The sequence below is a fragment of the Oncorhynchus mykiss genome, chromosome 7 (assembly GCF_057628025.1).
Source record: "Oncorhynchus mykiss isolate SJ-2025 chromosome 7, ASM5762802v1, whole genome shotgun sequence".
Taxonomy (NCBI): Eukaryota; Metazoa; Chordata; class Actinopteri; order Salmoniformes; family Salmonidae; genus Oncorhynchus; species Oncorhynchus mykiss.
In genome coordinates this window covers 28,404,894-28,476,982 of record NC_143028.1, presented here as the reverse complement: position 1 = coordinate 28,476,982, position 72,089 = coordinate 28,404,894, and the positions used below count along the sequence as shown (strand labels likewise).

At 41.9% G+C, this 72,089-nt stretch overlaps 1 protein-coding gene across 1 annotated transcript; it reads right to left on the bottom strand.

The window, feature by feature from the left end:
• Positions 1 to 51,614: 51,614 nt before the first annotated feature.
• Positions 51,615 to 62,572, bottom strand: sdc4 (syndecan 4). Its single transcript, XM_021609100.3, has 5 exons — positions 61,980 to 62,572; positions 54,364 to 54,544; positions 54,235 to 54,275; positions 53,940 to 54,138; positions 51,615 to 53,579 (listed from the first exon to the last, which is right to left on the bottom strand). Exons 1-5 carry the CDS (start codon positions 62,031 to 62,033, stop codon positions 53,428 to 53,430), a joined length of 627 nt encoding a protein of 208 aa, XP_021464775.1. The 5' UTR covers positions 62,034 to 62,572; the 3' UTR covers positions 51,615 to 53,427.
• Between the last annotated feature and the right edge of the window lie 9,517 nt (positions 62,573 to 72,089).

The following is a 72,089-nucleotide window of genomic DNA, read 5'->3' as shown; positions in this document are numbered from 1 at the left end:
CTGCTCCAGCTCTTTCAAGTTGGATGGGTTCCGCTGGTGTACAGCAATCTTTAAACCACTCGAGTGTTGCTTTAGCAGTATGCTTAGGGTCATTGTCCTGCTGTCTCAAATCTCCGAAAGACTGAAACAGGTTTCCCTCAAGAATTTCCCTGTATTTAGCACTATCCATCATTCCTTCAATTCTGACCAGTTTCCCAGTCCCAGTCGATGAAAAACATGGATGGTGTTCTCGGGGTGATGAGAGGTGTTGGGTTTGTGCCAGACAGCTTTTTCCATGATGGCCAAAAAGCTAAATTTTTGTCTCATCTGACCAGAGTACCTTCTTACATAAGTTTGGGGAGTCTCCCACATGTCTTTTGGTGAACACCATTTTTTTTCTTTAAGCAATGCCTCTTTCTGGCCACTCTTCTGTAAAGCCCAGCTCTGTGGAGTGTATGGCTTAAGGTGGTCCTATGGACAGATACTCCAATCTCCTCTGTGGGGCTTTGCAGCTCCTTCAGGGTTATCTTTGGTCTCTTTGTTGCCTCTGATTAATGCCTTCCTTGACTGGTCCGTGAGTTTTGGTGGGTAACCCTCTCTTGGCAGGTTCGTTGTGGTGACATATTCTTTACATTTAAAAAAAATAAAAAATTTTAACAGTATTTATATTGGAATTTTACAATTTTCACCCATATTAAGATATACAACAACAGAGACAAAGCACACAGAAAGCTTCTCTCACCCCATCACCATCATTGCGTCTCTCAATACATACATTTTAAACAAACTTACAAACAGAAATTAAACAAAAAAGCTCAGTTTAAACCAAGAGGTTAGGTTCCACACATAGTGTAGTTCTGAAATACATACATCCCCGTCATTCTACGAGAATCCTTGCAGCATAATAGCTGATACCTCAGGTTCTAGGTAATTTAGATAAGGTTCCCATACTTTGTAGAACTGGTCTGTTTTAGAATGCAATGTACATGTCAGATATTCCAGAGGCACCCATTCAAATAGTATCTTATGCCAATCATTAATAGAAGGAACCTTATCACTAATCCACTGTAAAAGGATGTTTTTCCTCGCTGCGAAGGTAAGGATGTTGTAAAGCCTCCTTTTACCCACAGAAGTAACCTGCCTACTAGGGAGACCTAACAGTAAAGAAACTGGGTCCAATTCCAGATCAACCCCTAGGATCTTTTCAATTTCTTGCAGAACACCAGACCAGCATCTTTGTATTTTGGTACATGACCATAAACAATGTGTTAGGGTGCCTGTATCAGTTTTGCATTTAAGACACTGAGGGGAAGAGGAGGTGGGGCTAAAAGCATGTCTGCGATTTGAGGATATATGCAATCTGTGTATTATTCTTAATTGGATTGCTCTAGTACGATTACATATAGATATTGTTTTTGCATATCTCCAAATGTCCTCCCACATCTCTTCGTCAATAGTAACAGACAATTCTTTCTCCCACACTTGTTTCACCCTCTGTGTGTTGACAGCAGAAAGGGACCTTAAAGTATCATAAAACAGACTTACAGACATTTTCCTTTGTGGGAAAAAAAGCATTCTTTCAATGACAGACACATCAGGGTTACCAATTAAGGTGGTGCTCTTCAGGATATAATGTCTTACTTGTAGGAAGCGGAAAAAGTCCTGCTTTGGGAGTCGATATTTCTTGACCATCTGCTCAAATGACAACAAAATCTTATCAACAAATAAGTCATTTAGCCTGCGTATGCCCTTATTAAGCCAAAAGTTAAAGCCGGCATCCAGCAATCCTGGACTGAAATCTGGATTGTTAAGAATTGGGGTAAGAGCAGAGGTTAGTTTGGACCTTCCCAGGAAGCGTTGAACTGACCTCCATACTTTGAGTGTGTTAAGTGTAACGGGATTGTTGCAGTGATCTTCTACAGACTTGAAACTTCTGAAAAATAAAAGATCCTGTAAGGGGTATTTTGAAAGAGAAGTCTCAATGTCTAACCAAATAGAGGAGCCATCATTTGTGATCCAGTCAGAAATATAACAAAGGTGGGCACACCATTGATAGAACCTGATATTGGGCAGGTCCAAGCCGCCCATAGAACTTGGCAGCTGCAATATTGCCATCTTAAGTCTTGGTTTGCGTTTACTCCATATAAAGGAACTTAGCCATCCATTTACATCCTTTATTACCTTATTGGAGAGTAATACTGGGATCATTTGGATTGGGTAAAGTAGTCTAGGTAAAATGTTCATTTTCAAGAGGGATATTCTACCCAACCAAGAAATCGGGAGAGAGTTCCAGCGCTCCAGATCCTGTCTTATTGTATCAAACAAGGGAACAAAATTGGCTTTGTACATTTGCTGGAATTTAGGAGTTACAAATATACCCAGATACATGAAACCTGAGGGAGACCATTTAAAAGGGAAGGGGGGAGAAGTATTAGGTACAGAGTGCAGGCTACCAAGTGGCATAGCCTCTGACTTAGTTAGGTTAATCTTGTAGCCTGAGAATTCGCTGAATAATTCAATAATATTAATAAGAGCTGTAATTGAAGTCTCGGGACTAGAGATGAATATCAGGACATCATCAGCATACAAGCTTATTTTATGGTGAACATCACCAATGAGCAGCCCCTGTATAGCAGGCGTTACCCTGATGGCCTCGGCCAGTGGTTCCATAACGAGTGCAAAGAGGAGGGGGGATAAAGGACAGCCCTGTCTGGTACCTCTGTGTATAGAGAAGCTATTTGACCTTAGCCCATTAGTAAGGACAGCAGCCTGAGGATCATCATATAAAACTTTCACCCATTTTATAAAGTTGTCGCCCAGACCAAATTTATTTAGAGCAAATAATAGGTAAGACCACTCCACACGATCAAATGCTTTCTCAGCATCTAGGGAGAGCACAAGACCATCCACAGCACTTTGTTGGTAAGCTTGAATTACATTAAGAAGCCGCCTGACATTGTTGCATGACTTACGGCCCTTAATGAAGCCAGTTTGGTCTCCTTTCACAATTAATGGCAGTGAGTCCTCTAATCTTGTGGCTAGAATTTTAGAAAGCAATTTTCTATCCACATTCAGAAGGGAAATTGGTCTGTACGAGGAACAAGACTCTGGACATTTTCCCTTTTTGAGAATAAGTGAAATGTTGGCTTCTCTCAGCGTTTGAGGGAGTTGGTCATTTGAAAATGAGTGATTAAACATATCACGCAATGGCTCAAGGATCAGGCCATGGAACTCTTTATAGAACTCACTACAAAACCCGTCTGGACCTGGGGCCTTACCATTTTGCAGATTCTTAATTGCGAACATTATCTCTTCCTTGGTAATAGGGGCATTAAGGAGGGACCGCTGCTCTTCGGAGATAGTAGGGAGCTCAATCTTACAGAAGAAGTTCTCCATTAATTTGGGTGCATCATTTGGCAGTTCTGAGGCATAAAGATTTGTATAAAATTTCTTAAATGAGTCACTTATCAATTTATTTTCATATAAATGATTACCATCAGAGTCAGTAATAGTAGCAATTGACTGAGAGTCAGCTCTCTTTTTAGCTAGGTATGCCAAGTACTTTCCTGGCTTATCGCCATGTTCATATAGCTTTTGCCTCACAAATCTCATTTTCTTTTCAGCGTCCTGTGTTAGGAGAGAGTCTAACGTTGATCTAATGACTGATATTTCCTTTAATAGGGCAGGAGTGGGCGTTTTAATGTAGTCCTTCTCTTTAGTTCCTAATTCACCCTCTAACATTTTTTGCTTTTCACGCTTTTTCCGTCTCTTAGTATCTGTGTATGACATAATCAGACCCCTGGCATACGCGTTACAGGTCTCCCAAAGGAGCGAGGGGTTATCTGTTGATTGAGCGTTAATAGAGAAAAATGCTTTAAACTCTGTAATGAAATATGATGTGAATGTATGGTCTTTAAGAATGGTTGTGTTCAACCTCCAATGTCTTGACCGATTGAATGCCCCGTTGAGTTTTATGTCCAGGATCACCTCAGCATGATCAGATATGACTATGCTTCCTATCCTAGCGGATAGAACAGACTGCAGAGACGTCCTGGGCACAAAGAAATAATATATTCTAGTCTGACATCCATGAGGTGCAGAGAAAAAAGTGAACTCTCTGTTGGAGGGATAAAAAGCTCTCCAGACATCCGCATACCCCAGATCATCACAAATAGCTTTAAGTGACTTAGCTTGAGGAGAGAGTGAAGCTATACCGCTGGGGAACCTATCAATAAGGGGGTTCAACAAGCAGTTAAAATCTCCTCCAACCACTGCAGTGTCCGAGTTTAATTCTAAAAAGTCTAGAAAAACCTTAGTGAGGAAATCAGGGGGGTGAGCAGGGGGGAAGTAAATATTCATTATAGAAATGTTCTGCCCTTGTAAAGTACCATTAATTATAACAAAGCGACCAAATTTATCTTTCACACAATTCAAGACCTTAAGTGGTAAGTTATTTTTCACCAGAATTGCTACCCCTCTACTTCTGGATGTAAATGATGAGAAAAACACCTGACCAAACCCCCCTTGTTGTAATTTCAGGTGCTCCTTATCATCCAAATGAGTTTCTTGCAACAGGGCAATGTCAATATTTTATTTTTTCAAAAAAGATAGTACCTTCTTCCTCTTAATGGGGTTATGGCTCCCTCTAATGTTCCATGTACATACACGCAGTCCGTTACCTGCCATTGTATCTTGACCATTCAATATCCAGGCTGGATCCCACTGTAAAAGTGGGGTGGTACCTTTTTCCATGTGTTGAACTCTCCTCCATCTCACTGAGCATAAACAAACGATATGAACCCTGAACTCGAACTATACTAAACCCAAAAATTAAACATGTAAAGATCCAAAAGGGGGTTTTCCCACTAGCTAACATGCAGGGGATTTCAACTCTCCAATGTTGACTCTTAAGTCTGCATCGCCGCTCCATAGCCTCATCCTTTATATGTATGGAAAAGAAAATCAATAGGAGAATATTGAGGCTCTTCCACCTAAAACCAAGCCTGGGCACCAATATGGATTCACACATATCTCAGCCTGAGCTATAGCGGCTATTACTTTAGCAAGAAAAATAATAAAGATACGAATATTACTGAGCCGAAGTACGTGAGGGCTCACGTCACTGTTTCATGATCAGATTCAACCAAAAATAAACCAAGTTATCTAATGCTGCTGAGGTGCAGCTTAAAAGTTATTTACCCGAGAGAGTCAATAAATGCAGCAGCCTCTTCAGGTGTGTAGAGCTTTTTAGGTGATCCGTTGACCATAATCTTCAATGTGGCCGGGTACAACAGTGCGTAGTCCATCTTCATTCTCCTGAGTCGAGCCTTCGCCTCATCAAACGCTTTGCGTCTTCGTACAACCGCCGTGGAATAATCATTGAAGAATGAAACCTTAGGACTTTTACGTTGAATACCATCAGAGCCGATGTTTCTAGCCGCATCCATGACGCGCTGCTTGTCGGTGAAGTTGTGGAACTTTATAACCACGGGCCGTGGGCGCTGATTGGGACCGGGTATCGGTGCTTGAGAGCGATGGGCTCTGTCCAGCTTCACACGGCCAGCCTTAGTGTCCATTTGTAGGTAGCCAGGGATCCATTCCTCAAAGAATTTTACTGAACGTGTCCCTTCAGAATTTTCCGGGAGTCCCACAACACGAACATTGCATCTGCGTCCTCGATTATCCAAGTCGTCAATGTGCTCCGCCATTTCGCGCACCTGTTTCTCAAGTGCTTTTAGCTTAGCGTCCATAGATGTAGTTGAAGTTTCCACTGCATCAATTCTTCCTTCCGCCTCAACAACACGTTCCACAACCCTCTGTAGTTCAGCTGAATGGCCTGCTATTGCTTCCAAGACCGTTCTTATCTTAGCATCGATCACTTTAGTAATGTTATCAGTCATCTTTTGAATCACCAGGTCCATTGTGCCTGTATCCGCAATGGTGCTAGCCTCGCTAACGTTAGCTAGCTCCTCATGCACATCCACAGGGGTGGGGGTTTTGGTCGACTTCTTAGTAGTTCTGTTGGGCATGTTGTCGGAGATTTTTGCGAAAAAGTCGTCAAGACTCATTATATGGTAACTTATTTAGCCAATTCTACCACTTTTTCAAGCTAGGAGATTAATGTAAAAATATAAATTTACGAGAGCTCGCTGAAACACCATGTTCTCTCTACGGCGCCATTTTCATCGTCCTCTTTACATTTTTTAATAATGGATTTAATGGTGCTCCGTGGGATGTTTCAGATGTTTTTTTGTAACCCAACCCTGATCTGTACATCTCCAAAACTTTGTCCCTGACCTGTTTGGAGAGCTCCTTGGTCTTCATGGTGCCGCTTGCTTGGTGGTGCCCCTTGTTTAGTGGTGTTGCAGACTCTGGGGCCTTTCAGAACAGGTGTAGATATACTGAGATCGTGCGACACTTAGATTCCACATAGGTGGACTTTTTTTAACTAATAATGTGACTTCTGAAGGTAGTTGGTTGCACCAGATCTTATTTAAAGGCTTCATAACAAAGGGGGTGAACACATATGCACACACCACTTTTCCGTTTTACATTTCTTTACATTTATGTAAAGTTATTTTTTTCATTTCACTTCACCAATTTGGACTATTTTGTGTTACATGAAATCCAAATAAAAATCAATTTAAATTACAGATGGTAATGCAACAAATTAGGAAAAACGCCAAGGGGATGAATACTTTTGCAAGGCACTGTATTCCCTGTTGAGTAGATTATTTTAGATTATTATGCCCTGTTCTTAGTACTCAAGTAATATGTCCCTTTGAGATTGCACCAAAGTGTAACAACGGAGCTACACTGGGGCATCACGAAAGCAGTAGGGTTTTACACTGGGAGAGGTTGGCGTGAAAAGCGAAAGCCACTTCATCAAGTGTTCTTGGGTGTGAACCCTTCATCCAAGATAGCAGCCATGTCATTTTGAAGTTGTTCTGGTCATTCAGACATTGTGAGGATCACATTTTGTTTACTAAAGCACCTAGAGCCCAATGTGTGAGTATCAGGACCATCTCACCCAGATGAGCACATATACTCAATGAAGCTGGAGGCTTCAATGTCCCTCAATAACTTTAAACATCAGCTATCTGAGCAGCTAACCGATCGCTGCAGCTGTACATAGCCCATTTGTAAATAGCCCATCCCATCTACCTACTTCATTCCCATATTGTTTTTATTTACTATTCTGCTCTTTTGCACACCAGTATTTCTACTTGCACATCATCATCTGCACATCTGTCACTCCAGTGTTAATTTGCTAAATTATAATGACTTGCTACTATGGCCTATTTATTGCCTTACCTCCTCACGCCTTTTTCACACACTGTATATAGACTTTATTTTTTTCTATTGTGTTATTGATTGAACACTTGTTTATTCCATGTGTTGTTGTTTGTGTTGCACTGCTTTGCTTTATCTTGGCCAGGTCGCAGTTGTAAATGAGAAGTTGTTCTCAACTAGCCTACCTGGTTAAATAAAGTAATAATAATAATGATTATTTTTTACCTTCATTTAACTAGGCAAGTCAGTTAAGAACAAATTCGTATTTTCAATGACAGCCTAGGAACAGTGGGTAGGGGCAGATTTGTACCTTGTCAGCTCGGGGATATGAACTTGCAACCTTTCAGTTACTAGTCCAACGCTCTAACCACTAGGCTACCCCGCCGCCCCTATGATTTACAGCTACTCTCAGATACTGCACCTGGTATAGGCCTGATTACCAACAATGACGAGACAGCCTACAGGGAGGACATGAGGGCCCTGGCGGAGTGGGGCCAGGAAAAAAATATCTCCCTCAACGTCAACAAACAAATGAGCTCAGAAACTTTTGCAGATGCACAATTGAGAGCATCCTGTCGGGCTGTATCACCGCCTGGTACGGCAACTGCACCACCCGCAACAAGAGGGCTCTCCAGAGGGTGGTACGGTCTGCCTAACGCCTCACCGGGAGAAAACTACCTGCCCTCCAGGACACCTACAGGAAGGCCAAAAAGATCATCAAGGACAACAACCACATGAGCCACTGCCTGTTCACCCCGCTATCATCCAGAAGGTGAGATGCATCAAAGCTGGGACCGAGAGACTGAAAAACAGCTTCTATCTCAAGGCCATCCGACTGTTAAATAGCCATCACTAGCCGGCTACCACCCGGCTACTCACCCCTACACCTTAGAGGCTGCTGCCCTATATACATATTTTTGGAATCACTGGCCACTGTAATAATGGAACGCTAGTCACGTTAATCATGTTTACATAATGCTTTACTCATCTCATATGTATATACTGTGTTCTATTCTACTGTATTTTAGTCAATACCACTCTGGCATTGCTTGTCGTAATATTATATATTTCTTTATTAGATTATTTTACTTTTAGATTTGTGTATTGTTGTGAATTGTTAGATACGTAGTTGTTATATTGCACTGTTGGAGCTAGGAGCACAAGCATTCGCTACACCCGCAATAATATCTGCTAAATATGTGTATGTGACCAATAAAATTGTATTTTATTTTAATTGATATGTTTTTATCACTCTTTAGGGTACAGCCTAACTCTAAGTCTTAGTCACAGTAACAAATCCAAACAGGCAAGCAATTACGAGTGGAAAAGTAAACATTTTAAATAGTTATAATGGTGCTGATAATGGTGCTGTATGTTTGTCCATCATGCATGGTGTTGTTTGTTTGACCGTCATGCATAGTTCAGGGTCCAGTTTCCATATAGTGATGGAATTTAGGCTTAGGAGTGTTTTAATGATACATCATTTTTACAAGGCCGAAGATGTAACATGCGTTTCCCAAAACACCATGCAGTGAGAACGTTTGCTAAGTGTGTCGTTGAGGCATAGTGTCGAAATGTATAGGATCGAAAGAAAACCAGTGCTGCTCTTGGATCAGCTTTCTCCATTCAAATCTTACCTTACCATTAGAATCACTCCATAATACTGATGACGGATCAGCTCCCAGGAGAGATATTACCACCTATTGCTGCAAATATGGATGCGGTTTATTATGCTTAGACTACCCAACAATAATGCACAAAATTGGGCACATCATACAGTAGCCTATTAACAAATTAGGACTCAATTGAATGAACATGAAATTGAATTAAAAATGATTGAAATGTGCTATATACATGTACAGTTGAAGTCGGAATTTTACATACACCTTAGCCAAAGACATTTAATCTCAGTTTTCACACTACCTGACATTTAATCCCTGTTTTAGGTCAGTTAGGATCACCATTTTTTTAAAGAATTTGAAATGTCAGAATAATTGTAGAGAGAATGATTTATTTCAGCTTTCATTTCTTTAATCACATTCCCAGTGGGTCAGAAGTTTACTTACACTCAATTAGTATTTGGTAGCATTGCCTTTACATTGTTTAACTTGGGTCAAATGTGTCGGGTAGCCTTCCACAAGCTTCCCACAATAAGTTACGTGAATTTTGGCCCATTCCTCCTGACAGAGCTGGTGTAACTGAGTCAGGTTAGTAGGCCTCCAAAATGGTCATTGTCCAATTTGAAGACCCATTTGCGACCAAGCTTTAACTTCCTGACTGATGTCTTGAGATGCTGCTTCAATATATACACATCATTTTCTCTTCCTCATGATGCCATCTATTTTGTGAAGTGCACCAGTCCCTCCTGCTGCAAAGCACCCCCACAACATGATGCTGCCACCCCCATACCTCACGGTTGGGATGGTGTTCTGCGGCTTGCAAGCCTCCCCCTTTTTCCTCCAAACATAACAATGGTCATTATGGCCAAACAGTTCTATTTTTGCTTCATCAGACCAGAAGACATTTCTCCAAAAAGTACGATATTTGTCCCCATGTGCAGTTTTGGAGCAGTGGCTTCTTCCTTGCTGAGGGGCTTTTCAGGTTATGTGGATAAAGGTATTGTATTACTGTGGATATAGATACTTTTGTACCTGTTTCCTCCAGCATCTTCACAAGGTCCTTCTGGGATGGATTTCCACTTTTTGCACCAAAGTACGCTCATCTCTAGGAGACAGAACGTGTCTCCTTCCTGAGTGGTATGATGGCTACGTGGTCCCTTGGTGTTTAGACTTGCGTACTATTGTTTGTACAGATGAACGTGGTACCTTCAGGAATTTGACAATTGCTCTCAAGGATGACATGGTACCTTCAGGAATTGTAGATTTGTGGAGGTCTACAATTTTTTTTCTGAGGTCTTGACTGATTTCTTTTGATTTTCCCATGATGTCAAGTAGAGGCCCAGAGTTTGAAGGTAGGCCTTGAAATACATCCACAGGGACATCTCCAATTGACTCAAATGATATCAATTAGCCTATCAGAAGCTTCTAAACCTATGATATCATTTTCTGGAATTTTCCAAGCTGTTTAAAGGCACAGTTAACTTAGTGTATGTAAACTTCTGACCCACTGGAATTGTGATACAGTGAATTATAAGTGAAAAAATCTGTCTGTAAACAATTGTTGGAAAAATGGCTTGTGTCATGCACAAAGTAGATGTCCTAACCGACTTGACAAAACTATAGTTTGTTAACAAGAATTTTGTGGAATGGTTGAAAAACGAGTTTTAATGACTCCAACCTAAGTGTATATAAACTTCTGACTTCAACTGTATACAAAAGTTTGTGGACACCACTTCAAATGTGTGAATTCCGCTATTTCAGCCACACCCATTGCTGACAGATGTATAAAATCGAGCACACAGCCATGCAATCTCAATAGACAAACATTTGCAGTAGAATGGCGTTAATGAAGAGTTCAGTGACTTTCAACGTGGAATAATGGTTTGGGGCTGTTTTTTATGGTTCGGGCTAGGCCCCTTAGTTCCAGTGAAGGGAAATCTTAACACTACAGCATACAATGACATTCTTTACGATTTTGTGTTTCCAACTTTTTGGCAACAGTTTGGGGATGGCCCTTTCCTGTTTCAGCATCCCAGGCTCCCTCATTGCTCAGAAATCACATTACATGTGTTAACGATACTGTTAAATAGCCATCACTAGCACATTAGGCTGCTGCCCTATATACATAGAGTTGGAATCACTGGCCACTTTAATAATGGAACACTAGTCATTAGGCATTACTCATCTCATATGTATATACTGTATTCTATTCTACTGTATCTTAGTCTATGCTGCTCTGACATTGCTCAGACACAATTTTTTCCAAAACTTTACTAAGGGTTGGTAACAGGCTGATTGGTCGGGTATTTGAGCCAGGAAAGAGTGCTTTACTATTCTTAGTAAAGAGAATGACTTTTTCTTCCTTCCAGGCCTGAGGGAACACACTTTCTAGTAGGCTTAATTGAAGATTTGGCAAATAGGAGTGGCAATATCGTCTGCCATTATCCTCAGTAGTTTTCCCTCCAAGTTGTCAGACCCGGTGGCTTGTCAATATTTTTTTTTACCTCTTCTACACTCACTTTACGAAATTCCAAACTACAATGATTGTCTTTCATAATTTGGTCAGAAATACTTGGATGTCTAGTGTCAGCGTTTGTTGCTGGCATGTCATGCCTAAATTTGCCAATCTCACCAATGAAAAAAAAAGTTAAAAGTTATTAAAGTAGTTGGGAATATCAGTGGGTTTTGTGATGAATGAGCCATCTTATTCAATGAATGATGGAGCGGAGTTTGCCTTTTTGCTCAAAATGTCATTTAAGGTGCTCAAAGCTTTTTACTATCATTCTTTATGTAATTTATCTTTGTTTCATAGTTTAGCTTCTTCTTTTTATTCAGTTTAGTCACATTATTTTTTAATTTGCAGTGCGTTTGCCAATCGGTTGTGCATTCAGACTTATTTGCATTTCCTTTTGCCTCATCCCTCTCAACCATACCATTTTTCAATTCCTCATCAATCCACTGGGATTTAACAGTTTTTACAGTAATTTTCTTAATGGGTGCATGCTTATGAGTAACTGGGATAAGCAATTTCATAAATGTGTCAAGTTCAGCGTCTGGTTGCTTCTCATTACACACCATGGACCAACAAATATTATTTACATCAACAACATAGCAATCACTACAAAACTTATTGGAACTTTGGTTTTCCTAGATATGGCTACTATGTTGTGATCACTATATCCGATGGATTTGGATACTGCTTTCAAGCAAATTACTGCAGCATTAGTAAAGATGTGATCAATACATGTTGATGATTTCCTTCCTGTGCTGTTTGTAACTACCGTAGTAGGTTGACTGATAACCTTAACCAGGTTGCAGGCACTAGTTACAGTTTGAAGCTTTCTCTTGAGTGTGCAGCCTGACGAAAGCTAGTCAATATTTAAATAAACCAGGAAATATACCTCTCTGTTGATATCACATACATTTTCAAGCATTTTACACGTTATCCAGATACTGACTGTTAGCACTTCGTGGTGTATGGCAGCTTCCCACAAGAATGGGCTTTAGGTGAGGCAGCTGAACCTGTAACAATATTACTTCAACAATATTTGACATGAGATCCTCTCTAATCTGTACGGGAATGTGGTTCTGAATATAAACAGCAACACCTCCACCACTGGGATTTCTGTATTTTCTGTAAATGTTACAACCTTGTATTGCTACCACTGTATCATCAAAGGTATTGTCTAACTGAGTTTCAGAGATAGTCAGAATATGAATGTCATCTGTTACTTAGGAAGTTATTAATTTCATGAACCTTGTTTCTTAAGCTACATATGTTGATGTGGGCTATTTTGAGCACTTTTCTGGGATGCTTGCATGTTTTCATTGCTTTACGAGGAAGCTTAGCAGAAGTAGATATACTCATGTTATTTATGTTAGTGCAGGGTGAGCTGTACAGAGTGGACTTCCTACTAAGGAACATAGACTCAATGCTGACAGCATAAATCTGGTTCATAGGCACATGATTGCTGCATACAATAGCTGTAGGATCAGCAGAGGCATTCAGGGCAGTTAGAGGGACATGCATTAGGTTACTTACATTGTGTCTGCCAATGACCCTGGTATAATGTACATTTGCTAAAGCATTATGATGACTCAGCGACACAATGGTAGGGATTAACTGAGCTGGGCTTGGGTCATTGATAAATTATTGTCTCAATGCAGCCTTATAATGCTGTGAAAGGATCCAGGAACGCAAATGATTTGGATGGTTACCATCCTCCATATAAAACGTGTTTTGTCAACAATAGTTACACCCATTGAGCTGCAATAATCACATAGCCAGTTGTGAAGAGAAAGGATCCTGCTAAAGCATTCAATGCCATGATTCAGAGAGGGCACAGGGTCAGATATGATGGTCTTTTATTAGTGTCTAGTAGAGTCAATCAGCTCTTTAAAATTGTGTTTCAACTGTTCAGAGCTGCCCTTCATAATGTCATTAAAACTTCTTAGGGATCAAATCCCATTAACGGGATTAATTTGACAACATCCGGTGAAATGGCAGAGCGCCAAATTGAAATTAAAGTTTTAGAAATATTAAACTTTCATACAATCACAAGTGCAATACACCAAATTAAAGCTTTACTTCTTGTTAAAACTTCTTATGGCTGGGGGGCAGTATTGAGTAGCTTGGATGAATAAGTTGCCCAAGTAAACGGCCTGCTCGCTCCTCAGTCTCAGTTGCTAATATATGCATAGTATTATTAGTATTGGATAGAAAACACTCTAAAGTTTCTAAAACTGTTTGAATGATGTCTATGAGTATAACAGAACTCATATGGCAGGCAAAATCCTGAGGAGAAATCAAAACAGGAAGTGAGAAATCTGAGCTTGGTATGCATTCAGCACAGTTCCCATTGCCCCTTGAGATATTAATGATGTTGCCCTTCCTTGGGCTTCCACTAGATGTGAACTGTCTATAGAAATTTGAATGAGACTCCTACTGTGTTGTGGGACTGAATTAGAGCAGAATGTATCAGGTGACTGGCAGTCAGCCATTTTCTGATCATGTGCATTCCTCATGGTATCCACTTGCGTTCCATTGCTCAGCATTCCTCATGGTATCCACTTGCGTTCCATTGCTCAGCAAGACACTAAGGAATACTGCGGTTTAAACTTTATTGAAGCTATATGTTATAAACATCCTAATGATTGATTCTGTACTTAGTTTGAAATGTTTCTTCAACCTGTAATTTAACTTTTTGAAGAATTTTGTCCGACGTAACGCTGACCAGAATGAGCGTTTGGATATGTATACCAAACTCGCTAACAAAACGAGGTATTTGGATATAAATAACAGACATTATCGAACAAAACAAACATTTATTGTGGACCTGGGATTCTTGGAGTGCTTTCTGATGAAGATCATCAAAGGTAAGGGAATATTTATAATGTAATTTCTTGTTTATGTTGACGTCAACATGGCGGCTATTTTGACTATTTTTCTGAGCGCGTCTCAAGATTATTGCATGGTTTGTTTATTCCGTAAAGTTTTTTTTAAATCAGACACAGCGGTTGCATTAAGGAGAGGTATATCTGTAATTCCATGTGTATAACTTGTATTATCATCTACATTTATGATGAGTATTTCTGTTGAATGATGTGGCTATGCAAAATCACTGGATGTTTTTGGAACTAGTGAATGTAACTCAATGTAAACTCATATTTTGATAAATATGAACTTTATCAAACAAAACATACATGTATTGTGTAACATGAAGTCCTATGAGTGTCATCTGATGAAGATCATCAAAGGTTAGTGATTAATTTTATCTCTATGTGTGCTTTTTGTGACTGCTATCTTTGGCTAGAAAAAATGGCTGTGGCTATTGTCGTTTGGTGGTGACCTAACATAATCGTTTGTGGTGCTTTTGCTGTAAAGCACATTTGAAATCGGACACTGTGGTGAGATTAACAACAAGATGACCTTTAAAATGGTGAGATACAAGTATGAATTTTAATTATGAGATTTTGATGTTTTGAAATTGGCGCCCTGCACTTTCACTGGCTGTTGTAATATCATCCCGTTAACGGGATGTCAGCCCAAAGAGGTTCATCCAGCCACCGTGTCAGATTTAAAAAAAGCTTTACGGCGAAAGCAAACCATGCTATTGTCTGAGGATAGCACACCATCAAACAAACACAGACAATCATATTTCATCCCGCCAGGCGCGACACAAAACTCAGAAATAACTATATAATTCATGCCTTACCTTTGAAGATCTTCTTTTGTTGGCACTCCAATATGTCCCATAAACATCACAAATGGTCCATTTGACTGATTAATTCCATTGTTATATCTCCAAAATGTCAATTTATTTGGCGCGTTTGATCCAGGAAAACACTGGTTTCAACTCACGCAACATGACTACAAAATATCTAATAAGTTACCTGTAATCTTTGTCCAAACATTTCAAACAACTTTCCTAATACAACTTTAGGTATTTTGTAACGTAAATAATCAATACAATTTAAGACGGGATAAACTGCGTTCAATAGTGGATAAAAACAATGTGGAGCGAGCGATCAGGTCGCGCGCCCCAACCACAACAGTACACTACACTAGACCCTCGTTCTGAACAGCCCTACTTCATTTCTCAAAGGAAAAACATCAACCAATTTCTAAAGACTGTTGACATCTAGTGGAAGCAATAGGAACTGCAAGCAAGTGCCTTAGAAATCTAGATCCCCATGGAAACCCATTGAAAAGAGAGTGACCCCCCCAAAAAAACAAATCCTGCTTGGCTTGTCCTCTGGGTTTCGCCTGCCAAATAAGTTCTGTTATACTCACAGACATCATTCAAATAGTTTTAGAGACTTCAGAGTCGTTTCTATTCAAATCTACTAATAATATGCATATCCTAGCTTCTGGACCTGAGTATCAGGCAGTTTACTTTGGGCACGCTTTCCTTCCGGAAGTGAAAATACCGCACTCACGCACGCTTGTTGGGTGGTTGTTCACTGGGGATGTAGTTACCAAATAATACAATTACAATATACAATATAATATTTTTAACAATGTACCTGATACATTGTTAAAGCACAAATTGCACAAACAGCACAAATTGCACGTCATGCAATGCACAGCTCACCATCCAACTCTGCACTCACCCACTGTACACAATATATGAACCCCCCCACCAGACACAGTAAGTTGCTTGCTAGTATTAGCGGGAATTCTTGACAACAAAATGCAAAACAAATATTCTCCAAAAAACGCTGCATCTTATGTGTGATGTTCAAATAACATTTACAAACAAATGTATATAAATTGTACATTTAAATCATCACTTGGGAGTATAAAAATCACTTTTGACGTACAGTGCTTTGCAACCAACAACTTACCACTGGTTTGGTGCTTGTTCACTGTGACGATTCTAACTGAAACCCCCTCCCTCGTAAGCAAGCTACGCAAACCAGCCAATAAGATGCCATGTTGAGTAGGTGAAGGCAAGACAAAACTAAAGCCAAAAACCCATGGCCTTAAAACCTGTTGTGACTAGGGGGCAGTATTTTCATTTTTGGAAAAAAAACGTTCCCGTAGTAAACGGGATATTTTGTCAGGACAAGATGCTAGAATATGCATATAATTGACAGCTTAGGATAGAAACCACTCTAACGTTTCTAAAACTGTAAAAATATTGTCTGTGAGTATAACAGAACTGATGTTGCAGGCGAAAGCCTGAGAAAAATCCAATCCGGAAGTGCCCCATGTTTTGAAAGCGCTGCGTTCCAATGAGTCCCTATTGAGCAGTGAATGGGCTATCAACCAAATTACTCTTTCTCCGTATTCCCGAAGGTGTCTCCAGCAATGTGACGTAGTTTTACGCATTTATGTTGAAGAATACCCGTTAAGCGGCTACATTGCGCAAGTGGTCACCTGATGCTGCCAGAGAGATTCTCGAGGAAAATACAGAGGTAGCCATTACTCCAATCGGTCCTACTGAAAAACAAATTGTCCCGATTGATATATTATCGAATAGATATTAGAAAAACACCTGTTTCTGTCCATATAATGGAGCTAATTTGGAATGTTTTTCGCCGTTTTCGTGACTGCAATTTCCAGGCGATTTCTCAGCCAAACGTGAAGAACAAACGGAGCTATTTCGCCTACAAAAATAATATTTTGGGAAAAAAGGAACATTTGCTATCTAACTGGGAGTCTCGTGAGTGAAAACATTCGAAGCTCATTAAAGGTAAACGATTTAATTTGATTGCTTTTCTGATTTCCGTGACCAAGTTACCTGCTGTTAGCTGGACAAAATGCTATGCTAGGCTATCGATAAACTTACACAAATGCTTGTCTAGCTTTGGCTGTAAAGCATATTTGGAAAATCTGAGATGACAGGGTGATTAACAAAAGGCTAAGCTGTGTCTCAATATATTTCATTTGTGATTTTCATGAATAGGAATATTTTCTAGGGATATTTATGTCCGTTGCGTTATGCTAATTAGTGTCAGGCGATGATTACGCTCCCGCATGCGGGATGGGGAGTCACTAGAGGTTTTATCAATAATGTGGCAAGGGGAATCACCAATATAACCCTGTTACAATTACAACAATTATTATCTGGGAGATTTTTTACCTAGTAGCACAGTGCTCACAGAATAAAACTCCTGGCCGCACAGCAAAATGTTTTGTCACACTTTAGAGCCCCATTCTCCATAATATGTAATGTATTCCCCGTGAGAGAGAAATTAGTCACTTTTGTCACTTGCATTATTTACCATAATGTAGTGTGAAACTGCCAGGTGTTGAGCACAGGATGCTGCTCTTCCTTCTGTCACACTTCCATAATGTCTCCATGCTGCTGTGCTTTTTATTGCTACTTGGCAACCTACCAAACTTTCTTGCTTTTTACTTTAATAATAACCTTTTAATCAAACTCTGTATTTAATAACGTCTTAGTTTTGTACTCACTCAACTTTTTTAATTAAAGCCTTTCACCCTGGATGCTGTATCTGAATCTCCAGCTGAAAAAGCTGAGTAAACATTATTATGCCTTCTCATTGTAGTACTCGTAATATATATTTTTTCTAACTAGGCAAGTCAGTTAAGAACAAATTCTTATTTACAATGACAGCCTAGGAACAATGGGTTAACTGTCTTGTTCAGGGGCAGAACAATAGATTTTCACCTTGGGGATATGATCTAGCAACCTTTTGGTTTCTGGCCCAATCTGCTAACCACTAGGCTACCTGCCACCCCTAACTACAGAAGAACTATCGCCTTAACGTGAGGATAGCCGAGTTGCAAGCCCAGCTTCAGATACAATCGTTAGGCATGGGCAATTTAAGTATGCCACCAGTAAATACAGGTAGTAGTGTTAATCCCCCCTGCACAGTCCCCGCAGCCGGACAATTTTCTCACAGCTTCTGGAATGAAACGCTATTGGCATAATCAACCGGTGTTGCTCATTCAGCTGATAGAAACTTTTAACCAGTTTTCTCCACTAAGCAACGAGTCGGAGTCAGTGCCCGAGCCTTCCCAGGTCTCTCCTCCACCTGATATGGGGTCTGAGCCGCTGCCGCCTCCGACCATTAGCTCTGACAAATGGAAAACCCTAGTCATTGGCAACTTCATTACCCGCAATATTAGAATTAAAATAATCATCCAGCGATCATACTTGTTTAACAGGGCGCAGGGCTAATCTGAAGGTGGCGCTGGCTTAAGCTAAAACTGGCGAGAGCAGATGGTATAGGGATATTGTATCCACGTAGGCACCGACAATGTTAGGATGAAACAGTCAAAGGTCACCAAGTGCATCATCACTTCAGCGTGTAACTTAGATAGAAAGATGTGTTGGCATTGAGTAATTGTCTCTGTCCCCCTCCCAGTTAAGGGGAGTAATGAGCTTCACAGCACATTTACACAACTCAATCGCTGGTTTTCTGTCCCTTCCAAAATATAGAATTTGTCCTTCTGGGACTCACCCACAAACAGGACCAAGCCTGTCCTGCTGAGGAGTGACAGACTCCACCCTAGCTGAAATCTTATCTATCAACATAGACAGGGCTCTAACTCCTCTAGCTCCACAATGAGATAGGGTGCAGGCCAGGCAGCAGGCTGTTAGCCAGCCAGTCTACCAGTTTAGGGGAGTCTACCCCTAGCACAGTCAGTGTAGTCAGCTCAGTTCTCCATTGAGACTGTTTCTGTGCCAAAATCTAGGTCGGGCAAAACTAAACATGGTGGTGTTCGCCTTAAAATCCCTGGAATGAAGACCCCCCCCATTCCTGTCATTGTTGAAAGAAATTGTGATAATACATCACATCAAAATAGGACCACTTAATGTTAGATCTCTCACTTCCAAGGCAGTCATAGTCAATGAACAAATCACTGATAATAAACTTGATGTGATTGGCTTGACTGAAACATGGCTCATGCCCGATGAATGTACTACAAATTGATATGGCATCTCCTTCTGGTTACACTAGTGACCATATCCCCCAAACATGCCGAAAAGGTGGAGGTGTTGCTAACATTTATGACAGTAAATTGGAATTTCCAATTAAGAAAAATCCTACGTTTTCATATTTTGAGCTCTTAGTCATGACATCTGTGCAGCCTACTCAATCAGTTTTCATAGCAACTGTTTACAGGCCTCCTAGGCCTTATACAGCGTTCCTCACTGAGTTCCCTGAATTCCTATCAGACCTCGTAGTTATGTCAGATAATAAACTCAGCAAAAAAAGAAACGTCCTCTCACTGTCAATTGCGTTTATTTTCAGCAAACTTAACATGTGTAAATATTTGTAGGAACATAACAAGATTCAACAACTGAGACATAAACTGAACAGTTTTTACAGTAATTTTCTTAATGGGTGCATGCTTATAAGTAACTGGGATAAGCAATTTCATAAATGTGTCAAGTTCAGCGTCTGGTTGCTTCTCATTACACACCATGGACCAACAAATATTATTTACATCAACAACATAGCAATCACTACAAAACTTATTGGAACTTTGGTTTTCCTAGATATGTATACTATATTGTGATCACTATATCCGATGGATTTGGATACTGCTTTCAAGCAAATTTCTCATTAGACATGTGACTAACAGAAATGGAATAATGTGTCCCTGAACAAAGGGGGGTCAAAATCAAAAGTAACAGTCCGTATCTGGTGTGGCCACCAGCTGCATTAAGTACTGCAGTGCTTCTCCTCCTCATGGACTGCACCAGATTTGCCAGTTCTTGCTGTGAGATGTTACCCAACTCTTCCGCCAAGGAACCTGCAAGTTCCCGGACATTTCTAGGGGGAAAGGCCCTAGCCCTCACCCTCCAAACCAACAGGTCACAGACGTGCTCAATGGGATTGAGATCCGGGCTCTTCGCTGGTCCATGACAGAACACTGACATTCCTGCCTTGCAAGAAATCACACACAGAACAAGCAGTATGGCTGGTGGCATTGTCATGCTGGAGGGTCATGTCAGGATGAGCCTGCAGGGAGGGTACCACATCAGGGAGGAGGATGTCTTCCCTGTAACGTTGAGATTACCTGCAATGACAACAAGCTCAGTCCGATGATGCAGTGACACACCTCCCCAGGCCATGACGGACCCTCCACCTCCAAATTGATCCCGCTCCAGAATACAGGCCCCGGTGTAATGCTCATTCTTTCGACGATAAACGCGAAACCGACCATCACCCCTGGTGAGATAAAACTGCAACTCGTCAGTAAAGAGCAATTTTTGCCAGTCCTGTCTGGTCCAGCGGCGGTGGGTTTGTGCCCATAGGCGACATTGTTGCCAGTGATGTCTGGTGAGGACCTGCCTTAAAACAGGCCTACAAGCCTTCAGTCCAGCCTCTCTCAGTCTATTGCAGAAAGTCTGAGCACTGATGGAGGGATTGTGCATTTCTGGTGTAACTCGGGCAGTTGTTGTTGCCATCCTGTACTTGTCCCGCAGGTGTGATGTTCAGATGAACCGATCCTGTGCAGGTGTTGTTACACGTGGTCTGCCACTGCGAGGACAATCAGCAGTCTGTCCTGTCTCCCTGTGGCACTGCTCTGTCTTAGGCGTCTCACAGTACGGACATTGCAATTTATTGCCCTGGCCACATCTGCAGTCCTTATGCCTCCTTGCAGCATGCCTAAGGCACGTTCACGCAGATGAGCAGGGACCCTGGGCATCTTTCTTTTGGTGTTTTTCAGAGTCAGTAGAAAGGCCTCTTTAGTGTTCTAAGTTTTCATAACTGTGACCTTAATTGCCTACTGTCTTTAAGCTGTTAGTGTCTTAACTTCTAATATATGCATATTATTAGTAGTATTGGATAGAAAACACTCTGAAGTTTCTAAAACTGTTGAATGATGTCTGTGAGTATAACAGAACTTATATGGCAGGCGAAAACCTAAGACAAATCCAACCAGGAAGTGTAAAATCTGAGGTTTGTAGTTACATTTAAGTGATTGCCTATCCAATATGCTGTGTCTATGGGGCCAGATTGCACTTCCCAAGGCTTTCAGCAGATGTCAACAGTTTTAGAAAGTTGTTTGAGGCTTCTATTGTGGAAGGAAGTCGAATAAGAGCTGTTTCAACAAGTGGACTAGGCTGTGGCCAATCAGTTGTTTACTGCGTGGTCATGTGGGCGCGCCATTCCTTCTTTTTCCCCTGTAATGAATACGCTATTGTCCGGTTGGAATGTTATTGAAGATTTATTATAAAAAGACCCTAAGGATGGATTGTAAACATCGTTTGACATGTTTCTACAAACTGTAATGGAACTCTTTTGACTTTTCGTCTGGATTTTACATTCGCATATTGTGCCTTTGGAATAGTGAACTAAACGCTCAAACAAAACTGAGGTATTTGGACATAAATATGGACGTAATCGAACAAAACTAACATTTCTTGTGGAAGTGGGAGTCCTGGGAGTGCATTCCGACGAAGATCAGCAAAGGTAAGTGAAGATTTATAATGCTATTTATGACTTTTGTTGACTCCACAACTTGGTGGGTAACTGTATGGCTTGCTTTTGTGGCTGAACGCTGTTCTCAGATTATTGAATATTGTGCTTTTGCCGTAAAGCTTTTTTGAAATCTGACACAGCGGTTGCATTAAGAACAAGTTTATCTTTAATTTTATGTAAAACATGTATCTTTCATTAAGTTTATGATGAGTATTTCTGTTATTTGATGTGGCTCTCTGCAATTTCTCAGAATGTTTTGGAGTCATTTCTGAACATGGCACCAATGTAAACTGAGGTTTTTGTATATAAATATGAACTTGATCGAACAAAACATACATGTATTGTGTAACATCGAGTCCTGGGAGTGTCATCTGATGAAGATCGTCAAAGGTTAGTGGTTAATTGTATCTATATTTTCTGCTTTTTGTGACACCTCTCTTTGGTTGGAAAATGGCTGAATGCTTTCTGTGACTAGTTGATGACATAATGATATGTTCTACTTTTGCCGAAAAGCCTTCTTGAAATCGGACACTGTGGTTGGAATTAACGAGAAGTGTATCTTTAAAATGGTGTAAAATACTGGTTGAGGAATTTTAATTATGAGATTTCTGTTATTTTGAATTTGGCGCCCTGCAATTTCACTTGCTGTTGGCGAGGTGGGACGCTAGGTGGGACGCTAGCATCCCAAACTATCCCAGCGATGTTAACGACCGTTCCACAGCTGCATGTTCCTTAATTGTTTATGGTTCATTGAACAAGAATGGGATCATTGTAACTTCTTATGGCTGGGGGCTGGGGGGCAGTATTGAGTAGCTTGGATGAATAAGGTGCCCAGAGTAAACGGGCCTGCTCCTCAGTCTCAGTTGCTAATATATGCATATTATTAGTGGTATTGGATAGAAACCACTCTGAAGTTTCTAAAACTGTTTGAATGATGTCTGTGAGTATAACAGAACTCATATGGCATTCAAAAACCTGAGAAGAAATCCAAACAAGAAGTGAGAAATCTGAGGTTGATAGATTTTCAACACAGTTCCAATTGAAATCCCATTGAGATATGAATGACGTTGCACTTCCTAGGACTTCCACTAGATGTCAACCGTCTATAGACATTTGAATGAGGCTTCTACTGTGTTGTGGGACTGAAAAAGAGCAGAATGAGCCATGTGTCTGGCAGTCAGCCATTTCCTGATCACACGCATTCCACATGATATCCACTTGCGTTCCGTTGCTCCTCAAGACACAAAGGAATTCTCCGGTAGGAACTTTATTGAAGATTTATGATAAGAACATCCTAATGATTGGTTATGTACTTAGTTTGATATGTTTCTTCGACCTGTAATATAACTTTTTGAAGTTTTTGTCCGAAGTTACGCTCGACCAGAAAGAGCGTTTGGATATGTATACCAAACGCGCTAACAAAAGGAGGTATTGGACATAAATAACTGACATTATCGAACAAAACAAACATTTATTGTGGATCTGGGATTCCTGGGAGTGCATTCTGATGAAGATCATCAAAGGTAAGGGAATATTTATCATGTAATTTCTGGTTTCTGTTGACTCCAACATGGCGGCTAATTTGACTATTGTTCTGAGCGCCGTCTCAGATTATTGCATGGTTTGCTTTTTCCGTTATTTAAAAAAACAATCTGACACAGCGGTTGCATTAAGGAGAGGTATATCTATAATTCCATGTGAATAACTTGTATTATCATCTATATTTATGAGTATTTCTGTTGAATCGATGTGGCTATGCAAAATCACTGGATGTTTTTGGAACTAGTGAACGTAATGCGCCAATGTAAACTCAGATTTTGATATAAATATGAACTTTATCAAACAAAACATACATGTATTGTGTAACATGAAGTCCTATGAGTGTCATCTGATGAAGATCATCAAAGGTTAGTGATTAATTTTATCTCTATGTGTGCTTTTTGTGACTGGCTGGAAAATCTTTGGCTGGAAAAATGGCTGTGTTTTTCTGTGGCTCGGTGGTGACCTAACATAATCGTTTGTGGTGCTTTTGCTGTAAAGCATATTTGAAATCAGACACAGTGGTGCGATTAACAACAAGATTACCTTTAAAATGGTAGAGAATACTTGTATGTTTGAGGAATTTTAGTTATGAGATTTCTGTTGTTTTGAATTTGGCTGTTGTCATATCATCCCGTTAACGGGATTTCAGCCCTAAGAAGTTTTAAACCCTTTTCAATGAAGATCTGTGAAGTTATTTGGATTTTTGCATATTAGCTTTGAAAGACAGGGTCCTGAGAAAGGGAAGTTTCTTTTTTTGCTGAGTTTATTCTTATTTTTGGTGATTTCAATATTCACATGGAGAAGTCCACAGACCCACTCCAAGAGGCTTTCGGAGCCATCGTCGACTCAGTGGGTTTTGTCCAACATGTCTCGGGACCTAAGCAGTGCCATAATCATACCCTGGATCTAGTTTTGTCCCATGGATTATGAGGAATGTTTTTCCTCATAATCGGACCACCATCTTATTAGGTTTGTAATCACAACAAGTAATTCGCTCAGACCCCAACCAAGGATTATCAAAAGAAGCACCATAAATTCTCAGACGACCCAAAGATTCCTAGATGCCCTTCCACCCCCTCCACCTACCCAAGGATGTTGGAGTACAACAATCAGTTAACTACCTAACTGATGATCTAAACTTAACCTTGAGTAATACACTAGATAAAGTCACACTGTTAAAAATAAAAAAACATTTGTCACAATAAACCAGCTCCCTGGTATACAGAAAATACCAAGCGTTAAAGCAAGTTTCCAGAAATGGCGCTCCACCAAATTGGAAGCCATCATTGACTCAGTGGGTTTTGTCCAACATGACTCGGGACTTACACATTGCCACAATCATACCCTGGATCTAGTTTTGTCCCGTGGAATAGTACCGTGCAATATCGAAAAGCACTCACTGCTGCTCAATCAGCATACTTTTTCAACCCGATTCCCTATTTTTTCAACAATCTTCCCCCCAAAAATACATGGTGTTGCAAAGCTAATTAAAAAGCAGCATTCCCCAAGTGAGGATGGCCTTCACTTCAGCAGTGATGAATTCATGAACTTCTTAGACAAAAAAATTATGATCATTATAAAGCAAACTTCTGACCTCGCTTTGAATATGCATATTTCTCCAAAACTCAGTTGTCCTGAGTTTCCACAGAAATGCCATGAACTCGGATCAAGTTTTTTAATCCTGTATCTCAACACATTCATTACTGGACCCTATTCCAACTAATATATCAAGAGCTACTTCCTGTGCTTGGCCTTCCTATATTGAACATAATAAATGGCTCCCTATCCTCTGGATGTGTACGAAACGGACTAAAAGTGACAGTAATAAAGCCGGAAAAAGCCAAACTGTGACCCAGAAATGTTTTAAAACTATCGGGCTATTTAAAATCTCTCATTCCTCTCAATTTTGGGGAAAACAACTGTTGCTCAGCAACTCACTGCCTTCCTGAAGACAAATAAAAGCATACAAAACGCTCCAGTCTGCTTTTAGACACCATCATACTACAGTGAAGGTGTTAGAGTACCTTTAAATGGCGTCAGACCATGGCTCTGCGTCTGTCCTTGTGCTCTTAGACCTTAGTGCCTCTTTTGACACCATCAATCACCAGATTATTTTGGAAAGATTGGAAACCCTAATTGTTTTACGTGGATAAGTTCTTGCCTGATTTAGATCTTATCTGTTGGAAAGATATCAGAAATGTATATGCAAATGTATAAAAAAACAAAAAAAACGGTATACCTTATTTACATAAGTATTCAGACACTTTGCTATGAGAATAGAAATTGAGCTCAGGTGCGTCCTGTTTCCATTGATCATCCTTGAGATGTTTCTACAACTTGATTGGAGTCCACCTGTGGTAAATTCAATTGATTGGACATGATTTGGAAAGGCACACACCTGTGTATAAAAGATCCCACAGTTGACAGTGCATGTTAGAGCAAAAACCAAGCCATGAAGTCAAAGGAATTGTCCGTAGCGCTACGAGACAGGATTGTGTAGTGGCAAAGATCTGGGGAAGGGTACCAAAAGATCTCAACAGCATTGAAGGTCCCCAAGAACACAGTGGCCTCCATCATTCTTAAATGGAAGAAGTTTGGAACCACCAAGACTCTTCCAAGAGCTGGCCGCCTGGCCAAACTGAGTAATCAGGGGAGGTGAGAGGTGACCATGACAGAGCTCCAGAGTTCCTCTGTGGACATGGGAGAACCTTCCAGAAGGTCAACCATCTATGCACCTTACCGATCAGGCCAAGTAGAGTGGTGTTGTAATAACATATTAAAACATGTAATGACGCATTCACGGACTGTTGTTAAACACACTGATAACCCATGAATATACACTGCTCCAAACCCTTTGGGATGGGCTACAAAGACAAAGAACTCTGTCCAGAACCAATGAGATACCGACAACAGGCTGGAGAGGACTGTCTATCACCTACGAACAACCAACCAGGAGCCAGGACTACTAGAATCTACCTACGTCATTTCAATGTATAAATGTACTGCCCAAATATGTGTTACGTCCTCTTTTTCCGAAACCTCCCTAAGAGTGGACGATGAGAGCCGTGCTGCACGTTTGCCAGATATCACTATGCTAGATTAAAAGGCCTCAAATATACCGTATCCGCCTTGTCCAGAGTCTCATCTTGGTCTTGTCTCTCCTATAATTAATTCATTAACAAAATGGTAGCTAGAGGATGGTAGAAATCCATGAATTCGGTCCATAGATTTGATGAGAGAAAAGACAAGTTGACGACAGATTCTAGAAGGACGGGCGACCTGTCTACAGGAGCCATCGGGGATTCAACTCGCCTCAGGAAACTGACCAAAGAGCTCGACATTATAAGGTAAGCAGAACCGGTTTAATCGAATTCTGCATATTATAGTATAATCAATATCCAAATTATGGTCAGAAGTACTGAGTGCGTGAGTATGAATTGCCGTTAAATTTATGAAAATTGTTCCGATAACCAAAGGCATTTGCATAGTGATATCTGTGTAAATATATTGTTCAAATCTGATTCAAATAGTCCCGCAACGGTAATAAAATTACTGGGTGTCGTGGTGAGGAATTGGAGGACAGAATGTGATATGATGTGATATATTGTTTAAGATTTAATCCAAATAGGCTGGCAGTAGTGGATATGTAAATCGACTAGGTGTTACGGTGAAGGATTTGATAACAGAATTTGATGGAATGTGATGCACTGTTTTAATCGGGTCCAAATAGGCTGGCAATTTTCGATTTGGCAATCGTTTAGGTGTTACGGTGAGGGATTCGATAACTCAGTGAAATGAAATATGATGAAATGTTTTGTTAATTGATCGAGACGTATATTTAAGACTGTAACTAGTGGAGTAGCATCCCACTAGGAGCAACAGTTAACAAGCTAAATAATTGGACTAGGAGTGAAGGAATTAAACCTGATCTCTCCAGATTGATGTCACTGATTCACCGTTCCATGAGACCGAGGGATACTGACCACCGGCTCTAAATTTGACCGCCGAGTCAAAAGTTTGGGCGGGGCTGTGCGGCCGCCGTGCCGTGTAACGAATTGATTTCTGTTCTCTTTGTGCTGTTGGCGTTGCCTAGAATTAATTTGACAAATATTATAGAAGGCATCTGAATGCATTGACATTGACCCAAAAGTAGGCGTTTGGGACACTAACATTTCGGCAGGCAGTAGAAATGTGTGAACCTGTGAAATTACTCCAGTAAAATACCCTAGACGCATAATTATCTCGCAAATATCCCTTTGCGATATTATAGTACAGCAATTCTACAAAACTCTGTGTGCACGAGGGTGAGACACGAGAGATAAGTCTGTGTGGGCACCAGGGATACATCGCTGGTTTCGACCAAGTGACGGGCTAAGTGCACATAGTTGCGGAGGGCCATAGTGCAATGTGCAACATTTAGTTGTTTTTAATTGTTTTACATAATTTTTTATCGGACCCAGACATAGTGAATCGTCAATATGGCCTCAATTACCGTTCCCAAACTCAAATTCAATGAATATTTAGATCAGAGAATACAGGAAAGGGCAGGAGGAAAACAGGAATATAAAACAATAAAGAAGATATGGGGGGAAATTAGGCTAAGAGAGTGAGGCAGAAAATAATAGCAGCCATTTTTTTTCAAGAAAAAAGGAACGAAGGAGAGAGAGAGAGTGGAGGCGGAGCTGAGAATAGGGACATGGGCAATAGAGGTGAAAAAAAGGACATGCCCACAAAAGAAACCTGATATGATGGGGGTGCTTGCTGGGGCCTCAGATGACGTCAGAGAAGGCACAAACAACAACCACAACACACCACCACCCACCGTGACCACCCCATCGGCCCCGCTCTCTCCATACCCGCCACTGCCACAGGAAGAGAAGACTGAAGTGCCACCTCCCTATTCACAAAATCCATTCGCATACCTCCCACACAACCCATTTAAAAACCCACACCACACCAGCAGCCATACAGGCCCCGGTCTTCATGGTGAGGGGAGGACAGCTAAAAGGGAACATGACTGTGGGGATTCAAGAAGGCCACCTCGTCTGTGAAGAAAGGCCCGATTGCTCAAGCCCCACAGCACTACAAGGCCCAGGTGGGTCCCTGCTGAACTACCCACAAGGAAGGGAAGGTGGATCTCAACCGGGCCTCCTAAAGAGAGAAGGCCACGATCTTATTCAGTTCTCCTCTACTCCAAACACAGACAATTAGCTGAAATCATAGGCTTGACACAAGCACTGAAAGGAGCAGGAAGGGGCCTACCAACTTCCCCTACGCCCAGCAGTTGATCCACGCTTCGTTGAGTGCCAGTCTGGGAAGACCGCTTTGATGGGACAGATGCCCAGCCTACATGGAGGAGCCTCTACATGGATACACTAACTGCAATGAAAATACTACTACCCAAAGCCACGAACACAGGATGAGGAGGAGGAGGAAGAGGACCCCCTCCTCTACAATACAACCACCCAGGGCCCAGCCACATGCAGCAGCAACAGCAAGATTACAACCAACCACAGTTTCAAGGTATGGCAGGGAACACCATGCCCTGGCCATAAAAGATGCCCACACTGTCTGAAACCCCAGAAGTGTACTGGCCAAAATGCCTACCCACAGGGCCTGCCACCCCTCACATCCAGTTTAAGTTCAACCAACTGAAAGCTCAAATCTACACTCTGCACCCATATAAGACTCCCCAAGCTGAGATCCATTGCACACTCAATGCAACAGAAACTGATGACTGCCTCTACACTGCAGACTGGGACGAAGACAGGATGCACCTGACCCCTCCTATCAGGTGTTGTACCATTGTGTGTGGCCCAGAGGGGGTGGCAGCACCGGCCATCCTACGATCAAGGAACCTCCATGCACCCCTGGCCTGGACGGCTGAAGCATCAACAGCCATAGCACTCCTGAAAACAGATCTATCAGCGGCAGCAGCTCTGACTGCACCTGACTACAAGAACAAGTTCCATTTGGATGTTTCTGAAAGGGAAGGATTCACCTCATCCGTCCTATTCCAGAAACAAGAGGGGGAGAGACGGGTCTTGATGCACTACTCTTCCAAACTTGACCACATTGAGGTAGGACAGTCAACATGCTCCAGATACGTTGCTGCAGTAGCAAAAGCTATTGAAAAAACAGCTCACCTCGTAATGTCACCCTTCAATCAGCCATCATCCCTCAACCAGCATCGGCCAAATTAGCTGAAATCATCGGATTGACGCAGGTCCTCATCAGAGGAAAAGGAAAGACTGTGAATATCTATAGAGACTCAGCCCATGCCCATGAAGCAGTCCACACTGATGGACCCAGAACTTTTATGAGAAGCACATGGCCCACACACACACGAAGGCAAACTAAAGACCCTCCAAAAGACCCTCACATAAAAAATATGACTGACTTATTTATTTTATGATTTATTTTGTGACGAATGCAATGTTTGTGACAGACACAACCCAAAGAAACCATATCGAACACCAATGGGCTCATACCCATTACCTAATGCATGATTTCAGGTTATTAGCATAGAATACACAGACATGGGGGCGGATAAGGTGGTTAATGGGAAACAATACCTATTAGTGATGGTGGATAGGTTTTCCAAATGGGTAGAGGCAATTCCAGCGGCGGGGGAGGATGCGAAGTCAGTTATAGGCCACAATCCCAAGATCTCATGGAACGCGCAAGTCAAACGTATGTGCCGGGTCGAAGTTGAAATGGGTCGAAGCCCTGCCCCTGGCGTTGATGGCCATGAGAGCCTCACCAGGGTCAGGCACCCATCTCTCTCCTCATGAGATAATGACTGGTAGAGTCATGCCTGGCCCACCAAGGGAGGGAGGTCATATGCCCGCTCTTGATGTGCAACAAATTTCTATGTCTAACTATGTAAGAGAACTGACGAAACTTTCTGCAGCTCTCTCTGCCCAGGTTCGAAAGGTCCAGGAGGGAGAACTGCCGGAGGAACCAGTGCCACTGAAGGTAAAGGTTGGAGACTGGGTAAGGGTGAAGGTCCACAAGAGAAAGTGGCTGGAACCCAGGTGGACTGGTCCGTACGAAGTGAAGGAAGTTACTTCACACTCAGTCCAGGTCAAAGGTAAATTGGGCGCACCTTGGCACCACCTCACACATTGTACACCAGCTCCAACCCCTTCCCGCACACTGACGGAAGTCAGAACCGACCTAAGTGGTCTACATTCGGCCCCAAATCTTGCACCTCCTTAGTCAGGGAAAATGGGAGGTTCAGCCCCATATTCACTGACTAAGTCACACCGTACTCCTTGGGAGCGGTTGGGGATCTCCGGACCCCTGTTTGTTATTTTTCTTCTCATGGGAGGAGTCACTGTATGTACACTCACATGGCTTATAAACCAACAGAGGCACCCACTACAGACTCACACACTGAATTCTACTCTGCCAGGTGAAACTAACTCTCTCTCTTTTCCCTCTTATCTACCACAAGACCATACCGTTTCTAGGCGTGAGGTGGGGGTCACTAAGTGCACCCCCCAGGAGTTGAAGAGCACCACCCTGTGTTTGCCTTTCAATGCCACCACCACCGTTTACCTGCCTTGGGGCCTTTTGGGTCATGCGCAAAATAGTTTGGGGCTACCTGCCTGGACCTATTCCAGTTTTAACTGGTATATAACCAAAGGGGGATATGGTGAGTGGTCTTGGAAAAACTTGGTGGCAGAAACGGGGCATGACTGGTCCAGCTATTCCAAGGGACGGGTTGTTCTTGCCTGGCGCAAACGGCTTACATTTTCACGCACTGGTTTTCAACTAAAGCTGATTGTACGACCTGGAACCACTATGGGGTGTCAGGTTTTTACGTTGGCCCCATATGTAGATACCGAGAGGGCTGAAGTCCATTTCACACTATATATCTGTGTTACGCCAGAACCACAGCCTACTTCTGTGACGGTGCGTGACGATATGGCAAAGCCACATACCCTGCCCCAGCACAGGGATGGGTGGGGTTCTGCTGTTTTAGTGGTCACCACCCCTACCCCGGATGAGAACATTCGGGTTGCTACAGGTATCTCAGGTTTGTCTAACAATTGGCTATTATTGACCGAACAAGCAGCCAATACAACCCCCACTAGTTGTGTAGTTTGCATGGGTGCCCGACCATTGCTCCGCATTGTCCCGGCTACTGTCGAGATCGGATGTTTAATGCCCCTTATGGACCAAGACAATCCGACTGGTAATTGTTTCTTGTGGGATGCAGTTTACCCTGTTGTCTCCGCTACGGACAGGGCACCAGTATTTTCCTCTGATGTTGCCAGGGCCGAATTCTCCTGTATTAACATGACAGGGGGTATACTACAGTTAGGTTTGCTCCCTGTTGGTTGGTGTACAAATACTATCGTAGTAGTTGGTGTTTTTGAGCCAGTGATCAGGGCTGACATCTGGTGGTGGTGTGGGGGACCTCGGCTTTTTGACAGACCTCCCAATAAGGCTACGGGTACTTGTGCGCTTGTAACACTTCTACTGCCTATCTCTGTTTACCCTATAGGTGTGGGTGATTTGGTGACCCGGATACAGGCTGTGGACCCACAGTTTCTGCCTACCAGAACCAAGCGGGAAGCAGCCCTGACTGTTGGGGATCCCACATATATTGATGCTATAGGTGTTCCTAGGGGGGTCCCTGATGAGTACAAGCTGGTGGACCAGGTCGCCGCAGGTTTTGAATCATCTCTCTGCTGGTGGTGCACTGTGAATAAAAATGTTGACCGCATTAACTATATACATTTCAATGTCCAAAAATTAGGGAACTGGACTCAACAAGGTTTTGAGGCCGTACATGGTCAACTGGCGGCTACCTCCCTTATGGCTTTTCAAAATCGCATTGCCGTTGACATGTTGCTGGCTGAGAAGGGTGGTATATGTTTTATGTTTGGGGAGCAATGTTGCACATTTATCCCCAATAATACAGCCTCTGATGGCAGTCTCACTGTTGCGTTAGAAGGACTACGTACCCTGAATGGTAAAATGAAATCCCACTCTGGGGTTGATACCAGCAAGTGGGACTCCTGGATGGATGCATTTGGTAAATATAAGGTCCTGGTCTCTTCTATTCTGGTCTCTATCTCTGTGTTTGTTGCAATATTAACCCTCTGTGGCTGTTGTTGCATCCCATGTGCCCGCTCCCTGTTTTCTCGAGTTATTACTTCTGCTATTGCACCAAATAATGACCCTGCACTGATGTTCCCCCTCCTACAACAGGAGGATCCTCTGGTGGAGTTTGAAACATGCACATATGAGTAATTTTCACGTCTCTTTGGAGACGTGAAGAGGGGGACTACAAATTTCCTAAAATGTCCTATTCTATTTTTCTTACATTTAGTTTTTGTCACGTCTAATAGACGTGACGAGGGGGTGTTGTAATAACATATTAAAACATGTAATGACGCATTCACGGACTGTTGTTAAACACACTGATAACCCATGAATATACACTGCTCCAAACCCTTTGGGATGGGCTACAAAGACAAAGAACTCTGTCCAGAACCAATGAGATACCGACAACAGGCTGGAGAGGACTGTCTATCACCTACGAACAACCAACCAGGAGCCAGGACTACTAGAATCTACCTACGTCATTTCAATGTATAAATGTACTGCCCAAATATGTGTTACGTCCTCTTTTTCCGAAACCTCCCTAAGAGTGGACGATGAGAGCCGTGCTGCACGTTTGCCAGATATCACTATGCTAGATTAAAAGGCCTCAAATATACCGTATCCGCCTTGTCCAGAGTCTCATCTTGGTCTTGTCTCTCCTATAATTAATTCATTGACAGTGGACAAATGGAAGCCACTCAATAAAAGGCACATGACAGCCCACTTGGAGTTTGCCAAAAGGCACCTAAAGGAGTCTCCAACAATGAGAAACAAGATTCTCTGGACTGATAACTAGATTGAACTTTTCGGCCTGAATGCCAAGCGTCACGTCTGGAGGAAACCTTGTACCTTCCCTACGGTGAAGCACGGTGGTGGCAGCATCATGCTGTGGGGATGTTTTTCAGCAGCAGGGACTGGGACACTAGTCAGGATCAAGGGAATTTGGCTTGTCACCTAAAACCCTCAGAAACTTTTACAGATGCACAATTGAGAGCATCTCGTCTGGCTTTATCACCGCATGGTACGGCAACTGCATCGCCCTCAACCGCAAGGCTCTCCAGAGGGTGGTGCAGTCTGTACAGCGCATCACCGGGGACAAACTACCTGCCCTCCAGTACACCTACATTACCCGATGTCACAGGAAAGACAAAAAGATCATCAAGAACAACAACCACCCGAGCCACTGCCTGTTCACCCGGCTACCATCCAGAAGGCGAGGTTAGTACAGGTGCATCAAAACTGGGACCAAGCGACTAAAAAAACAGCTTCTATCTCAAGGCCATCAGACTGTTAGCCATCTTCTGAGAAATCATTCCCTCATTGACCTTCTCTCACCTAGGCTAGCCTATTTATACCAAGTAAACCTAGACTTTAGCATTTGAAGGTACAACAGCCATTTATTTTGCAATTTGCCCACATTTGAATGCTTGTGCTCTATATAGTAAAAGCATCAATTGTGCTTGAAAAGGTTACACCTCATTGAACAAGACTCCCTCAGCCCAGGCCAATTCGGTGACTGGGAGGTGTAATGTGTTGGCATTGTGTCTCCAGGAAAAACAACACTTCAGAATACTGCACAGATGTTGAAATTATTTTTGCAGACAGGCTTCCATCACCCACAAATCCATACCTGTGAATTTCAGACTAAAACGTGAGAGACCAGTAAACACTATTCATACAATGTCTGTACCCCCACCCCTCAAACAAATACAGTTTGTTTATACCACTGTTACATACTCTTCTAGGAAGAGGGAACGCAACACCCTGCTACAACTCAACTCCCGTGGAACAAAAGAGAGGTATGGGATTTGTTGGTGCGAGTAAGGATGACAAAGGCAGAGAATGGTACCGTTTACAATGAATTTATTCGGCCCCACACGGTAATTTTGGGGAAAAAGGGGCTGAATGGAACCAAAGCAAAGAAAGTAAATATCAAAGCCCCCTCTCCTACCTTACCTGCCTACCCACTACTTACCTAACTAGCACCACCTGGTACACTAACCAAAATACAGGGGGTGGTCCGCCCAGGTCTTACCTAGTGTGCATAGACAGTAAACTACTACGAGTTATGTATGCCCGCAGGTCTCTTGCCTAAGCACTCCCAAGATGCCTTCCCCTTCACCCCTGGGAAAAATGTTTTCCCCAAAACAGAATAATTACTAATCACAAACAGTCCTTTTGGCATACACATACCTTTTCAGGACCGGCTACAAAATACTACACACAAACTATTTGAGCAACAACCAACACAAAATATCAAAGACACTCTCTGAACAACAACAATCAATACAATAACAATAAGCTCTTTCTAACACACAACCAACACAGGCTATCACCCTCAGCTCTATTCTCTCAGCAATAATCTCTCTTCTGAGCAACAGAACACTGGTTTATATTGCTTCAGAAGGAGTCTGTAATTGAAGACAGCTGTTTCTGACGAGAGGGTGGGGTCAGCTCCAATTTGCCATGGAGTTGACCAATCAGCTGCTTGGGGGATTCCAGGAAGCCATTTTCCTGAAACACACACATACAAATAAACAAACCACAACACAGAAACTGGGGAACGTAACAACCACACACACTGAATGGTCCAAACAAAACAGTGTATGGCAACTGGTGGACTCAATGTTAAAACTACAACATGATAAATAAAGATAATAAAGGTTAAAGAAAAAAAAGATAAGAGCTTAAAGGCTCACTCCACAATCTGAGTAATTCCCTCATACATACATTCTGATTATCCATTCAGTATTACTAAAAGTATTATTGACTTTTCAAAACAAATAGGATCTTCACTTCCTATTGGTTATTTTGTAATCACTCAAACAATTCTAAACTGTTAAAAATAGGAGCAAAAGTAATACTGGCATCAGCTTGTCCAAAACAATAGCAATGTTAAAAGAACATCAATGTTTCAGCCACAGCACCCCATCAATTGACATACGTGATTTATTGATTTTACAATCAATGCTGGCCCCCTCTACATTAGACAGTGTAATGAGTGCCTTCTACAGTGACTGTTCAGGAAATTCCAGCCACTCCTCAGTTATTTCCACATCATTCCTTTTTTCTCTCCAGTTGTCATTCAGTGTTACCTACCTGTCTCCTCTCCCCTAGGATGGTCCTTGAACAAATGGATGGTCCTCTGCAGTATCTGTTAATTCCCACTCTCCATTCCATCAACACTTCCCCCTGAGCACTGCTGCTTACTCACAGGAAATCATGGAAATACTCGAGCATACAGCCACATTCTGTACCGGCAAGACCATTGGGGAACCTCCTAGTCATTTAACTCTGAATGACCTCATGAGAGATTTCGTTGTAACTCATACTAAGGGGCCCTGACTTGTATTGGGGCACACTGGAGAAAAAAAATTGTAATAGAAAAAATACGTTTTTGGGGGGGGTAAGTTTTGGTTGTCCCTCTGTTTCAGTCAGTATTCTTCCATTTTGTCCCTAATGAATACAACCCAGGACCGGCCATTTAGGCTTTCCTCTGTGTTGTGTCCCTGCTGTGTGATCTCAGCATTAGGCCTGAGCTATGTCTTGATATACAGTGCCTTGCGAAAGTATTCGGCCCCCTTGAACTTTGCGACCTTTTGCCACATTTCAGGTTTCAAACATAAAGATATAAAACTGTATTTTTTTGTGAAGAATCAACAACAAGTGGGACACAATCATGAAGTGGAACGACATTTATTGGATATTTCAAACTTTTTTAACAAATCAAAAACTGAAAAATTGGGCGTGCAAAATTATTCAGCCCCCTTAAGTTAATACTTTGTAGCGCCAACTTTTGCTGCGATTACAGCTGTAAGTCGCTTGGGGTATGTCTCTATCAGTTTTGCACATCGAGAGACTGACATTTTTTCCCATTCCTCCTTGCAAAACAGCTCGAGCTCAGTGAGGTTGGATGGAGAGCATTTGTGAACAGCAGTTTTCAGTTCTTTCCACAGATTCTCGATTGGATTCAGGTCTGGACTTTGACTTGGCCATTCTCACACCTGGATATGTTTATTTTTGAACCATTCCATTGTAGATTTTGCTTTATGTTTTGGATCATTGTCTTGACGGAGATTTGTCTTCCAACCCAGTCTCAGGTCTTTTGCAGACTCCATCAGGTTTTCTTCCAGAATGGTCCTGTATTTGGCTCCATCCATCTTCCCATCAATTTTAACCATCTTCCCTGTCCCTGCTGAAGAAAAGCAGGCCCAAACCATGATGCTGCTACCACCATGTTTGACAGTGGGGATGGTGTGTTCAGCTGTGTTGCTTTTACGCCAAACATAACGTTTTGCATTGTTGCCAAAAAGTTCAATTTTGGTTTCATCTGACCAGAGCACCTTCTTCCACATGTTTGGTGTGTCTCCCAGGTGGCTTGTGGCAAACTTTAAACAACACTTTTTATGGATATCTTTAAGAAATGGCTTTCTTCTTGCCACACTTCCATAAAGGCCAGATTTGTGCAATATACAACTGATTGTTGTCCTATGGACAGAGTCTCCCACCTCAGCTGTAGATCTCTGCAGTTCATCCAGAGTGATCATGGGCCTCTTGGCTGCATCTCTGATCAGTCTTCTCCTTGTATGAGCTGAAAGTTTAGAGGGACGGCCAGGTCTTGTTAGATTTCAGTGGTCTGATACTCCTTCCATTTCAATATTATCGCTTGCACAGTGCTCCTTGGGATGTTTAAAGCTTGGGAAATCTTTTTGTATCCAAATCCGGCTTTAAACTTCTTCACAACAGTATCTCGGACCTGCCTGGTGTGTTCCTTGTTCTTCATGATGCTCTCTGCGCTTTTAACGGACCTCTGAGACTATCACAGTGCAGGTGCATTTATACGGAGACTTGATTACACACAGGTGGATTGTATTTATCATCATTAGTCATTTAGGTCAACATTGGATAATTCAGAGATCCTCACTGAACTTCTGGCGAGAGTTTGCTGCACTGAAAGTAAAGGGGCTGAATAATTTTGCACGCCCAATTTTTCAGTTTTTGATTTGTTAAAAAAGTTTGAAATATCCAATAAATGTCGTTCCACTTCATGATTGTGTCCAACTTGTTGTTGATTCTTCACAAAAAAATACAGTTTTATATCTTTATGTTTGAAGCCTGAAATGTGGCAAAAGGTCGCAAAGTTCAAGGGGGCCGAATACTTTCGCAAGGCACTGTATGTGTTTATTCAGTGTGTCAGTGAATGGGTAAGCACGTCCAAAGTTCAGGTGGGTGGAACTGTTTCGTACTGGTGTATGACTCAGTGTGGGGAATGAGAAAATGGCATTGCCGTAGGTAGATAAAAATTGGGAGAGCTAGTCATATGGAAAGGAGAGCTGGAGAGACAGAGAGAAAGAATGACATAGCGAGAGGATGAGTCAAACAGGTGTAGTAGTTGAGTAGTAGTGTTGTTTCAGTCTGGCTTCAGAGACATGACTCATTTCCTCCATCAGATTTCAATGAGAGGCTACGTGAGTACCACTCCATAGCTGTGCTATTGAAACTGCCTTCCAAACACAGTCCAGTCCCCTCTTGAAATGAGACATACCAATTACAATGGCCTCCTGGGTAAGCATCTCTCTGTTTCTAAATTTCAAGATGGGTTTGGCTAAGGTGGGGGGGACAGTTAACTTCCTGCAATTCTACACATTTTGCCATGGGGCAGTGAGGAAAACTGTGCAGTTTTATAGCTAATCTCATGCTATTCTACACATTTTTCCATGATGCTTATAGAAAATGTTAGGGTTTTAAAGCAAATTTCCTGCAATTCTACACATTTTGGAGGTCGGCCCCAGGGAACGTGTAATCAGACCCTGATTTTAGGCCTAGATTCAATCCAGTTAATAGCATGCTTGACATTTAAAGGGGCAATATGCAATTGCTACATCCATTTTGGGACTTTTAAATTCATGATATACAGTATATACCCATTGATTCTTTAAGAAAAAAACATATATCATGAGCTGAGTTTAAATGTGTTACCCCATCAGAACCCCCAAAAAATATACAGTACATATACATATCCTTGCTTTAAATATATACAGTGCATTCGAAAAGTATTCAGACCCTTTGTTTCTTTTCACATTTTGTTTTGTTACAGCCTTATGCTTATGCCCGCTCATCAATCTAAAATCAATACCCCATAATGACAATGCAAAAACAGGTATTTTTGTAAATTTATTCTAAATAAACAACTGAAATATCACATCTACATAAGTATTCATACCCTTTACTCAGTACTTTGTTGAAGCACCTATGGCAGCGATTACAGCCTCGAGTCTTCTTGGGTATGACGCTAAGAGCTTGACACACCTTGGCACACATGTATTTGGGGAGTTTCTCCCATTCTTCTCTGCAGATCCTCTCAAGCTCTGTCAGGTTGGATGTGGGCCGTCGCTGCACAGGACATCAGACTGGGTCTTTCCCTCGATCCTGACTAGTTTCCCAGTCCCTGCCTCTGAAAAACATCCCCACAGCCTGATACTGCAACCACCATTCTTCAGCTTAGGGATGGTGCCATGTATCCCCCAGATGTAAGCCTTGGCATTCAGGCCAAAGGGTTTCATCAGACCAGAAAATGTTGTTTCTCATGGTCTGAGAATCCTTTGGGTACCTTTTGGCAAACTCCAAGCCTGTTATAAACAAATTATAAACAATGATTTTTGCTTTGTCATTATGGAGTATTGTCTGTAAATTGATGAGGAAAAACAACATTTAAATCCATTTTAGAATAAGACTGTAAAGTAACACAATGTGGAAAAAGTCAAGATGTCTGAATACTTTCCCGAATGTACTGTAATTGTTTTACTCCTTTGTTTGTAAACAATATAATTCTAAACAAACACAGTATAGCTTGAAAATATGATTAAAACTGTAATTTTTGAACTCATGGAATGCATCCATAGCTCTGTCTATGAATTTGAGAGTAGTTACGTTTCTCCAGCCCCATCACTTAGCTATTTACCAAATCAATGGTGGGGTGCTCGCTTTGTTATTGTTTGTTAAAGGTAACTTCCGATTGAGCCGACATATGCAGTGTTTACCTTGAACGTGGTCTCGGCGAATGTTGGAACATTGCCTTTTAAAGGTGCTTATAAGACAAAAAGTGTGATCAGATTGAATTTAATCTGTATCGCTAAAGCTACCCTAACCATAAACTGTGGATAGATGGCGGCATTCGCGCAAAACTGAAAGCACAAACCACCGCATTTAACCATGGAAAGATGACTGGGAATATGTCCGAATATAAACAGTTTAGTTATTCCCTCTGCGAGGCAATCAAACTAGTGAAATGTCGATTTATGGACATTGTGGAGTCGCAATTCAACGGCTCAGACACGAGACGTATGTGGCAGGGTCTACAGTCAATTACGGACTATAAAAAGAAAATCAGCCACGTCACAGACACCAACATGTTGCTTCCAGACAAACTAAACAACTTCTTTGCCCACTTTGAGGATAATACAGTGCCACCGACGCGACCCGCCGAAGTGAGTAAGACATTTAAACGTGTTAACCCTCACAAGGCTGCTGGCCCAGACGGCATCCCTAGCCGCGTCCTCAGAGCATGTGCAGACCAGCAGCCTGGTGTGTTAACGGACGTATTCAATCGCTCCCTATCCCAGTCTGCTCTCCCCACATGCTTCAAGATGGTCACCATTGTTCCTGTACCCAAGAAGGCAAATATAACTGAACAAAATGACTATCTCCCTGTAGCACTCACTTCTGTCATCATGAAGTGCTTTGAGAGACTAGTCAAGGATCATATCACCTCCACCTTACCTGCCACCCCAGACCCCCTTCAGTTTGCATACCGCCACAACAGGTCCACAGACGATGCAATCGCCATCACACTGTACACTGCCTTATCCCATCTGTACAAGAGGAAAACTTATGTAAGAATGCTGTTCATTGACTACAGCTCAGCATTTAACACCACAGTACCCTCCAAGCTCATCATTAAGCTTGAGGCCCTGGGTCTTAAACCCGCCCTATGCAACTAGGTCATGAACTTTCTGACGGGCCGCACCCAGGTGGTGAAGGTAGGAAACAACATCTCCACTTCGCTGATCCTCAACACTGGGGCCCCACAAGGGTACATAGTCAGCCCCTCCCCCTCCCCTCATCGTGGACCTCAGAAAACAGCAGAGGGAGCACCCCTCTATCCACATCGATGGGACAGTAGTGGAGAAGGTGTAAAGTTTTAAGTTCCTCGGCTTACACATCACGGACAAACTGAAATGGTCTACCCACACAGACAGTTTGGTGAAGAAGGTGCAACGGCGCCTCTTCAACCTCAGGAGGCTGAATAAATGTGGCTTGTCACCTAAAACCCTCACAACCTTTTACAGATGCACAATTGAGAGTATCCTGTAGGGCTGTATCACCGCCTGGTAAGGCAACTGCACCGCCCTCAACCGCAAGGCTCTCCAGAGTGTGGTGTGGTCTGCACAGCGCATCACCGGGGGAAAACTACCTGCCCTCCAGGACACCTACAGCACCCGATGTCACAGGAAGGCCAAAAAGATCATCAAGTACAACAGCCACTGCCTGTTCACCCCGCTACCATCCATAAGGCAAGGTCAGTACAGGTGTATCAAAGCTGAGACCGAGATACTGAAAAACAGCTTCTATCTCAAGGCCATCAGACTGTTAAACAGCTATCACTAACACAGAGAGGCTGCTGCCTACATACAGACTCAAATCATTGGCCACTTTAATAAATGTATCACTAGTCACTTTAAATAGAGCCACTTTAATAATGTTTACATATCTTACATTGCTCATCTCATATGTATATGCTGTACCTTATACCATCTATTGCATCTTGCCTATGCCGCTCGGTCAAGGACAGGCTCATCCATAAATGTATATTTATATATTCTTATTCCATCCCTTTAGATTTGTGTGTATTGGGTAGTTGTTGTGGAATTGTTAGTTTACTTGTTATTACTGCACTGTCGAAACTAGAAGCGCAAGCATTTCGCTACACTCGCATTAACATCTGCTAACCATGTGCATGTGAGAAAATAACATTTGATTTGATTGCGCGCTAGAAATGTAAAGGTAATTTCCAATTGAGCCGACATATGCTGCGCTTACTGTGAATGTAGTCTTTGCTAACGTTGGGAACATTGCCTTTAAATTTGAATCACGCTGTAATGCAGAATTTTCACGATAGGGATTGAATAGCCGCCGTCTATTGTCATATTCTTTATTGTGTTCTCTCATTGTTCTCTCATCTCTCTTTTGACGACTTCTGGAACCGTAATAGCCTTGGTTTCATGCATGTTAACATTAGAAGCCTCCTCCCTAAGTTTGTTTTATTCACTGCTTTAACACACTCTGCCAACCCGGATGTTCTAGCTGTGTCTGAATCCTGGCTTAGGAAGACCACCAATAAATTCTGAAATTTTCATCCCAAACTACAACATTTTCAGACAAGAGAGAACTGCCAAAGGGGGCAGTTTTGCAATCTACTGCAAAGATAGCCTGAAGAGTTCTGTTTACTATCCAGGTCTGTACCCAAACAATTTGAACTTCTACTTTTAAACATTCACCTCTCTAAAAACAAGTCTCTCACCGTTGCCGCCTGCTATAGACCACCCTCTGCCCCCAGCTGTGCTCTGGACACCATATGTGAACTGATTGCCCCCCATCTATCTTCAGAGCTAGTGCTGCTAGGCGACCTTAACTGGAACATGCTTAAATCAAATCAAATCAAAATCAAATCAAATGTATTTATATAGCCCTTCGTACATCAGCTGATATCTCAAAGTGCTGTACAGAAACCCAGCCTAAAACCCCAAACAGCAAGCAATGCAGGTGTAGAAGCACGGTGGCCAGGAAAAACTCCCTAGAAAGGCCAAAACCTATGAAGAAACCTAGAGAGGAACCAGGCTATGTGGGGTGGCCAGTCCTCTTCTGGCTGTGCCGGGTGGAGATTATAACAGAACATGGCCAAGATGTTCAAATGTTCATAAATAACCAGCATGGTCGAATAATAATAAGGCAGAACAGTTGAAACTGGAGCAGCAGCACAGTCAGGTGGACCCACAAAGACCTCCGCCACGGCACAACCCAAGGGGGGGGAGGTACAAAGGGAGGTACCCTCATAGATATCATCCCAACCAACTTGCCCTCTAAATACTCCTCTGCTGTCTTCAACCAAGATCTCAGCGATCACTGCCTCATTGCCTGCATCCGTAATGGGTCAGCGGTCAAACGACCTCCACTCATCACTGTCAAACGCTCCCTGAAACACTTCAGCGAGCAGGCCTTTCTAATCGACCTGGCCGTGGTATCCTGGAAGGATATTGATCTCATCCCATCAGTAGAGATTGCCTGGTTATTTTTTTTAAATGCCTTCCTCACCATCTTAAATAAGCATGCCCCATTCAAGAAATTTAGAACCAGGAACTGGTTCTCCCCAGACCTGACTGCCCTTAACCAAGACAAACACATCCTATGGCTTTCTGCATTAGCATCGAACAGCCCCCCCCCCCCCCCCCCCCCCCCCCCAGGGAAGCTAGAAACCATTATACACAGGCAGTTAGAAAAGCCAAGGCTAGCTTTTTCAAGCAGAAATTTGCTTCCTGCAACACCAACTCAAAAAAGTTCTGGGACACTGTAAAGTCCATGGAGAATAAGAACACCTCCTCCCAGTTGCCCACTGCACTGAAGATAGGAAACACTGTCTGAAAAATCACCACTGATAAATCCACTATAATTTAGAATTTCAATAAGCATTTTTCTACGGCTGGCCATGCTTTCCACCTGGCTACCCCTACCCCAGTACTGCACCCCCCACAGCAACTCGCACAAGCCTTCCACATTTCTCCTTCTCCCAAATCCAGTCAGCTGATGTTCTGAAAGAGCTGCAAAATCTGGACCCCTACAAATCAGCCGGGCTAGACAATCTGGACCCTTTCTTTCTAAAATTGTCTGCCGAAATTGTTGCCACCCCTATTACTAGCCTGTTCAGCCTCTCTTTTGTGTCGTCTGAGATTCCCAAAGATTGGAAAGCAGCTTCGGTCATCCCCCTCTTCAAAGGGGGGGGACACTCTTGACCCAAACTGCTACAGACCTATATCTATCCTACCCTGCCTTTCTAAGGTCTTCGAAAGCCAAGTCAATAACCAGATTACTGACCATTTCGAATCTCACCATATCCTCTCTGTACGCAATCTGGTTTCAGAGCTGGTCATGGGTGCACCTCAGCCACGCTCAAGGTCCTAAACGATATCTTAACCGCCATCCATAAGAAACATTACTGTGCAGCCGCATTCATTGATCTGGATCTGAATCACCACATCCTCATCGGCAGACTCGACAGCCTTGGTTTCTCAAATGATTGCCTCGCCTGGTTCACCAACTACTTCTCTGATAGAGTTCAGTGTGTCAAATCGGAGGGTCTGCTGTCCGGACCTCTGGCAATCACTATGGGGGTGCCACAGGGTTCAATTCTTGGACTGACTCTCTTCTCTGTATACATCGATGTCGCTCTTGCTGCTGGTGAGTCTCTGATCCACCTCTACGCAGACGACACCATTCTGTATACTTCTGGCCCTTCTTTGGACACTGTGTTAACAACCCTCCAGGCAAGCTTCAATGCCATACAACTCTCCTTCTGTGGCCTCCAATTGCTCTTAAATACAAGTAAAACTAAATGCATGCTCTTCAACCGATCGCTGCCTGCACCTGCCCGCCCTTCCAACATCACTACTCTGGACGGCTCTGACTTAGAATACGAATTACAAATACCTAGGTGTCTGGTTAGACTGTAAACTCTCCTTCCAGACCCACATCAAACACATCCAATCCAAAGTTAAATCTAGAATTGGCTTCCTATTTCGCAACAAAGCATCATTCACTCATGCTGCCAAACATACCCTTGTAAAACTGACCATCCTACCAATCCTCCACTTCGGCGATGTCATTTACAAAATAGCCTCCGATACCCTACTCAACAAATTGGATGCAGTCTATCACAGTGCCATCCGTTTTGTCACCAAAGCCCAATATACTACCCACCACTGCGACTTGTACGCTCTCGTTGGCTGGCCCTCGCTTCATACTCGTCGCCAAACCCACTGGCTCCATGTCATCTACAAGACCCTGCTAGGTAAAGTCCCCCCTTATCTCAGCTCGCTGGTCACCTTAGCAATCACCCACCTGTAGCATGCGCTCCAGCAGGTATATCTCTCTGGTCACCCCCAAAACCAATTCTTTCTTTGGCCGCCTCTCCTTCCAGTTCTCTGCTGGAATGAACTACAAAAATCCCTGAAACTGGAAACACTTATCTCCCTCACTAGCTTTAAGCACCAGCTGTCAGAGCAGCTCACAGATTACTGCACCCTTACATAGCCCACCTATAATTTAGCCCAAACAACTACCTCTTTCCCTACTGTATTTATTTTATTTTATTTATTTATTTATTTTGCTCCTTTGCACCCCATTATTTTTATTTCTACTTTGCACATTCTTCCACTGCAAATCTACCATTCCAGTGTTTTACTTGCTATATTGTATTTACTTTGCCACCATGACCTTTTTTCTTTCCTTTACCTCCCTTATCTCGCCTAATTTGCTCACATTGTATATAGACTTGTTTCTACTGTATTATTGACTGTATGTTTGTTTTACTCCATGTGTAACTCTGTGTATGTGTCGAACTGCTTTGCTTTATCTTGGCCAGGTCGCAATTGTAAATGAGAACTTGTTCTCAACTTGCCTACCTGGTTAAATAAAGGTGAAATAAAAAATAAATAAATTGTACTTTTTTTTATGTAGGAGCAGGGTTCCTTCTATCTAAGATGTATTTCTTGTCTGCTCTATTTAGAACACACATCAAGAGTCCAAATAGTAGCTGAAATAGTGGCTTCATTGGGGCTTCTGTATAGCTTACCCTTTTGGAAATTCTTGAGTCTTTTCATATTTTCACCATCAACAACCCCTAGGCATTAAACAAATAATGATAGGACTTCAACAAAAGATAACATCACATGCCTCAAAGCATTTGGTTCTTTTGTCCTTGACTTCTGGGGGAAGACACACTAGTACAGCTGTGATCAAATGGAGCAAAACCACCCGAGAGATTATACCATTTTCCATGCAAAAAGTTCCAAAGCAATAAAAATGAAAAGAAAACACAGGGCGGCCTGCACACAAAAGCCCTCATTGTTGTGTGGGAAAGGAATGCGTCTCTGACTGTGTCAGAGGTTGTGTGGAATTTGTTTATGCATGGAGACAAAAGGCTGCCTATGACTGTGGGAGAACTGCACCCAGGCAACCTGCTCCTACACTAAGAGGAAAGGCTAGCGAGCTCACTAATTTTGGCCTTGTGGATCTCAGTTGTTTAATTTCCATTAGACCAGCTGACACACTGCCCAATTTCGGACCTCTAGTAAAAAAAAAGGTGTATCATCCCCTTGTCCCCACTCCATTTGGTTGTTGCCATGGAAACTACGTCACCCCCGATCCAAAATGGCTCTACTATCATGTGGGCACAAGAAAGAAAAGAAAGAAAATAAACTCTAACTGTAAGCTCTGATACTGCTGGCATGAGCTCACTATAGATAGATAATGCATTCAGTGAGTGACTAGATTGAAACGATGTAGTCATCTGTAGTTCAATGAGAGATTGTGGCAACCCCTGATTAATATAATTTCAGTTGAGAATCAAACCCCCACAAAGCGCTCCAATTTCAGTGTAATTCCTGAATCCATCTTCATTTGCCCTTTGACCCTGTTGTGTGAAGGGAAGCCTTTCATCTCATCCTTTATCACTGACTTCCTGTGTATATATCAGACAGCACCAGCTTTCAGGACAAATGATGGCCTGGGTGACAAAAAAATTACGAACAGCTGGTGAAACGAAATGATAACGAAAAACATAAATGAGACCAGGGTGTTATGTTATGTCAGAGTAGTTTATAATTCTAAGTGTATTTAATTTTAGGAGGCAAATAAGCAAAATGTTATTCTAAACGTTGATATTATGATATGTAGTACATGTACATAATAGTGCATATTTAAAATCCTTCCATGTCACTCACCACATCGTCCTTAAAAAAATGAAAATGTACAAGCATACAGATGTCACTTATTTTAAGGAAATTATAAATTAAAGAAATACAAGGAACTTGATTTGTGGCATCAAATTCGGTCAGGTTCAAATTATTTTATATCGGTAGAGCTGTACTTTAGTCACGACAAGTTAAAGCCTGTCTACTTCGACAAGTTAAAACCTGTTCAAATCTTTGGTAAAGATGTTGAAACACTCTTACGCAATTACAGGTAACTGCCAAAATAAAGGAAACACTACCATTAAGCATCTTAATAGGGCGTTTGGCCAGCACTAGCTTTAATGCACCTTAGCATAGATTCTAGAAGTGTCTGGAACTATATTGGAGGGATGCGACGCCATTCTTCCACCAGAAATTCCATCATTCAGTGTTTTGTTGATGGTGGCACATCTCCAGAATCTCCAATGTGTTCAATTGTGTTGAGATCTGGTGACTGTGGCTGCATTTACACAGGCAGCCCAATTCTATTTTCAGCCCAATATTTTTTTCCACTGATTGTTCTTTTGACCGATCACATCAGATCTTTTCAAATCAGATATTTTTCAGAGATGATCTGATTGGTCAAAATTCAAATTAGTGAAAAAACTGCTCATTTGAGACCCCTCTTTCAAGTCACTGAGATCTCTCCTTACCATTGTAGCCAAAATAATTGGCAACTAGGCATTTTTATACAGTGCAATTGGAAAGTATTCAGACCCCTTGACTTTATCCACATTTTGATTCAGCCTTATTCTGAAATGGATTCACTTGTTTTTTTCCCTCACCAATCTACACACAATACCCCATTAATGACAAAGCAAAACCACGATTGTAGTTTTTTTTTGGCAAATGTATAAATAAAAAACGTAAATAATATTTACATAAGTATTCAGACCCTTTGCTCAGTACTTTGTTGAAACACCTTTGGCAGTGATTAGAGCCTCGAGTCTTCTTTGGTATGACGCTACAAGGAACTATGGAGCTCTGTCAGAGTGACCATCGGGTTTTTGGTCACCTCCCTGACCAAGGCCATTCTCCCCCAATTGCTCATTTTGGCCAGCTCTAGGAAAAGTCTTGGTTGTTCCAAACTTCGATTTAAGAATTATGGAGGCCACTGTGTTCTTGGGTGCCATCAATGCTGAAGAAATGTTGTAGTACCCTTCCCCAGATCTGTGCCTCGATACAATTCTGTCTCAGAGCTCTACGGACAATTCCTTCGACCTCATGGCTTGGTTTTTGCTCTGACATGCACTGTCAACTGTGGGACCTTATATAGACAGGTGTGTGCCTTTCCAAATCATGTCCAATCAGTTGAATTTACCACAGGTTGACTCCAATCAAGTTGTAGAAACATCTCAAGAATGATCAATGGAAACAGGATGCACCGGAGCTCAATTTGAAGTCTCATAGCGAAGGGTCTGAATACTTATGTAAATATGTTTTATGGTGTATTGGGGAGGATTTAAAAATATATATTTTAGATTAAGGCTGTAACGTAACAAAAGGTTGAAAAGGTCAAGTGGTCTGAATACTTTCCGAAGCGATGTACATGACAGGATGTTAATTGCTAAATTAACTCAGCAAACACACCTGTGTGGAAGCACATACATTCAATATACTTTCTATCCCTCATTTACTCAAGTGTTTCCTTTAGTCAGTTACCTGTATATTTATTATAATATAATGGTTCAGTGATTAGGACTGATTGATTTCATCGCAATATGACTTGCAGTATGACCTTTGGAAATTCCCATAACAATTTAGCATGTTGTTAAATGTTTGCTTTAATATTGGGGGGTTTAATGCAAACTTACACCCTTGATTTTTTACCCCCTCTACAAATCAAGATAATCATGAACAGAATGTGTTAACTTTGTAATAAATGGTGTTACTATTTGAAATACTTACAGTGCCTTGCGAAAGTATTCGGCCCCCTTGAACTTTGCGACCTTTTGCCACATTTCAGGCTTCAAACAAAGATATAAATCTGTATTTTTTTGTGAAGAATCAACAACAAGTGGGACACAATCATGAAGTGGAACGACATTTATTGGATATTTCAAACTTTTTTAACAAATCAAAAACTGAAAAATTGGGCGTGCAAAATTATTCAGCCCCCTTAAGTTAATACTTTGTAGCGCCACCTTTTGCTGCGATTACAGCTGTAAGTCGCTTGGGGTATGTCTCTATCAGTTTTGCACATCGAGAGACTGAAATTTTTTCCCATTCCTCCTTGCAAAACAGCTCGAGCTCAATGAGGTTGGATGGAGAGCATTTGTGAACAGCAGTTTTCAGTTCTTTCCACAGATTCTCGATTGGATTCAGGTCTGGACTTTGACTTGGCCATTCTAACACCTGGATATGTTTATTTTTGAACCATTCCATTGTAGATTTTGCTTTGCGTTTTGGATCATTGTCTTGTTGGAAGACAAATCTCCGTCCCAGTCTCAGGTCTTTTGCAGACTCCATCAGGTTTTCTTCCAGAATGGTCCTGTATTTGGCTCCATCCATCTTCCCATCAATTTTAACCATCTTCCCTGTCCTTGCTGAAGAAAAGCAGGCCCAAACCATGATGCTGCCACCACCATGTTTGACACTGGGGATGGTGTGTTCAGCTGTGTTGCTTTTATGCCAAACATAACGTTTTGCATTGTTGCCAAAAAGTTAAATTTTGGTTTCATCTGACCAGAGCACCTTCTTCCACATGTTTGGTGTGTCTCCCAGGTGGCCTGTGGCAAACTTTAAACAAACCTTTTTATGGATATCTTTAAGAAATGGCTTTCTTCTTGCCACTCTTCCATAAAGGCCAGATTTGTGCAATATATGACTGATTGTTGTCCTATGGACAGAGTCTCCCACCTCAGCTGTAGATCTCTGCAGTTCATCCAGAGTGATCATGGGCCTTTTGGCTGCATCTCTGATCAGCCTTCTCCTTGTATGAGCTGAAAGTTTAGAGGGACGGCCAGGTCTTGGTAGATTTGCAGTGGTCTGATACTCCTTCCATTTCAATATTATCGCTTGCACAGTGCTCCTTGGGATGTTTAAAGCTTGGGAAATCTTTTTGTATCCAAATCCGGCTTTAAACTTCTTCACAACAGTATCTCGCACCTGCCTGGTGTGTTCCTTGTTCTTCATGATGCTCTCTGCGCTTTGACGGACCTCTGAGACTATCACAGTGCAGGTGCATTTATACGGAGACTTGATTACACACAGGTGGATTGTATTTATCATCATTAGTCATTTAGGTCAACATTGGATCATTCAGAGATCCTCACTGAACTTCTGGAGAGAGTTTGCTGCACTGAAAGTAAAGGGGCTGAATAATTTTGCACGCCCAATTTTTCAGTTTTTGATTTGTTAAAAAAGTTTGAAATATCCAATAAATGTCGTTCCACTTCATGATTGTGTCCCACTTGTTGATTCTTCACAAAAAAATAGTTTTATATCTTTATGTTTGAAGCCTGAAATGTGGCAAAAGGTCGCAAAGTTCAAGGGGGCCGAATACTTTCGCAAGGCACTGTATTTGTACTGCTTTTAATCTTTTTAAATGAATTTATCTTATTAACACTTTGTTCTAGCTAGCTATTTGTGTAGGTGGCTATCAAGTAAACCCAATGATAATAGATTGAGGGGGATTGGTTGGTTATGAAATGGGTTAGGTCTGCACTTTTTGACATCACTAGCTTTTGTTTTTTCCAGCAGCACACAGAAGCAGGAACAGGTGTGCCACTCATTCTGTCTGGGTGTCAGCACAGCTACTCACAATCCAGTGTGTTTGGAGTGCCTTTCAAGACCATCCAGCAGCAAGGAAAGAACATGGGTCAGTTTGGGGTTGTCTTATCTATTTCAAAAACCTGCCAACTAGGGTTACCTAAAATTGCTTAACTACCAGACTACGCCAGCTCCTGTTTAATGAGGAACACCTTAACCAGTGGAAGACGGGTGCGTGACAGACCACATACTGGATCATGAGCAATGCAATGGACCAGGTAACGCTTTATAAAAAAATATTTTATTAATCTTTTCTGTTACAATATTTAAAACAGGCAATTTTGTTTAAACTTCATAAACACAAATAGCAATGTTAATTAAATACCTGGATGGTGACTTGAGCACGGCTCAGACAAATACCTAGGACTTCAAATCATGTACCGTCACTAAGAGCATTAAATTACACATGACAAATCTGGCGAAGCCACCATCATCACAAACATGGGGTAGCATGAGTGACACTGAGCAAGACCTACAAACAATAGCCGACAACCCTGAACGCAGGGCCAACTGTTTAGGATGGACACCACAACGTGCTTGCGCCAACCAGAGCTCTACAGCTCAGACCTTTGTAGTTTGGACCGACAACTTCCATCTTACACTCCAGTGACCCGAATACAGGTGCACCACAGGCTATAAAAAGAGGCAGAGCATAGTTAGGGGATGCTCCAATTACAGAAGGGTGGTTTAAAAAAAAGTTAATACAATTAAGCACAGCAAATTGCCAAGTCACAGCACACATGAAATTAAAATAAATAATTTGAGAGAGCATGCAAAGATCATTGATAATACAATTCGTAGAAGAGCTAAAGTCCAACCTATGACGTATAGAACAGCTAGTGTCCTGTGGTGGAAGTACATCAGTGTCGACATCCGTCCTGTACAAAAAAAAATATAACACTAAAGTTAAGTATCAGGATGGTGAAGTCTCACGATACAGACTATGCTGCTGGGAAGAGCATGCACCAGTTGGGGGTGAGCGCATTCTTCAGTAGACTTCAAAACAGCTAGTGTTCTACCCATCCTGTTCATATACTCAAAAGATATAACAGGTACAGGGAAGTATCATGGTTAAGTTCTCGTCAGGGTACAGGCTGTGCGGCACACATTGCAAGCAAGCTCTGGTGTAATAACCCCATTACATTGTCGGGTTGATAGTCAGGTTAAACTGCATTAGCAACAATAAGAGTAATGTATACAGGACGATAACAAGGCAGAGTTCTATGACAGACTGAGCTGGCAGACTTTACACCTCATGCTGATCTTTGTGTAGATCGTAAATGTCACCGGAATACTGAAAAGACTGATCCAACCATTTGTTAATGTGCATAAAAATAGCTTTATTTCCAAATAAATCAGAACATGCATGCAGAAATCAATGATTCATTGACTTCTCCACTCAATTGGTGATTCACATATCTTGTGACAAAAGCAGCAGATTTTTCCCCATGCAAATGACACATGGCTCAATTCAGTTCCCCTGAACAATTACATAGCAATCCTTCTACAAAACATAAATATATACGGCTTAAAAATGTCAAGAAAAACATAAAAATGTACAAAATAAAAACTGTTAAAACTATTTGCTTCTTGAACTAGTGTATAAAACATTTAAATCAAATACAACAGCTAAGAGGGGAAAAGCCCCAACCTGAAAGGCAATACAATTTGATAGTTAAATTGAACAAGTACTCTAAAATATTGGACAGAAAAAGTTAGTACTAGCATTGGTAGTTAAACGTGTTTCCCACTATAGGCTTCTTAGTAGGGCTGTGGATCTTTCACAACGATTCAATACGCATCTAGATAGTTGGGCTCCGATATGATACAGGAATTGTGTGTTTTAGTTTGAAACGAGTCAGTACGATTCAGTTTAATTAGAGGAACAAATCGATGCGATTCGGTTCACTAACATTAGTTACATAAAACACATTCATTTCCCATTCTAAATTCAAATCTGCTGCCGATACAGCTCATAAGCTGAGTCTCCGAGCTGACGCGTGTGTAAATCGTATAAGTCTAGTGTATGTAGGCACCAGAGCTGAGCCATTAGGAAAACTGGGCATCTACCACCCGCCTATCGGGTGGATAGCTTTTTGTCAATTTAGTGATTTTCTGACTGATGCATACCACTGTACATTTGGAACGGTTGTCAAACATTTGGACCAGGGCCGCTCTGTATCGGTGAATCAATACATCCCGACTTCTTAGGCATGAAGAAACCAATTATTCCAAGCATTTACAGTAAGGTTAAACAAAGTATAAAATATTTGGTAAATAAACATCTGCCAAGAAATTGCTAAGTTCAAAGTTCATAATTTTATTAAAATGGCTACGTACAGTGATAATTGTGTTATGTCAACAGCGATAAACCATAATCTGTTCAAATAGCTTAGTTTACAAGCATTGTAATCACTGAGATGAGGTCTGACAAACTGAGCGCACCAATCATGTGTTGTTGTGTTGCTTGTTTTTACAAATAATTGTGGTGTGTGGATGAGTGGGTGTATTCACACAGCGATTTGTCCTAGGAATAAAAGCATGTTGATTTCTGTACTGTCCAAATAAAACACAGCCTGGAGAATCAAGCTTGGCCCCTGCTATATTTATAGAGTAGCATGTATCAAGGTATTTTCATCAATCTGGAATTCACTTCAGACTTAATCTGTTTGACAAAATACATTTGAATCTAAACAGAACCCGTCATGATTTCCCTACACAGGGATTATTTTTTTAAATATTGTAAAAGAAAATGCTACAGTAACAGACTTCTGTAGCACCAGTATGGGTACCAAGGTTCAGAGTAGGGGGAGGAAAATAAATATCTGTACCATGTCACCTCACTGAGTGAAGTTGTCATTGCACCTTGTTAGTGTCATAAAACAGAGTGTGGGAGAGAAAAGTCAAGATTTCACCCAATATCTTTCCTGTAGGGAAAAAAGGGGGGGGGCTGACAGTTAAAATGTTGATTCCGTTTCAAATGAACCACTTTAGAACTTGTGGTGGAATAGGAAAAGCAGTTTGTTTGGTGTTATTTTCTCCCTCTGGGACTTCCTAGCTTTACAGTAAGCAGGCAAGAGGAGAGGTTTGCTTTCGAGAGGCACTGGAGAGCCCGACGAAGGTGGGCTTTAGGCGTAGATCTCCGTTGTCGGAGCCTTTTTGTAAATGGGCTTCTTTCCCAGGTCGTAGCTGCCTTCGTCCTTCTTCTTCATGCGATAGATGAGCAGAAGGACGAGGAAGACGGCAAAGAGCAGCCCCACTGCTCCACCAGCAATCAGAGCTGAAACAAAAGTGGAATTACAATTAGCTACAAAAGAAACTGTACAGTGAAATCGAACTGCCACAAATACTTTAGTGAATCGCTTTGAAATGTATTTTTATTTAACTAGGCAAGTCAGTTAAGAACAAATTCTTATTTTCAATGATGGCCTAGGAACAGTGGGTTAACTGCATGTTCAGGGGCAGAAAGACTGATTAGTACCTTGTCAGCTCGGGGATTTGAACTGGCGACCGTCCGGTTACTAGCCCAACGCTCTAACCACTAGGCTACCCTGCCGCCCCAAATAATTTAACCCTTTTCAAAGTTCAATAATAACAATTTGACTAGCCAAAATAAAGTTTAAGTGTGCTGCTGCCCCACCTGCTAGGACCTCTGTTTTTCTGAAGATGCTCTCCTCCCCCGCATGGGCCATCAGTACGTTTGATGGGTACTCCTCGGGTTTGGGAGCACCCCGCACTGACACTTCATTGTTCTTCTGGACCAGTTCAATCTCATTCGGTGTGGGTTTGGACCTCAGGGGTATGTCCAGGTCTGGAATCTTGTTGTCGTTCATGTCAGGCTACGAGCAACAAACAGAGAATTATACCTACTTGAACTATAAAGAGGAAACGTGGCTCTCATTTCATACATGATAGCTAATTATGAGTAATCTTACCTTTGTCATGGCATTGTCATTTTTGATTGTAATAGTAGTTACTGAAGAGAGAAGAAAACAATATTTCATTATATTCTAACTTGTTATCAGCTTTTTAAAGCAAATTAGCAGATCTTTGCAAACACCAACCTCCATCTCCAGAGCCAGAGAAGTCTTCATCGTCCGTTTCATCCTCATTGTCAAATGTGTCGTGCTCCTCATCAAGGAAGCCAAAGTCGGAGCCGTTGGGGGCGTCACCAGACGCAACAGGCTCGTCGTGCGACGCGGCTTGGGTCGTCTTCATGGGCATCCATGTCTCAGTCTCCCGCACCTGCTGGCCCAAACACAGCACTTAGAGGCAGAATAAGAGATCCCAGCTGGCGTACGGCTACTTTTCAAAAAAACACTTCAACTGTGGAGAAAGTCTAAGCCTACATTCCAACAACTGCAGTATAGAGTGAACCAGAAATCTATTTTACACATTAAATCTGCTTAAATAATTACCGTCACCTACAATGGTTAATTCTCATACACTGTGGGTTATATAATACATTTTAAAAACTCCTGAAGTTGCAGTACAACTTTTCCTACCCGAGCTGTGCCACTGAACTTTGTACAGCAAGTTCCCCTAAAACTTCTGCTTAACCTTGGTAAAAACGTTCACACAAGTTAACAGGAAGTGAGTGGGCCTCTGACTAATCTTTTTGACAGAAAAGGTAAGACAGGAGGTGACCAACTAAAGTAAAGAAGTCACTCATTTTCCTGTTTAACCCTACACTTAAAGTTGGCCTTTCAAAACAGACACAGAACTAGTCACCAGTGACAGGGTCCACAAAAACCACACGTCTTTGACATTCAAACCTCAAGTTCCCCCTTCATTCCCTTAACCACCAAACACTTAAAAAAGGAATGGTTCAGGCAAAATGTATATTTGGGTCAAGTTACCCTTGAGTTGTGGCTGAATGCTCATGGTGACAGAATCCACAATAATCCATTATTTAGTTATCATTGTTAGGATTCAGGACTAAAACAGCCAAAACAGATGTTAGCAAAGCTGCACTACAGGCAGAAACTTCCCCCCCCAAAAAATGTTAAAAGTATTGAAGCAACCAAACTTAACTCTAATTCCATCAAGCCACTGGTGAAGTTTCACAGCTCTGGTAAATCAATCCGCTTCTGGGTACCCGATGGAATACAACTTTATTGGCCACGTTACAGCGAACAGAAACGGCTGTGAGACTACATGGGGAAATAGTTTGTTGAATGACGAAGTTCGTGACAAATGATTGGCATTTTGCTCATAAACAATTCCTTTAAACTTGACCAACTTAGTTTGAAGTGTTTGCGGAACTTTGGGCTTGCGGTGCATCATTGGTAACATTAGTTTGGCCATTTACATGAAAGAATTTGGACAATGCTATAGCCAGAAGTAAATAATGGATTATTGTGGATTCTGTTACCATGGGCCTTCAGACAAGGTAAGGTAAAAATACATTATGCCTGAACTATCCCTTTAATGTAATCTAGCCAAAATTAAGTTAATCATGATGGGCTTGATTGGATTTAACATAATTGAAAGACAACTTTTGCTAATCACATTAGCACACTTAATTTAATTTCCCATTTGCTGAGTAAGCACTGTGAATGCGATTAAACCGCAGAGCAATTGAATGGCCAGATCCAATTAAAACACAAGCAACAGGGCCAAGGTGCAAAAAAAGATTCCTGAAGTACATTTAGGCAGAACGTGTTTGGGGTTGAAGTATTAGGCCTCTTGCACACTGGGCCTTGTCAGATGTCGTCACGCTAAGTTGGGTTAGCACTGATTGCTGAACAAGACACCAGAAACATGCAGCCGGTTGGATAACACCTGGCTCGGCAAATATATGCCCCGTCTATGATTAATGAAACAGTCATGCATTATTCATTGTTCAGAGGCAAAGGAGGGGGAGGTCTAGTTTTTTTTTTTACTGTTCTGGATGGCTGCTCAGGGCTGCCTGGGATACTGGAAGCCTTGTTCCTCTTTTAGCCAGGTGGTTCCTCTCTCTATCCTCCCCCCAAAAACATGCATAAAATCAAGTTACGCATTATTACATGTTACACCATTCCATTGAACAAAAGCAAGCAACTTGGGCACATTTGAAATAATTAATTTTAAGCATTGCTGCTACGGTAATTCACTGACCGTGGTGTGGGGGGGCCCCAGCAGTTTAACCGTGCTCTGAAATTCTGTTTCAAATAGTGTGGTTTGAAGTTAATCCCCTCTAAATTACATTTGAGGGAGACCAGGGAATGCCATTGTTGCCGTCAGAAGCTTCAAACAGGCAGCCATTTTCTCCTTGTGTTTGCACTGAGGTAGGGCTTGCACTCATGTCCTCAGCACTTCCGTGACTATGCTCAGAATTTTAACTAAGTACGATGCATCACCATTTAAAGTGGCAATCAACAATTGAAACAACAAAGTGCTCTCCCTGTGTTGGTAAAAAGCTGGGCAATGGGACTGGTGAAATGTAACCACTCATTCATAGACAGAGCAATGGATGCAAGGACTGACCATCCATGATATCAAATTTATAGTTTTAACCATGTTTTTAGGCTAGTGCGTTTACATTTACTTTGTTTACAAACAGTAAAACAAGCTTATATTTTTGGTTCTGATGGGGTACGACAGTTGAACTAAGCTCATGAGGAATTAATAGGCTATTATTCAAGAATTAATGGGTACATATCATTCATTTATAAGTAAAAACAAAATATAGCAACTTCTGATTGCCCCTTTAAACTCACATGGGCATCCACATGGCTACAGGGACTGATTTAGACTCCAGATCTCAAAAGGAGACTATTTTCTTCACTTCCTCATCGCGTTTCGAAGCAAATTCATCTCACTGGCACATCAGGGCACGCCTCTAGTCATACACATTCACCAGGCCTATATGGTACTTTTCCCAATGAAAACAAGGTTCAAATTCTATTTTGTTTGGTGAATACCTAAATTTATATACAGTATTTGACCACAAACCACCAGATCTTTCCAAGTAGAACAACCCATAAATGCACTACTTGAGCCCAACATATGCTAAATGACAATTCAACTGCCAGAGGGGAAATTTTTCACACAAGCACTAGACAAAACCCCTTCTTTCAGTTCCAACATTCCATACTCTAAAGGGATTTTATAGCCCAATGGACAGCAATGCAGAAACCATTATTAGCCTACATCCTGGTGAAAGTGTTATGTTCTCTCCACAGCCTGGGCATTCAATTCAGCCCACCAAGAAAGAAAAAAGGCTCCTTCTAGTGAAAATGATCTCATGCTTAATTAAAAACATGCATTCCAACAAAAATAGCCATGTGCCCAGTAATGCCAAAAGGAATAATTTTGATAGCAGATAAAGGCCTGAAAATAGTGTGTAGGCCTAAGTCAGAATGGATAACAAGAAACAGAACATTGCTGACATATTACAAATGTAAAAAAAAAAAAAAAAAAACATTTCATCCAAGTCAGCTCCAGAGAGTAATTTTAGTGTCTTAGAAAAACAGGGCTCTGCTGGTAGGCTATGCCAAAAATACACTAGAATGATAAACCACAGAATGTAAGAAGGGATGCTCGTTAAGCTGACAAGGAAAGACTGATGTAAATAGAGGTCAATTGGTATGACACATGGCACTGATTAAAATACACAATGAAAATGCATCAAAGTACTGTGCATAATGGTATAGGCCCATTGTTCCATTCTTCGGCTCGAAGTCCTGATGAGCTTAAGAATAAAAACAGACATTCACCCATAAACTTAAGATGGATGAAAGGAATGAGGCTTGACATAGTTAGGCTAAGTAGCCATCAAAGTAATAACAAAATGGCAGGCACACAAGTGATCAGAGGACTTTTTTGGTGAGAAAGCAGAAGCAAGCAGTCCACTAGCTGGGAAGCTTGGCTAATGAAAGTACCCTGGCCATTTAGATCTGTCCAAATCCTGAAGAGGGCCATTCAAGGTCCACAGAGGTCAAATTCCACAGGAAAACACAAAAGGGAAAATGAGAGGGGCAGCCTCTGCATGGTTTTGAGGAATGTAACAGATTCAACTTAGGCTACTAGGAACCTCATTGTGGAGACCAGCTTGTTTAATGTGTGCTACCACATTTAGAAACTTCTCCCCAGAGGTGTAGGCTAGGCTATCAAAACAATGGCCCAACTGGAAAAACTTGTAACAGAGCCCTGTTGTCGTTAAACTGGAAAATGATTTATTAGAATGCAGCCTTAATCCTCCTTTTCATCTCATTTAACACTCGATTTACTTAACAAAAAGGCACATGTCAATAGAAGTTTTTTTTAACTGTTTTGTTCTCCATATTCTTCGCTTTTTTAAACAAAAAGGTTAAATCATTTCCATTTCATTCGGTTTCTCCCCGTGAGCTCAATGTGCCGTTTTTCATGGTATAAATCAGATCAACCCCGAACTGTGTGATACAGTAGGGAATTGTAGTTTCTAACAGGCCAATATGCAACATAGTCTAGCGTGGAAAATGTGGTAATTAACTATAACGACCATAATCCACTGCCTGTCTATTTGTCCGATCTGTGTGGGGCAGACAGAGATAAGTGCGATGGTGTAGTTGCGTCTTGAGGCATCTCTACTTGAAAATACATGACTTAAGTCAGGGATGGGCAACTCCAGTCCTTGGGGGAAATGTATTTCAGAAGAACAGAATGAGTTGGTCTACTGTATGTTAGTTATCAGGCTATGAGCCATGTCATAGGCAGTAGGCTTGTTCATTCAGCTGACAAGATATCCATATGTCCCGTGCCATTATTTTATAGTAAGAAAAATAACTGAATAAAATAGAAAGGAAATGTTTCCTATTACGAAGCGAGTGCGAAAGTGATCCCATATGCTAGATGTAGAGTTATTTGACAACTGAATGATAAACCTTGTGTGTCTTAAATCAAAACATATGGGCTGCATGTAGCAACAAAAAAAAAGCTTGCACTCTGATCCTCATCTCAGGCTGTTCTCTCAAGTGATCATATTTTCACCCATCAGAATATTCTCATCTGTAATAATCAGGGATGCACGATATAAAAACGAGTGAACATATCGGAGTCGGACGATTTTAGCTAAAAATGCAGTCTCCCTAACACCCCGATGTCAAAGCTGATGTGCATACCTATATAACGTAGGTAGATGACGTAATGGCGCCGCGTAAAATGTTGCACTATATGTGCCACATAGCACTCTTAAACTAGCCCACAATGTCTGCTGTGTGGATCTAGCAGTCAACGAGTCGAGCAGTCATTTGAAAGAGTAACAATTTCAGCGAGACAACGCAAATCCATTAAAGCCAAGATAAAATAAATCATTGCCCTTGACAATCAACCGTTCTGTCGTGAAGCTAATAGCAACATCACCCACGACATACATACTATGGAATGCCATTTGGGTCTTTGAGTGTCAAAAGACACAGTAGCAATGTCAAAGCTGTACAAAGCCTGCAAACAAGCAAACACCGGCCACGAACGATGTGTTTACAATACCACATTGGTAATAAAGCATCGTTGGTACGACCACAACTTCTGGGGTAGCTAGCTTGAGCTTGGTACCTAGCTAGCACCAATACAACCTTGCTATTGGCTACACCCACTGCAACACCCAACACTTAAGACCCATTAAGTTTTTTTTAAAACTGACTTTGACAATATTAATTTATAAATGTAACTTCATGACATGCAGTACTTTGGGGTGGACCCTCGTGTCAATCAATGAGAAAAGATTTTAAATAGACAAAATGGCGGCGTACATGTTTTGGGATAACTTCGGAGAAAAACATTTATTTCCAAAAATGTAAATGAACCACCTGCAACTGGATATTTTTGAAGACATGTTCGACTGAATCAAGGATGAATATAGTATTGCCAAGTTAAGACTGGTCGAAGATTATTCTTGCTACCCCAAACAGTACCTATCCCATAAAGGGTAATGGAGAATCACATTAGCCCTTTACAGTTCTTTATCTATGTATTCAAAAGACTAGATTTGACAATAAGCACCTATCCTTAGGGCAGGGTCTGCTGAGCAGTGCATTAGCATATTGCCTCCATGTAGCCCAGTCAGTCTCACTGGATGGTGTCTAGTTAGCCTATAACCATTCTGTTTCATCCCCTTCCCGACATCTGACAATTAAGCCGACAGGACTGGACACTGTCACGCAATTCTCTGATGTTGTCAGATTACATAAAATAGCACAAGGAAGTACACCTACATCCTGGTATGTGCACGTTTGCTTAATTTGGACTCCGAAGTGGCGCAGCGATCTAAGGCACTGCATCTCAGTGCTAGAGCCATCACTACAGACCCTGGTTTGATTCCAGGCTGCATTACAACAGCCCGTGATTGGGAGTCCCATAGGGCGGCACATAATTGGCCCAGCATCGCCCGGTTAAGGTTTGCCCAGGGAAGGCAGTCATTGTAAATAAGAATTTGTTCTTAACTGACTTGCCTAGTTAAATAAAGGTTAATACAAATAATAATAATCCACTTCCAAAAGTTATCAAACCAACTGTCCAAAAATGACAACCACACTGCATTAGGCATACTGAATTGAGTCTAAACAATGATAGTGTTGAGCCATGTTACATGAAGTGTTTGTTTAATTTGATAATTGATTGCAGTCTTTATTTGGCAACTGATCAGCAATTAAACATCTATTAACTGCTGTAATTGAATATAGTAAAATGGAAATAGGTCAACAGTAATGGTCAAATTACAAGAGCTCAACTAAATATTGGTGTCCCTAGAAAAAGTTTCTTATAAACTGGGTGGTTCGATCCCTGAATGCTGATTGGCTGAGAGCGTGGTATATCAGACCGTATACCACCTGTATGACAAAACATGTATTTTTACTGCGCTAATTACGTTGGTAACCAGTTTATAATAGCAATAAGGCACCTCAGGGGGTTGTGGTAATATACCAATATACGACGGCTAAGGGCTGTATCCAGGCACACCACGTTGCATAAGAACAGCCATTTGCCAAGGTATATTGGCTATACCACCCCACCCCCCGGGCTTTATGGCTTAAATCTAGCTTGCCCTCTTTGAGCTACATGTGATGGGTTGTCACTTGCATGATTATCATTCCCCCTCACACCAGAAATGAATTTAGCTACGTTTGTCTGACTAGCTAGATATAACTATCACAATTTAAACACCATTGCTTTCACTTACGATGGAGGCCAGGGGCCACAAACCATATGCCTTACTCTTTAGATAATAATTTTGGCCATTTAGCTGACTTTGCTAGGTAGGTAACGTTAGCTGTACTGTAGCTAGTTATCCAGCTAGCTGACTAAACACAATTAGCTAGTTAAAGTTAAGACTGTTTTACAAAACACAGCAATCTACATTGTGTAAACAGTTTAACAGCTAGCTAAAACAGTAGTTACCTTAATTACCATTACATTAACCAGGTCGAAAACACTTCTCAATAACCATCATGTGTTGTTGGCTAACGTTAACTTAGCTAACTAAGTAGATAGCTAACTAGCCGATTAACAGCTACAGTCGCTAACGTTAGCATTGTCTTGGCTGTAGCCAGCTGAAGTAGTAAGGTTAGCTACACAAAAACAACGTGGTAAAGTTAGTTAGGCTAAGTAAACTAAAACGATCACAAGATAAAGTAAAAGTGAGTAACGTTAAACTAGCTATAACTAACGGTAGCTGAATTAAGGTTACCCGGTGTTCTGTTAGCTAGCGAACATTACTTACCGACTCAGAGTAGACGGAGGCAAATAAAAACAACACGAGGAACACTTTGTGCATGTTTCTCTTGACAGTTTCTTCAACAAAAAGTGCTGTAAACTTGGGAAAAGAGTGGAATGAAAAGTCCTATAAACACACTCGAAAGTTCACGTTGCCCACTGTATCACCTTGCTATAACACAACTTGTATCTTCCAATTCAGTCAGTCACTGATTCAATCTACGAACTACTTCGGATTGATATATTTTGTATCGCACATTACACTCCACCCCCTGTAACAGCAACCAATAAGAGCTATGCAAAGGTCCTACTCTCCCTTCGTCATAATTTACCGTAAACTCGTGCTCCGAACCAGTCCCCAGACTCAACAGGTTATTTATTAGAACATCTTTACTTAAGCAGTCGATTAGCAAATTCTTGAATGTAGAATAATGTAGCTACGATATCATTCATGTTCTTGGTGGGAATTGTAATGTGGCTCATATAGCGAGAATTGCTATAATATTATCATTAATAATTGGTGGCACTTTAGACTCAATTGAAATTGTCATGCATTGTTTTACCTATCTTCCCCTCACTTGTTTATCTCCATGATGACATAAAGAAAACAGAAAATTACATTTATTTAGAGAGGAAGAGACGAAGCCAGAATCTTTGATTTACTGTAAAATGTGTGCCACTTCTCATGGAAAGTCCGTTCATGGATTTTTTTTTACTCACGTAATCTTCCGGTAAACCCTCCCCTTACGCGTCATAACTGTTTGTGTAGAAGCGAAACCCCGCAGACCTAATAACATTTCATGTCCACCAGAACAGCTCTTAAGTTATCATATCCACTCAATTGTTATTGTAGGAGTTTGATGAAACTTTGAAGGATTGTAGACCCATCCAGTGGTAACAGTAGTGGGATAGATTTCCATCAACATGTTTAAAATATATAAGTAGCTAGTCACAAACAAAATACGTGTTGTTGTGCAAATATACAATGCAACCAAATGTGGTCAAATATGTTTTTGTGAACGTGACAACATTTGTGACTCCACAGATGACATTTGTGACCTGCATTGTACATATTTGTGACTTGAATTACATTTATGAGGTGCATTAAGTCTGTGACTGCCATCCAGTGGGGAACCCAGAGGGCCTTCTAAAAAGGTATACATTTTTTAAATTAAAATTCGTTAAAAAAAAATTGTCTTGGCAAATGAGAAATGCTCACTAACAGGGATGTAACAAATTTGTGCACAACATTTGAGAGATATAAGCTTTTTCTGGGATCTTAGCTCATGAAACATGGGACCAACACTTTGTCTGTTGCGTTTATATATATTTTTCAGCATAACATGAAATATATTTTAATATAATTATAGCCTATACTGTATTCATATTTCTAATACAGTTATCTCGGTTTTCATTTAATCATATTTGTATCCTTTGCTTGTTAGCAACAATTGCAAAGAAATTTGCAACTTTGTATTTGTTGAAACATTTGTTGTGAAGTTATCAGAGGTCATAGAAAGACAGATAAACATCTGGATTTTATGTTTGGCGGAGATCTTTGTATAAAGTGACGTGGATGGGCAAAAAAAGCATCTAACGTTGCACTTAACTGTTCTCCAAGTGGTCTGAAGCAGTCGTTATTTAACAAGTGTTTTTAAGAAAAACTTGAGTAACGATGGTTTTGGGAAACCACTCAGAGATTTAACGATGCTCCTTCCAAAGTCTTAATGATGAACTTAGCTTTAAGATATTTTATGAAATGTGGCCAGAACATCATTATAGGTCCGAGCTCCCTGCCATCCAGGACCTCTATACCAGGCGATGTCAGAGGAAAGGCCTAAAATGTTTTAAAGATTCCAGCCACCCGAGTCATAGACTGTTCTCTCTGCTACCGCACGGCAAGCGGTGCCGATGCACCAAGTCTGAAACCAACAGAACCCTGAACAGATTCTACCCCCAAGCCATAAGACTGCTAAATAGTTAAAGGTGCAATATGCAGGAATCTTTCTGCCATTTCCTGGTTGCAAACATTCAAATAATTTGTCTAATTTCAGTTTATGTGACAAAACAAGCAATGTATAGTGTAGAGAATCATTGTATAATCTAAACCGCTGTGAAATATAATATTGGATTTTCAGCTGTTTGAAGTTGGTGTACAAAACCGAAAGTAAAAAATGATTTTTTAAAAACTTTCAGAATGGGAAGCATAGATATAGCACACATAGAACATATCTACTACTTCTTAGATTTGCTTTCAATGTGGATGACATATCTATAACTCACATTTCTATGTGCATTTGGTCAGGTCGCCCAAAAAGTTACATATTGTAGCTTTAACCAAGTAGCTACCGTAACTATTTGCATTGAGTCTTTTTGCAGTAACCTTTTTGACTCATCACTTATAGTTGAAGTCGGAAGTTTAAATACACTTAAGTTGGAGTCATTAAAACTAGTTTTTCAACCACTCCACAAAATTCTTGTACACAAACTATAGTTTTGGCAAGTCGGTTAGAACATCTACTTTGCGCATGACGCAGGTAATTTTGCCAACAATTGTTTACAGAGATTATTTCACTTATAATTCACTGTATTACAATTCCAGAAGTTTACATACACTAAATTGACAGTGCCTTTAAACAGCTTGGAAAATTCCAGAATTTGATGTCATGGCTTTAGAAGCTTCTGATAGGCTAATTGACATCATTTTAGTTATTTGGAGGTGTACCTGTGGATGTATTTCAAGGCCTACCTTCAAACTCAGTGGCTCTTTACTTGACATCATGGCAAAATCAAAAGAAATCAGCCAATAACTCAGATTTGTTTTTTTTTAAGACAAGCCTGGTTCATCTTTGGGAGCAATTTCCAAATGCCTGAAGATACCACGTTCATCTGTACAAACAATATTACGCAAGTATAAACACCATGGGACCACGCAGCTGCCATACCGCTGTAGAACTGTTTGGCCATAATGACCATAGTCATGTTTGGAGGAAAAAGGGGGAAGCTTGCAAGCCGAAGAACACCATCCCAACCGTGAAGCACGGGGGTGGCAGCATCATGTTGTGGGGTGCTTTACTGCAGGAGGAACTGGTGCACTTCACAAAATAGATGGCATCATGAGAAAGTACAATTTTGTGAACATATTGAAGCAACATCTCAAGACATCAGTTATAGCTTGGTCGCAAATGGGTCTAACAAATGGACAATGACCCCAAGCATACTTCCATAGTTGTGGCAAATGGCTTAAGGGCAACAAAGTCAAGGTACTGGAGTGGCCATTACAACGCCCTGACCACAATCCCTTTGAAAATGTGTGGGCAGAACTGAAAAAGCATGTGCGAGCAAGGAGGCCTACAAACCTGTCTGTTACACCAGCTCTGTCACTTATTGTGGGAAGCTTGTGGAAGGCTACCTGAAATGTTTGACCGAGGTTAAACCATTTTAAGGCAGTGCTACCAAATTCTAATTGAGTGTATGTAAACTTCTGACCAACTGGGAATGTGATGAAAGAAACAAAAGCTGAAATAAATCATTCTCTCTTCTTTTATTCTGACATTTCACATTCTTAAAATAAAGTCTTTACTAGGATTAAATGTCAGGAATTGTGAAAAACTGAGTTTATATGTATTTGGCTAAGGTGTAAGTAAACTTCCGACTACAACTGTAAATGTTGATTTGAAATATTTTGGACATCAGAGGAATCTTGAGGGAATGCTATTTGAGTCAGAAAAGGATATTCATATGATAGGTAAGATATACAAACCTTGCAGAGAGCCTATCCAAATGACAATCTCATAGAAAAAAAATATAAACCATTGGAACCAAGACTTAATGATAACTGATATCGGCACAAAACGGAGGGAATTTTGGAAGATAACTAATGAAATTACAGTTAACGAATATGTCTGCTTAGTCCACTATAAACTAATGTATAGAATTTATTACACAAGACAAAATTCACAAATTCTATAGCATGAATGCAGTCATGTCTTAAGTGTACAACTAACAATGACTAAATAGTCCATACATTCTGGGAATGCTATACAATCGAAAATGTATGGGCAGAGTTCTAAAGTTGGCTGTCAGAAGTATTAGAATGTAAATTTACTTTTAATCTGTCTGTTTTCATATTTCAAAACATGGCATACAGTATGAGGTTGGACGATACTTTTCTCATGAATCATCTTGACAAAAATGTATACTTAAAAGCTGGAAATCAACCAATCCTCCAATGTTAACACAATGGAAAGGTCAAATTCTTTATTATATAACTGTTGAAAGAGCATGAATGATTGAGAGAAACACAATGGTGCAGTTTGAGGACATGTGGTGGAGAGTGATGTGGGTGCTTGAGATGGGGATGTGAGCAGGTGGGTTTGGACAGGGGTCATGTTGTGTATTGTAAAAATAAAAATAAAATTTTACCAAAAAAATGAAACGCATGGGGTCTTTGACAGGCAGTAAACAAGTTTTCTGTTGATATCTAAAAAAAACTGATGCAAGAGGGCATCGAAATTGCTAGCATAATAAGTAAGCAGCAGAGAACTGGAAGGAGAGGCGGCCAAAGGAAGAATTGGTTTTGGGGGTGACCAGAGAGATATAACTGCTGGATCGTGTGCTACAGGTGGGTGCTGCTATGGTGACCAGCGAGCTGAGATAAGGGGGGACTTTACCTAGCAGGGTCTTGTAGATCACCAGGAGCCAGTGGGTTTGGCGACGAGTATGAAGCGAGGGCCAGCCAACGAGAGCGTACAAGTCGCAGTGGTGGGTAGTTTAAGGGGCTTTGGTGACAAAACGGATGGCACTGTGATAGACTGCATCCAATTTATTGAGTAGGGTATTGGAGGCTATTTTGTAAATGACATCGCCGAAGTCGAGGATCGGTAGGATGGTCAGTTTTACAAGGGTATGTTTGCCAGCATGAGTGAAGGATGCTTTGTTGTGAAATAGGAAGCCAATTCTAGATTTAACTTTGCATTGGAGATGTTTGATGTGAGTCTGGAAGGAGAGTTTACAGTCTAACCAGACACCTAGGTATTTGTAGTTGTCCACATGTTCTAAGTCAGAACCGTCCAGAGTAGTGATGTTGGACGGGCGGGCAGGAGCAGGCAGCAATCGGTTGAAGAGCATCCAGTTAGTTTTACTTCTAATTAAGAGCAATTGGAGGCCACGAAAGGAGAGTTGTATGGCATTGAAGCTCGTCTGGAGATTGCATAGTGGAGAAGGTATGGTGGGATTCGAAATTGTCGGTGATCTGTTTGTTGACTTGGCTTTCGAAGACCTTAGAAAGAAAGGGTAGGATAGATATAGGTTTGTAGCAGTTTGGGTCAAGAGTGTGTCCTCCTGTGAAAAGGGGGATGACAGCAGCTGCTTTCCAATCTTTGGGAATCTCAGACGACATGAAAGAGAGGTTGAACAGGTTAATAATAGGGGTTGCAAAATTTTCGGGCAGATAATTTTAGAAAGAAAGGGTCCAGATTGTGTAGCCCGGCTGATTTGTAGGGGTCCAGATTTTGCAGCTCTTTCAGAACATCAGCTGACTGGATTTGGGAGAAGTAATAATGGGGAAGGCTTGGGCGAGTTGCTATGGGGGGGTGCAGTGCTGTTGACAGGGGTAGGGGTAGCCAGGTGGAAAGCATGGCCAGCCATAGAAAAATGTTTATTGAAATTATCAATTATAGTGGATTTATCGGTGGTGACAGTGTTTCCTATCCTCAGTGCAGTGGGCAGCTGGGAGGAGGTGTTCTTATTCTCCATGGACTTTACAGTGTCCCAGAACTTGTTTTGAGTGTGTTGCAGGAAGCTGCTTCTGCTTGAAAAAAAAAAAAAAAAAGCTAGCCTTGGCTTTTCTAACTGCCTGTGTATGTTGGTTTCTAGCTTCCCTGAAAAGTTGCATATCACGGGGGCTCTTCGATGCTAATGCAGAAAGCCATAGGATGTTTTTGTGTTGGTTAAGGGCAGTCAGGTCTGGAGAGAACCAAGGGCTATATATGTTCCTCGTTCTAAATTTCTTGAATGGGGCATGTTTATTTAAGATGGTGAGGAAGGCATTTAAAAAAAATAATCAGGCATCCTCTACTGACGGGATGAGATCAACATCCTTCCAGGATACCCCGGCCAGGTCGATTAGAAAGGCCTGCTCACTGAAGTGTTTTAGGGAGCGTTTGACAGTGATGAGTGGAGGTTGTTTGACAGCTGACCCATTACGGATGCAGGCAATGAGGCAGTGATCGCTGAGATCTTGGTTGAAAACAGCAGAGGTGTATTTAGAGGGAAGGTTAGGATGATATCTATGAGGGTGCCCGTATTTACGGCTTTGGGGTGGTACCTGGTAGGTTCATTGATAATTTGTGTGAGATTGAGGGCATCAAGCTTAGATTGTAGGATGGCTGGGGTGTTAAGCATGTTCCAGTTTAGGTCGCCTAGCAGCACGAGCTCTGAAGATAGATGGGGGGCAATCAGTTCACATATGGTGTCCAGAGCACAGCTGGGGGCAGAGGGTGGTCTATAACAGGCGGCAACGGTGAGAGACTTGTTTTTAGAGGTGGATTTTTAAAAGTAGAAGTTCAAATTGTTTGGGTACAGAACTGGACAGTAGGACAGAACTCTCTAGGCTATCTTTGCAGTAGAGTGCAACACCGCCCCCTTTGGCCGTTCTATCTTCTCTGAAAATGTTGTGGAACGGAAATGGCGCCACACCAAACTGGAAGTCTTCCGACTAGCTTGGAAAGACAGTACCGTGCAGTATCGAAGAGCCCTTACTGCTGCTCGATCATCCTATTTTTCCACCTTAATTGAGGAAAATAAGAACAATCTGAAATTCCTTTTTGATACTGTCGCAAAGCTAACTAAAAAGCAGCATTCCCCAAGAGAGGATGGCTTTCACTTCAGCAGTTATAAATTCATTAACTTCTTTGAGGAAAAGATCATGATTATTAGAAAGCAAATTACGGACTCCTCTTTAAATCCGCATATTCCTTCAAAGCTCAGTTGTCCTGAGTCTGCACAACTCTGCCAGGACCTAGGATCAAGAGAGACACTCAAGTGTTTTAGTACTATATCTCTTGACACAATGATGAAAATAATCATGGCCTCTAAACCTTCAAGCTGCATACTGGACCCTATTCCAACTAAACTACTGAAAGAGCTGCTTCCTGTGCTTGGCCCTCCTATGTTGAACATATTAAACGGCTCTTTATCCACCGGATGTGTACCAAACTCACTAAAAGTGGCAGTAATAAAGCCTCTCTTGAAAAAGCCAAACCTTGACCCAGAAAATATAAAAAACTATCGGCCTATATCGAATCTTCCATTCCTCTCAAAAATTTTAGAAAAGGCTGTTGCGCAGCAACTCACTGCCTTTCTGAAGACAAACAATGCACACAAAATGCTTCAGTCTGGTTTTATAGACCCCATCATAGCACTGAGACTGCACTTGTGAAGGTGGTAAATGACCTTTTAATGGCATCAGACCGAGGCTCTGCATCTGTTCTCGTGCTCCTAGACCTTAGTGCTGCTTTTGATACCATCGATGAACACATTCTTCTGGAGGGATTGGAAACCCAAATTGGTCTACACGGACAAGTTCTGGCCTGGTTTAGATCTTATCTGTCGGAAAGATATCAGTTTGTCTCTGTGAATGGTTTGTCCTCTGACAAATCAACTGTGAATTTCAGTGTTCCTCAAGGTTCCGTTTTAATACCAGGTTCCGTTTCAGGACCATTATTGTTTTCACTATATATTTTACCTCTTGGGGATGTCATTCGAAAACATAATGTTAACTTTCACTGCTATGCGGATGACACACAGCTATACATTTCAATGAAACATGGTGAATGGGTGGTGCGGAGGAAGCGAGATGGCACGGTCCATGCTGAAAACCTCCCAGAGGTCCTGGTACAATGGGTGGCTTTTGAAAACCGGTCCACTACCATAAGGATGGTGGTGTTGCCATCAGATGGCGGGATGGCCGTGACGAAGTCCAAGGATATATGGGACCAGGGGTGGTGAGGGACAGGAAGTGGTTGAAGGATGCCAGCCGGAGCATGCCGCGGAGTCTTGTTCTGTGCACACACAGTACAGGCGGCAACGAATGCAGAGACATCAGTAACCATGGTGGGACACCAAAAACGTTGTCAGACGAAATCCAAGGTCCGACGGGAGCCAGGATGACAGGTGAGTCTCAAGGAATGTGCCCATTCCAGAAGAGGAGCATCCGAGGTCTGGCTGGGAACACTATACCGTGCGGACCAGACTCTCGATATCCCAGACAATAGCAGCTGCTAGACAGGAAGTAGGGAGGATTGTGTTGGTGTTCGAGGGTGTAGTAGCGGGGCTGTACAGGTGTGAGAGCACACCATGCTTCACATTCTTGGACCCCGGGCGGTAGGAAATAGTGAAATGGAAGCGAGTGAATAACAGGGCCCATCTCGCCTGCCTGGCGCTTGGAGGTGCGAAGATATTCCATGTTCTTATGGTCCGTCCACACCAAAATGGCCCTTCTAACCCTCTAGCCATCTTGACAGCGAGTAATTCTGGATTTCCCACATCGTAGTTCCTCTCCGCGAGGTTAAGGCAATGGGAAAGGAAGGAGCAGGCATGCAGCTTCTGGTCCTGGGCAGAGCGTTGCCACAGGACAGCCCCAACGTTGATGTCCGAGGCGTCGACCTGCACCACGAGCTGACAGGATGGGTCTGGATGGATTAAAATGGGGGGCTGTAGTGAATCGCTGCTTGAGGTCAGAGAACGCCCGGTCAACTGCTGGAGACCATGTGAACGGCACCCTAGGAGAGGTGAGTGCAGAGTGGGGGGAAGCAAGTGTGCTGTAACCACGAATGAAACAACGGTAGAAATTGACAAACCCCAGGAAACGCTGCAGCTGCACTCTGGACGTGGTTTGAGGCCAATTCACCACCACTCTCACCTTGTCAGGATCCATCTGAACACTCTCTGCAGTGATGACGCAGCCTAGGAAGGAGATGGTGGTGCGATGGATCTCACACTTCTCCACCTTCACGAACAGCTGGTTCTCCAGGAGATGCTGGAGGACTTGTCCAACATGGAGAATGTGTCAAGGTAGACAAAAACAAACAGTTCAACATGTCTCGAAGAACATCAATGATCAGGGCCTGGAACACTGTGGGAGAATTGGTCAGTCCGAACGGCATCTCCAGTTACTCATAGTGCCCGCTAGCCGTGTTAAAGGCAGTCTTCCACTCATCCCATTCCCGTTTCCGAACCAGATGATGGGCGTTCCAAATGTCCAACTTGGAGAAGATGGTTGCCCCCTGGAGAGGCTCGAAAGCTGAGGAGATCTGTGGTAGCGGGTAATGTCATTGAGACCCCCGGTAGTCAATACATGGATGCAGGGTCTTGTCCCTCTTCTCCACAAAGAAGAACCCTGATCCAGCTGGGTAGGAAGAGGGACGCATAAACCCAGCAGTGAGAAAGTCCTCAATATATGCTTTCATCGCTTTGGTCTCCAGAACTGACAGGGAATAGTCTCCCCCGAGGAGGTGTAGTGCCCGGGAGAAGGTTGATGGCACAGTCATAGGGTCGATGCGGAGGAAGCGAGATGGTATGGTCCATGCTGAAAACCTCCCAGAGGTCCTGGTATTCCACTGGGAATGGCAGTGAGGCTCTGGGCTTCTCCCAAGCCCGCAGGAAGACGTCCCGGGACAGGCAGCACCGACTTCAGGCATTGTGCATGGCAAAACAGGCTCCAACCCAGGATAGAACCAGTAGCCCAGTCGATCAGATGATTGTGCCTCTGGAACCAGGAGAACACCAAAACCATGGTCGCATGAGGAGATTCAATGGGCAGGAACTGCATACTCTCACTGGGATTCCCTGACACTCTCAGGTTAATGGGAAACATAATATGGGTGACTCTGCCAATAGAGCGCCCATTCAACGATCTATTGTCCATGGGAATGGAGAGGGGTTATATGGGAATTCCCAGCTCCGACACAAGGGTGAAGTCCATAAAGCTCTCATCATCCCCAGAGTCAATGAGCACCCGGAAAGGTTTGGACCGGTCACCAAACAACAGGGTAGCATGAAGAGGGGTACGAGCATTGGAGGGTGGGAAACTGCCCATACGGCTCACCAGCGTTCT

Coding starts and splice junctions, on each gene's coding strand:
- sdc4 (XM_021609100.3), bottom strand. CDS start 62,033: ATGCACAAAGTGTTCCTCGTGTTGTTTTTATTTGCCTCCGTCTACTCT. Junction 54,139..54,234: donor ATGACAATGCCATGACAAAG/GTAAGATTACTC, acceptor TGTTGCTCGTAG/CCTGACATGAACGACAACAA. Junction 53,580..53,939: donor AAAAACAGAGGTCCTAGCAG/GTGGGGCAGCAG, acceptor CTTTTGTTTCAG/CTCTGATTGCTGGTGGAGCA.